General features: G+C 40.4%; 2 protein-coding genes across 3 annotated transcripts; both read left to right on the forward strand.

Moving 5' to 3' along the window:
* The first annotated feature begins 19,754 nt into the window (after positions 1-19,754).
* On the forward strand, positions 19,755-21,454 carry LOC121808982. Its single transcript, XM_042209536.1, has 2 exons — positions 19,755-19,930; positions 20,095-21,454. Exons 1-2 carry the CDS (start codon positions 19,755-19,757, stop codon positions 21,452-21,454), a joined length of 1,536 nt encoding a protein of 511 aa, XP_042065470.1.
* A 2,449-nt stretch (positions 21,455-23,903) lies between these two features.
* On the forward strand, positions 23,904-32,531 carry LOC121808541 (V-type proton ATPase subunit a3-like). 2 transcript variants are annotated; one of them, XM_042209087.1, is made up of 18 exons: positions 23,904-24,170; positions 25,009-25,053; positions 25,706-25,828; positions 25,915-26,022; positions 26,759-26,869; positions 26,961-27,134; positions 28,191-28,328; positions 28,490-28,597; positions 28,732-28,839; positions 29,006-29,154; positions 29,445-29,598; positions 30,164-30,324; positions 30,398-30,604; positions 30,754-30,937; positions 31,068-31,148; positions 31,250-31,449; positions 31,769-31,828; positions 31,993-32,531. In XM_042209087.1, exons 1-18 carry the CDS (start codon positions 24,024-24,026, stop codon positions 32,195-32,197), a joined length of 2,463 nt encoding a protein of 820 aa, XP_042065021.1. In that variant the 5' UTR covers positions 23,904-24,023; the 3' UTR covers positions 32,198-32,531. The 2 variants fall into 2 exon arrangements, with proteins under 2 accessions (XP_042065021.1, XP_042065022.1); XM_042209088.1 differs by having other exon boundaries at positions 31,259-31,449.
* Positions 32,532-72,089: the final 39,558 nt, after the last annotated feature.

The raw sequence follows: 72,089 nt of genomic DNA on the forward strand, positions 1-72,089 counted from the left end.
CCATTGCTATGCTTTTGAGAAGAAACCGACCCCACCAAAGAAAGATTACTCCAGACCTGCACAACAAAAACACAATGAGATGAGAGGAGAGCAAGGGGATCAGCCCCGGGGAAAACAGCCAACCATGCAGACAGAGGCAGATTCTGGTTGGAACCGTGTGGGTAAGAAAGGCACAGTTTTGAGGGAACCAGTGGCGCAGGAACAGAATAAGGGTGCCCAGGCAACAAGGTATGAATACAAAGTGGTAACAAGTCAAAACGACAACAACCCTGGTACCAGCCTGAAGGGGTCGGCAGCGGAAGCGTGCAAGCAAACGGATCACATAATACGGATCTATTTAGCAGATTATTTAGACAAAATCTATTCGCGTAATTATCACATGTATCATGCTCATAACTTGAATTACATCCATGCTTTAGAACAAATAAATCCTAAAACATGCATACTACGGAGTTAGCCAATTTACCTCGTTGATTATCCAAAGAATCGTCGATTGCTTGCGCCTTCTCCACGATGATCTTCAATACTAGACCACAGATCTTCTGACTGGTGTCCCGAACTGTATTCCGACATCAGAGTGGGCTGATCTTATCGAAACACTAGGACTCGAATAAAGAAGACAGAACTTTCTCACGGAGAAGGAGCTGAAGAACTCACGGAGGAGAAATCCTTGAAAAAAATCGTCCTCTTCATCATAATAGAAGTGGACGAAATTTTCATAGTGAAAATTAATTAATTTATGTCTCATTTATTCTCCTATTTATAATAGTTCATATTGGGCCCAGTCAGGGATCTATGGAAGGCTTTGGATATGGGCTTCCCCAATTAGCTTTTTACTAATTAAATTGAACCCACAATTTAATACAAGCTTATATTGGAATATTACGAGCAGGCACTACAGACGTAATATTGAACTCCCCATCCAAATCCGAAATTATAAGTATTCCGGGTTTCCATTTTGTTTATTATTTATTTCCCGCGCTTAAGATATAAATGCCCATTAATTAATTAAAGTCTTCTATGTACTTAATTAATTAACATCTTATTAACTCCAAGAGTAGACTTAGCAAGAAACACTTATTTATTATTCATAGAGTAATAAAACTCCAACTGGCCAGTTTCCGATTAATAAAACCTTGTTCAAGCTCCTCTTGAGTACATTATCAAACGAGACTCACCTCGTGCGCGATTCAACATAAGAGCAATCCTAGCACCGCTAGATAATGATCATCACTACCCAATATACCTGGATCGTTGGGTGACGAAAAACCCGCACCTTTGGTAAGTCAAAGTAGTAGATACTCAATATTGTATGCTCAATGCTAACGTACATTGATTAAGAAATAGATATTTATCAAGACCTCGTCTTTCAGTAGATAGCATAAAGACACGTCTTGCTGTTAGATCCATTCAGTGCTATACCACACCAACGTCATCTTATTTCAATAAGGCTTAGAAATAATCGGACTGACATTGCAACCATTCACGATAGGTAGCCAAAGCCTATCTAGGTTGTGAAATTCTTATTTTTCTTTTGCAAAGCATTGCATAGAACCGACTGTAGTTACCTTAAAGTGGACGACGTCCACAACCAGTCTACTAAGCAAAAGACTTAGGCTTTGTTTACTTCTTATGCATTTAAATGTTTATAAAACATCTCATAAACGCACAAGCAAACACAATATAATAATATACTGATTCTATTCGTGCGAAATGCTCGAATAATACTGAATCGGGTCAAAAGTGGATTGTAGAGTTTTTACGTATACATGCAACGTTCTATTCGTGCGAACTCTCGCTCGAAACATGCTTTTCAGTATACTAACCCTAACAATCTCCCACTTATACTCAAAACATGCTTTCGAGTATACCCACTGCCAAAAACTCTCCCACTTATACACAAAGCAGGTATTGGAGCTAGATATATCGAACTACCATTCATTTCACATCATGTTTGAAACATGTTGCCACAAAGGCATTTTTCTGTGAAAAATCTGCTAGGTTGTTTTCTGATAATATCTTTTGCGTTACTATGTCTTTGCTGCGTACTTGATCTTTAATTAATTTCATCTCTCTATGTGATTGCTTAGTTTATGATCTCGTGTTCCTCTTGAGTTAACCTTTGCTAGAGTAAAAATACTCATAGGTATACTCAAACTTACGATCAAAGCTACTAGGAGTATACTCCTAATGTAAACACATAAACTGAGGATGACTTACTTGATCACTGATTAGTCATAAGACTTAGTCAGTGTAACCCTAAGGACATTACATGAATGACTGGTAAACTAGAATATAGCGATTAGTCTTTCTCAAGTACTATGGTATATTCATTACCTCAATCAAAGTTCTTTGCCATGGTTAATATGATATATATTTGCTATGCAAAAGCACAACTAATATCAAACTTAGTACACATCATAGCATACATGAGACATCTATCTGCAGAACTAGTCTCATAATTCTTGTTCTCACTAAGCGTCAAACGACACTTGTCTAGAGACAAGACAATTCCATCTTGAAAGGTAACAACCTTTTCATAGAATTTCCAATGCTAAAATGTTCCAAGCTATGTATAGATATAGGATTCCTAAGAGAATCTCAACATTCTTTCTAGCAATCTTAAAGAATTAGATGCTTAGAATGTAATTAGTTTCTCTTAAATCCTTTATCTTAAACTGGGTAGACAACCAGTTTCCTACGTTAGATGCCAATCTTAGTTGTTTGCAACTTTTATAGATTTCATCATCGTAGAGTACCAATAATACCATATTTAATGCACTTTCAACTTCCGTGTGCTTACAACACGCTTAAGGGCACATGTCAAATTCCAAACATTTGGCAATCTTGCTAAAACACATACCTTGATTTAGATGCATGCCTAAGACCACAAAGGTCTTCATAAGCTTCCAATCATGTGATTCTTGCCCTCTATTACATACCTATTAGGATGTTCCATGTAGATGATTTCTTCAAGACTTCTATTAATAGAAAGCTGTCTTGACAATCATGATACATACATTCTAATTATGTAAGTGCTGATAGACAGAAGGATCGAACAAATCTTGGCACAATGACAGCGATAAGATGATATTTCTCAATGGGCATAGCCCATTGTCATTGTCTAGCCATTTGAGATCCACATTTACACTTGCAAATGTACTAGCTCCCACTGACTGACACAGCCTGTAGGTAGTATTGCAAGTCTTGTAAAACAGGTTATCTATCTAAGATTGTAGTTTGGAATCTATCACCTTTCCAAGGATGAATATCCAAATGAACCAATTCTACATAGTAGTTAAAGGGAATATGTTCAAGTTAATCTAAGACCGAGTCTTGCGACACTCTTAGACCCATGAACTTGTTATGTTCCTGGGAACACTCCCACTACGACATGGTTCTAACAATCTTAGGTGTTGAAGTTGATTTTATTAGTGCAAAAGTTTCTAATGGTATGACTCTTTGGTAATATGGAGAATCCGATATCTCTCTATGTCCTGAGAGTTATCACGCTGTTAGGCTTTTAGTTCCATTCTTGATCTTCATACAAGAATTATATCTTTGAAGATTTACAGAACTTATAATCTTACATCATTTGGGACAACCTTAAAACATACCTCAGTACTCAACTCCAATTACTTGGATACCTTTCCAACATGCGTTGGAACAACATTACACCTTGAGATGTGCTAGACTAGAGTCACTCTAGTCCACAACTCGTGTTTTGTAGAAGGTACTGATGATGGTAGTTTCTTTAAGGTGTATCTCGTTGTATCTAACGCTTATCCCATCAATGATAAGATTTTCATGAGTACAACTCATCACTTGATCAAACTTGTCTTAGAAAGACTTCGATTCCTTCTTACATAACTACCCCATTCTTTGAAAGAATGCTTGGATTCGTTAATGGAGATTAGACTCCCACTACTGATCATAAAGCTTTGCCTGTCTTGTTATTGGTGTAAACCATTGAGACTTGCTAGTCTTTCTACGTTGCACTTCTATAATTATTCTGAATCAAATGATTCTAACTCATAGTGCATCGAATAGACATTCTCGACTTTCAAGCTATTTAACAAACAAATTGTTAAATCTTGATAGTCTAGATCAGTTTGAACAATAGCTAAGTATTTTCTTGGCCTTAAGACTAAGAGCCATAAATACTTTATCATTCATTGTTTAAGAAGTTGATGTGTTATTTCATACTCAACCTTGTTGCACTTATATTGTTTCAATACTATGATGCCTTAATCATCAACCATAAAACAATAATTGAGCATTATAAGCTCCCACTGCAACAAAAGCCTAACTAGATCAAAATCTCTTACTTAGAAGTTGCATTGTCATGTAAGTCATTGTCCTTCTTTAAAAGAGGTCAATCCAACTTACAAAGCATCTTCACTCGCTTTAAACAAACTTTGATGACTAATCAGACTCTTCCATTTCCACATCTAGTCTTTTGTTCAAATGAACTAGGACTTAGGAAAACTGCAGCCTTGATGAATTTGTCATCAATCATGTTACTTTCCTCTAATAGTAATATAACGACTAATATTCTGAAGGCTTTCTACTTTTCGGTTAAACCTTCTTTTAGTCATTTCTTATTACTCCAGGCGATGACTTGAGTCAGAAACTATTGAGTAATCAAAAGATTCCTCAAAATATTCTGTCCTTTTAGGATATTCCAATCGAATCATCTTGACAGATTCTATTGATATCCAATCTTTCATCGTCACTAACCAAGACTTGTCGTGCTACTTAAAAGAAAATAGCTTGACCTTATTCCTCAAAGAACTTGTCAAGTACATGCAAAAAGCATTCTCGAACAATCTTCGTGGAATTACGTCGAGGAAATAGAGGACATGAATCATTGAGTATAAACTCCAAGTTTTAGCGATGAGAATCTTATCCATTTACATTTCCAGTCTACATAATTTTGGCATTCGAGTTTATTTCTTTAAAGATCGCAGACAAAATATGAATGACATAATGAACATTTGGCATATAAACTTATTATCTCATACTCATGCTCAATACATAATCGCAAATATCCACAAAACAATTATGTATCTTGCAACTGTAAAATTAAAATTTTGTACCCTCCAGAGGAAGTCAATACGCATTAAAATCTTACAATTTTACTGGTCACAACACCGACGAATAGTCCAGAGACCACAGAGTGGCATGGCCGCCTAATGTTGCCTAAGCACGACCACTGAATTTAGCATTACAAAGTCTCATTTCTACAACACACTCCCATAACAATGCTCATGTGCTGCTAACAAGATCAAGCTATCTCATAAATTCTGTGTGAACTTCTGAATCTCGCAGTTTCTTAGGATTATTGTCCCCACAGAGCAGGTGGCGATAATATTGGAAACCACATTCTAGTTCATACTATTTATTTTCGAGAAATCCGCCCTCATGAACTCGCTATTTCTTAGGATTATTGTCCCCACAGAGCAGGTGGCGATAATATTAGAAAAAAGCTTCATAAATTGCAGACCAATTGATGGAGACCATATACAACGCACTTGTTGTAATTATCGCTTAGATATTTTATATGGTTTTTGCATAATTATCACATAAGCAGATAAAGCAGATAATCCACTTACAAAGATAAATACCAAATAAACAGATAAATCCATTTAATGCATGGAATTTAAACACACTGGATAATTAATGATAATTATTTAATCTAGTCAAGGGAGAATCAATTAAATAATTATGTTTTATCTTGGATAATTATTATCCTTAATCATTTAGGATTGATCAAGATAGTGTTAACTATCTAAATCCATTTAGGATCATTCTAGATTTTATTTCGATAAAATCAAATCATTCAATTCAAGATAACGTTGATCTAGGATTATCATTATTTAAATCGTTCTAGGATGTTACTAGACAGAAACGATTCCATCATAATCCATACGATAAATAAAATCCAACCAACCAAGATTTATACAAATCTTAATTCTATTTAGAATAGATATCTAGAATATATCATACATTACTTAGGATTTCTTAGATAAATAAGTTTATCTAAATCTAATTAAATAAGGATTTCTTATATATTATCTTTATCCAAATCTATCTAGGATATAAATCCAAAAGATAAGGATAACTTGGATTAATGCTTATTTTAATCCATCTAAGATTTGTCTTAATAGAATTAGATCTATTCAAATCCATAGGATAAAATAAATTGATATAAATCTTTATCATAATTCATCTAGGATTTATCTTGGAGTAAATCCATATAAATCCATAGAATAAGATAACATTATATTATAATTATTCAAATCTATTTGAGATTTATCTAGGAACAAATCCATATAAATCTATAAGATAAGAATAAAATATTATATTTATCACTATCCAAATCCTTCTAGAATTTATCTATGAATAAATTCATATAAACTCATAGGATAAAAAATAAAATAATATTATCATTATCTAAATCCAAATAGGATTCATCTAGGAATAAATCCATATAAATCCATAAGATATAGATAAAAATTAGATTATTATTTTCCAAATATAACTAGGATTTATCTAGGAATAAAATCCATATAAATCCATTAAATAAGGAAAGAATCTAATTAATCCATGATTTGATTCATAATCAAATCTCATATAATATATAAAATCCTCAAAAGATATATTCAAATCTTATTTCCATATTTATCTTGAATCTAGATGAATATTAGGAAACTATTAAATTATTCTCATCAATATCATCTAGGAATAAAATAATATAATTTATTTCCATAGGTATAGATAATAATATAAATATTCCTAAAATCAAGGCAAATCTTCCAAAAAGATTTTATTTCCCTTAAATAATAATATTTTAATGATATCTTTTAATAAAATAATTAAGTAATCATTAAAATAATCCTTCATCGTTATCTCATCGTACGAGATTCGCACGAACGATGAACGATGAAAATCCGACGAGTTCGTCGTCGGATCACGACGCACCCAGTGTCTCGGCACCAGGTGACGCGTCGGGTGGCACGGCTCCTCGGCCAGCCCGTCGCCTCCGTCTTCGGCCAGCGTCGCGCACAAGGCGCGTACGCTCTCGGCCTCATCGGCATGTCGGGTGACGCGGTCGCTCGGCCAGGAGCTTGCGCGGTGGCCCGGCTCCTCTCGGCCAGTGGCTCGTCGCCCGACTCGGCACACCAAGACCCGATGCTCCCACTGCCTCGGCCAGCCGTGCGCACGAAGGTGCGCTGCTCTCGGCCAGTGGCTCAAGCGTCGTCTCGGTCCTTCCGCCTAGGGTTTGGGCTCTCGGCGCCTCGGTGTCTCGGCCAGTTCTCGGTCGAACTGCCGCACCGTGCCAGCCTCCGTGTCGATCTCGACGCGGGTTCGTCTGGGGCGTGCGGTCTCGGCCGGCGGCGCGCACGAGCCCTCACTCGTCTGCGCGTCGCCCCGTGATCGTAGCTCCCTTGCTCCCACTGTCTCGACATCCCTACTTCGATCGCGCGTGGTGCGATCTGCCTCGGCGCGAACGCCGACGGATCGCACGTCTCGTACGATCGAAAAATTCAAGTTTCTTGATTCGATAGTTCTTGAGTTCGTCATGCATAAAAATTAAACAAAACACCAAGAACATGCTTCGCAATCAAATAACGCATGCAAACATGAATTTCGCGAAATTTAAATCCAAATAATCAGAGCCAAAAATTGGCTCTGATACCAATTGAAGGGGTCGGCAGCGGAAGCGTGCAAGCAAACGGATCACATAATACAGATCTATTTAGCAGATTATTTAGACAAAATCTATTCGCGTAATTATCACATGTATCATGCTCATACCTTGAATTACATACATGCTTTAGAACAAATAAATCCTAAAACATACATACTACGGAGTTAGCCAATTTACCTCGTTGATTCTCCAAAGAATCGTCGATTGCTTGCGCCTTCTCCACGATGATCTTCAATACTAGACCACAGATCTTCTGACTGGTGTCCCGAACTGTATTCCGACATCAGGGTGGGCTGATCTTATCGAAACACTAGGACTCGAATAAAGAAGACAGAACTTTCTCACGGAGAAGGAGCTGAAGAACTCACGGAGGAGAAATCCTTGAAAAAAATCGTCCTCTTCATCATAATAGAAGTGGACGAAATTTTCATAGTGAAAATTAATTAATTTCTGTCTCATTTATTCTCCTATTTATAATAGTTCATATTGGGCCCAGTCAAGGATCCATGGAAGGCTTTGGATATGGGCTTCCCCAATTAGCTTTTTACTAATTAAATTGAACCCACAATTTAATACAAGCTTATATTGGAATATTACGAGCAGCCACTACAGACGTAATATTGAACTCCCCATCCAAATCCGAAATTATAAGTATTCCGGGTTTCCATTTTGTTTATTATTTATTTCCCGCGCTTAAGATATAAATGCCCATTAATTAATTAAAGTCTGCTATGTACTTAATTAATTAACATCTTATTAACTCCAAGAGTAGACTTAGCAAGAAACACTTATTTATTATTCATAGAGTAATAAAACTCCAACTGGCCAGTTTCTGAATAATAAAACCTTGTTCAAGCTCCTCTTGGGGACATTATCAAACGAGACTCACCTCGTGCGCGATTCAACATAATAGCAATCCTAGCACCGCTAGATAATGATCACTACTACCCAATATACCTGGATCGTTGTGTGACGAAAAACCCGCACCTTTGGTAAGTCAAAGTAGTAGATACTCAATATCGTATGCTCAATGCTAACGTACATTGATTAAGAAATAGATATTTATCAAGACCTCGTCTTTCAGTAGATAGCATAAAGACACTTCTTGCTGTTAGATCCATTCAGTGCTATACCACACCAACGTCATCTTATTTCAATAAGGCTTAGAAATAATCGGACTGACATTGCAACCTTTCACGATAGGTAGCCAAAGCCTATCTAGGTTGTGAAATTCTTCTTTTTCTTTTGCAAAGCATTGCATAGAACCGACTGTAGTTACCTTAAAGTGGACGACATCCACAACCAGTCTACTAAGCAAAAGACTTAGGCTTTGTTTACTTCTTATGCATTTAAATGTTTATAAAACATCTCATAAACGCACAAGCAAACACAATATAATAATATACTGATTCTATTCGTGCGAAATGCTCGAATAATACTGAATCGGGTCAAAAATGGATTGTAGAGTTTTTACGTATACATGCAACGTTCTATTCGTGCGAACTCTCGCTCGAAACATGCTTTTCAGTATACTAACCCTAACACAGCCTTCATATTCGAGAGCCTATGTTTGCGCTTAACTCGGACATGCTTGACCAGCACCCAATTGTAAGGGCAAGAAAAAGAAGAAGAGAAACACAAAGAGCAGAGCTAGATATAGAGAGAGAAGGAGGTTGAGGAGGCTAGAGGAGGTTGAAGGTCGAGCTGGGTCAGAGACTGAGGGATCGGAGTTCGAGATGGATGAGGGAAGGGAGTCGCAGAGCAGACCGAGATCTCTCTCTCCTACCTTCAGAGGGAGTCGTTTGCCTGACTATGAGGACTACACGAGACTTGGAGTGCATAGTAACAGATTTGATATTTTGGAGGATGGTGATCTCGAAACAGAGTCGTCCTTGGCCTTGGTTTTACATGATGGAACCGCAGTCGCTCAGATTATTCACGAGGCTAGAGGGGCAAAGGGGGTACGGAATGGGGCTGCCAGAAATAGGAGATTACCAATGAAGATCTCCAGCGATGGGGATCACCGATCTGTGATTGAAGCACCGACGAAGAAAGTGAGGGTTTCTACCTCGCGCCCAACCTGATTTGTTTCCTCATGATGAGCCAGAGTTCCTAGTGTGGAACGCGCAGGGTGTGGAGAATTCCTGCACCAAGAGACACCTCAGATATTTGATTCGAGAACACAAGATTTTGTTTGTGGCAGTGATTGAACCACAGAGGACACCGCTAGGTTTAGGCCGGAACTTCCAGGGCCTTCGGTTTGCGGGATCTAATGAAAGTGGCCACATTTGGATTCTTGCCCATGAGGATTGGACAGTGGAAGTGGTAGATGACTCGAGACGGTGTTTACACGTTAAGGTCTCTGCCGCAGTCTTCCCTTTCCCGATCTACATCACCATAGTCTATGGGCGACATACGAGAGAGACAAGACAAGCTCTTTGGGAAAAGTTAGGAGACATCTCGCTAGCTATGGAGGGAAGGCCGTGGCTAGTGGGAGGAGACTTCAACATGTTCCTGACCAATGAAGAGAGACAGGGGAGTGATACAGACAGACACAGAGACATGATGGAGTTTGCAGATGCTATTGCAGAGTGCCAGCTGATTGACCCAGGTTTTGATGGACCGATCTTCACGTGGCACAGGGGGGGACTTTGGGAGAGGTTAGACCGCATCTTGATTGGAGAACATTGGACATCAGTGTTTGCCACGACCCGAGTGACACACTTGGCGAGATTCAGCTCTGATCATGCGCCTCTTCTAGTGAGATGTCAGTTTTCTATCCAAACCACGAGACCGGCTTTCAGATTTCAGAATATGTGGGTGAGATTGCCAGAGTCTGGGAGGGAGAGACAGGGTACAATGGAATGATGAACCTCCAGCTCAAGCGTATCAAGATCAAGAAGTTCCTCAAGGTTTGGAATAGAGAAGTGTTCGGCAACATCCTCCAGAACCTAAAGGATGCAGAGCAGGTAGTACTTGAGGCGCATGTCCTATATGATAGAGACCCGACGCCCGCACATAGATCTGATTTTAGTAGATTGTTTGCAGAGCTTATCATCACGGCCAAGATGGAGGAAGAATTTTAGAGGCAAAAGGCGGCAATTAGATGGGCTACTGATGGAGATAGGAACTCCAAATTCTTTCATGGTTGGGTCAGACAGAAGAGGGTTAAGTCGAGGATACACACGGTTGAGGTTGGGGGACATGCATTGACGGAAGAGACAGAGATCAGGGAATCGGCGGCCGCCTACTTCCAGCAGCTTCTGACATTGGACGTTGGACCCCTTGCACAGCCCGATCTATCTCTTATCCATATATATAGGGTTGTTTCGGTCTGTTATTCCAACTCCCATCTGGATTAACCTGGGCCTGGTAATCTCCCTCTTGAGGGCCATAGTATTGCTGGGGTTGAGCTTCTCCTGGACCAGGAGGCTTTTCTTTTTCTTGTGAGGGTGGTGGATTAGTCTTCTCGATTGCATTCAAGAGTGCTTTCTCAAGCCTATCTATTCTCGCACGCCTTTTTGGACTCTATCAACTTTCCCAAGATCTCTCTCGCTTCACTTCCTTTTTTCTTCGTAAAATTTCCCCCGCTCGAGGAATTCATCAGATCCTTGGATTCAGGGTTTGCTCCTTCATAAAACAGATAATAAATTTCTGCTTTGATCATTCTATGAATCGGGCAAGCATCTAACAATCCTTTAAACCGCGACCAATATTGACTCAGAGATTCATCATACTTTTGCTTACACTCTACGATTTCCTTCTTAAGAGCGTTTGTCTTGTTTGAAGGGAAAAAGTAATCCAGAAACTCCAACTTGAAATCTCTCCATGTCCGGATGGAATCCTGAGGCAGCCTCAACAACCATGTGTTAGCCTCTCCCTTCAGGGCAAATGGAATTGCACGTAGGCGATAATCCTCTTCTATTGTTTCATTGGGCCTTTTCTGAATACTGCACAGCTTGCTAAACTCATTTAAGAACTCGTATGGACACTCGTTCCTATGCCCGGAGAATGTCGGTAGAATGCCTAGCACATTTGTTTTAATATCGATAGACCTCTGACGCTGATTCATGACTATAGCCTGGGCTGGCTCACCATCTAGATGGGTAGTGAGCGAACCGATCTCTGGATCTGGATCGACTACCTGTGCCATGTCTCTGACCTCTTCCTCCTCTGTTTCTATTTCTGAAGACGACGTGGGATCCTCCCTTCCTGACGAACTCCAATCGTCGTCACTTCCTGAACCAAACAGAAATGGATCTCCCGTAGATAATCCCGATCTGGTGGTAACCGTAGATGCTGTCTCTCTGACCTGCCAAGTAAACCGATCGTTCCTCCACCCAGATGAGTTACCCCATTGTCCAAACCATGAGCCTCTGCTCATAAACTGAAAATAAAGAAAAAAAGAAAAAAAAATCAAAAAATATGTACACCAAAATCTCTAAACACCATCACAAACTACGCTATCCATCCCCGGCAACGGCGCCATTTGAAGTTCACTTCGAATACTGTGTGTGCTTTTGTGCTAGGTCAAGCTTCGCAAACCCAGAGAATCCGCTAGATCACAAGGTCTAGGAACTCAGAGGATCCTGGAAGTCTCGGTCGTCGGACACACAAATTTCGCGTTCAAAACCCTCAACCCGCTATACTATGAATTAGTACAGGGAAGTAGGGATCGATCCCACGAAGATGGATGCGTAAGAATGCATTTAAAAGATTCTGGAAAAAGAAAAAAAAAGAGGTTGGCTGTTGCCAAGCAATTTTGGGTTGAGAAAAGCTATTACTAGACTTAAGAATAAAATTTAACACTAGACCTAGGAAACAGAAAACAGCAGGTAAACATAGAACATCATCTTAACTTCAATACCTCAAACAAACTTCCTCGACCTAGTAAACGACTACCTAAATTAGCTAGACAGAAGGTAAACATGCAGTGGGGACCATTTTCCAGAAACTGTAAAGTACGAACGAAAAGCTGCAACTAACTAAATCTGCATTTAACGAACCACAATCTCCATCCCGTTACCTGATTCAAACGCGAACATGGAGAAAACAGAGTAATAATCCAGATTCAAACAAAATATATAAATTCGGACGTCGGAAACTGACGATTAATCAGAAACCAACAGATCTACTTCTACTAGACGAAGTAAACAGAACACATAAATGAAACATCAAATTCTACCCGATCAACCAACTCAGCTTCAGATCTACACGTCGAACGCTTAATCCACTTCGGATCCAAGCAATCCGAACCAAACTACGACCAAAAACAACTCCATAAACTCCGATTCAATAAATCCACTCCGATAAATCAACAATCCAACCACGATTCTACTCCAAATCAACAGATCAAGTGCGAAAAGCAGCCATTCAAGTAAATAACTATAAACTCATAAACAAACATCACCCATACTTCGAAATCAACATCACCATAACGGAAAATAGAAATTGCATAAAAAGATTCAACAATACTTCAACAGTCAACAAAAGCTGAGCTTCGATCCGCGAAGACTCGGTGGAATTTCTAGCAGAAAACTAAAGGAAAGCAGTAAATAGTTTCTTCGCCCTTCGTAAGGATGGTGGTACGCAACAGCTTAACCGAAAGTGAAACCCGAAGTGTGTAGAAGTGTGTGTGAGTGAGCTGAGAGCCCAAAGTAAAAAAAGTCCCTTCGTAAATTGCATGCTCTCTCTTATATAGATGCGGAGGTGATCTTCTAGAAGCCTTCACTTGAAATCTCTGTTCTGTCCTTCAGCTTAGCGATCTCCTTCGTCTGGCTATTTTTCCTTCATAATGCTCACTTTATTGCCAAATTTCCTTCGCCAGACAATTGTCTTCTTTTCTTCCTGGATCCGGCGATTCCTTCTACACACCTGGCTTAAAAATATGCATTAGACCCCGCAAATGCATGAAATTAACCCCCTAAACAATGCATGAAATTTGCCTTATCAGGAGGCTTTGTGCTCGCTGCCGCAAGAGAAAGAGGTTAAGGATGCAGTTTTTGGGATCAGTGGAGATAGTGTGTCCAGGCTGGACGGGTTCACTTCGTTGTTCTTTCAGCACTGCTGGGACACTGTGGGGAGTGATGTGATTGCAGCCGTCGGAGACTTCTTCAGTGGGGCGTTTATGCCCGGAAGCTTCACGGTGACCATGATCATTCTCATTCCGAAGAAGCATAATCCGGTCACGTGGGTGGACTACAGACTGATCAGCCTCTGCAATGTTATGAATAAGATCATCACAAAGATCCTTGCTTCGAGACTGACACCTCTACTTCCCCTTGTCATTGCACCGAATCAGAGTGGATTCATCAAGGGTCGCCTGCTTAGTCACAATGCTCTTCTGGCCCAAGAGTTGATACATGACCTGGGGAAGGAGCTCTCGAGCAGAGGGAGATCGCCTAATCTGGCTCTCAGGCTGGATATGGCAAAGGCTTATGATAGAGTCCAGAGGCCGTTTCTACTCAAGGTCTTGGACAAGATGGGATTCTCACCAACCTGGGTGGATATGATTAGGAGATGCATCTCATCATGTTTGTTTTCTGTCCTGGTGAACGGTGGTCCGGCAGGCTTTTTTCAGTCCTCCAGGGGGCTGAGACAAGGGGATCCACTATCACCTTCCCTCTTTGTTTTGGCGGCAGACTACCTCTCGAGATACCTCGATAGACTGATCAAGGGGGATAGAGAGATGGTCTACAGATGCCGGAAAAAGGCCCCCGTTATCACCCACCTCTCCTACGCGGATGACATTATCATTTTCTCGAGGGCTCACAGAGAGGCGATGGGGAAGTTGGTTGGATGCCTGGATCACTACATAGCCGTGTCTGGTCAGATGGTGAACAATGGGAAGACACAGTTCTATTTGGTGGATGAGCACATGGAGTTTGCTAGCATTGTAGAGGAGGTTGGGGGATTTCAAAGAGGGGTGATGCCATTAACATACCTAGGGGTCCCGATCTTCAGAGGAGCGAGGCGGGCATATCATCTTTTGCCCCTTAGGTAGAAGCTGATGGACATGACCCACAGTTGGTCCCATCGACACCTTGCTTTTGGGGGCCGCCTTGCTCTGATTAAGAGCACCTTAGCCGCCATCCCGCTACACATCTTACAGGTCATGAGCCCTCTGCTTGGCTTTCTGGATGAGTTGGAGCAGATACTGGCTAGATATTTTTGGGGCACAGTTGGAGAGAAAAGGAAGCTGTTCTGGATATCTTGGAGACATATCTGCCTACCTTTTGATGAGGGTGGCTTGGGTATTCACCGCTTCAGGGAAGTGGCAGTGGCGTTTGGGTTCAAGTTGTGGTGGAGACTTCTCGCTCAGGACTCTCTCTGGGCCCAGTTCATGGCCCAGAAGTACAGTATCATTCCTTGTCATTTGCATACATCTCCTTGCTGATCGCATGATAGTCCTACTTGGCGTCGCTTGCGTCGTATTTGGTCATACATGCATGATTATATTCGTTGGTCATTGGGGGAGGGGAAGATCAGTTTCTGGGATGATGTTTGGCTTGGGGATAGCCCCATCCGGAGTCTGTGCTTCCCGGGATGTTGGGGTTTTGGAATGATGAACGATGAGTTTGAGAGCAAGAACACAATCAACACACGGGTTTACGTGGTTCGACAATTTGCCTACGTCCACGGAAGGGATGAGATGTTTATTGCTATCACTCTCTCGGAGATTACACAGAGATGGAAATAAGAAGATGAAAAACCTCACAAGAGCTACTCCACTCTACAATGGTGATTCACACACACACGTTTTTCTTCCTTCTATACTCACACTCTCTCTGATTTCTACAAGATACACGCCGCTTCTAAATGAGGAAACTACCTCTCTTTGTATCAAGCTGAAAAGCAAGCCTCGGAAGTTAGTTCGTTGCTAACTAACTCTGCTCTCTCCTTTAGCTTCAATCCCATGCAACGCATCTATCCATGTAGCCTCGACTTGGTGAGCTGGTTGAACGAGCCACGTACTCATTCCACACTCATTCATGTCACGGCCGCATTCAACAATCTCCACCTCGGCAGTGACAGCACAAACCTCTACTTCTCAACCCTTCATCCTTGCTCCACCTCAAACGGACAACACACCTACCAGCTCCAAGCAATGCTCTAGCTTGGAAACCGGTACGGCTTTGGTTAATGCATCCGCTGCATTGTCTTCAGTCCCGACTTTATCAACCTCAACATCTCCATTAGCTATCTCATCTCTAATGAAGTGAAGCCTTATATCGATGTGCTTACTTCTCTCATGAAAAACCTGATTCTTTGCCAACATTATCGCGCTATTGCTGTCACATAATACCTTCACCACCTTCTGATCCACTCCAAAATCTCCAATGATTCCTATCAACCATTTTCCCTCCTTCACCGCTTCTGTCAAAGCTATGTACTCCGCTTCTGTGGTGGATAGGGCAACTACTGATTGGAGTGACGACTTCCAACTGATAGCTGAACCATAGAGTGTGAAGATATATCCCGTTTGTGACTTCCTAGTGTCCAAATTCGTTGCAAAATCTGAATCACAGTAGCCCACAAGAGCTTCTTCCTTCCAGCCTTTCTGCCTTTTGAAGATGATACCAGTGGATTTGCTTCCCTTAATATATCTCATAATCCACTTCAAGGCTCCCCAATGATCCCTTCTATACTCCTTCATATACCTGCTTGTTACACTGATCCCATGTGCTAGATCCGGCCTGGTGCAAATCATGGAGTACATGATGCTCCCTATCACACTTGCATATGGTATCTTTTGCATCTCAGCTTTCTCTCTGTCAGAATCTGGAGCTTGTTGGGCAGACAATTTGAAATGCTGAGCTAAGGGAATGGCCACACTTTTAGATTCTTGCATCTGAAATCTCTTCAAGACCTTGCTCAAGTAATCTTCTTGACTCAGTCTTAGTTCACCTCTTTCCCTATCTCTGCTGATATCCATGCCCAGAATTCTTCTAGCTTCCCCGAGGTCTTTCATTTCAAACTCCTTCTTAAGGTCTTCTTTTACAGAATTCACCTCAGTCATATTCTTTGCAGCCACTAGCATGTCATCAACATACAACACTAGATAAGCTACAGCCTGACCTTCCACTGCCTTGATGTATACACAACTGTCATATGCTGATTTCTTGAGGCCAATTGATTCAAGATGAGCAACAAATCTCTTGTACCACTGTCTGCTACTCTGTTTAAGTCCATAAAGACTCTTCTTCAGCTGACACACTTTATTCTCCATACCAGGAACTACAAAACCAGTAGGCTGCTCCATAAAGATGGTCTCTTCCAGTTCTCCATGAAGAAAAGCAGTCTTGACATCGAGTTGATGTAATTCCCAGTCCCTTTTGTGCTACAACAGACAGCAAGACCCTTATAGAAGCGTGCTTGACAACGGGTGAGAAGATTTCATTAAAATCCACACCCTCTTTCTGAGTATATCCTTTGGCTACAAGCCTTGCCTTGTATCTGATTTTATTCCCCTCAGAAACCTCCACCTTCTTCTTAAAAATCCATTTGCACCCCACGGGCTTCTGAGATTTTGGCCTATCAACAAGAATCCAAGTACCATTTTTTAATAGTGACTCCATTTCTTCCCTCATAGCCTCCAGCCATTGCTCCTTTTCCATTCCTTCCATGGCCTCTTCATAGGTGGCAGGCTCATCAAAGTCAATAGATTCTGCAACACACAAGGCAAAATATGTCATTTCATAATCTGAAAATCTGGCTGGCAGCTTGATAGTTCTTTTAGGCCTTTCTCTGGGTTAATGATGTGGCTGAGCTTCTGGTGTCTCATCACCTTCAGGGATCTGAATATGGGGGTGTCCCTCTTCTGGATCAGGTGTTCTTGAAGACTCCACCTCAATGGATGTACTGTCATTTTCCCTCTTCAACAATGGCATCTGATCCTCATCAAATATAACATCTCTGCTCACTATCAATTTCCCTCCACCTGCCTCAGTGCACCAGAGTCTACAGGCTTTAGATCCAGATTGATACCCAAGGAAAATGCATCTCACTGCTCTAGGATCCAACTTCCCCTGCCTACTGTGAGCATAAGCTCTACAGCCAAATGGTTTGAGCCTGGTGTAATCAGGCATTCTACCATACCATAGATAATCTGGAATCTCAGAATTGACTGCTGATGATGGACTCCTATTGATCAAGTCAGCTGCTGTGCAGGCTGCTTCACCCCAGAACCTTTTGTCAGCACCAGAGGTTAATAACATGCACCTTACTCTTTCAAGAATTGTCCTATTCATGCGCTCGGCCACCCCATTCTGCTGTGGGTTTCTTGGAGAAGTTTTGTGCCTCTTAATGCCTCTGGCTTTGCAATATTCATCAAATTCTGAGGACAAATACTCTAATCCATTGTCGGTTCTCAAGCATTTAAGACTCACAGCCTTCTCTCTTTCAACCATAGTGTACCACTCCTTAAAGAACTTGAATGCATCTGACTTTTCTCTCAAGATCTTGACCCATAATTTTCTAGAGAAATAATCTATTATTGTGATGAAATATTTACCTCCATTCATGGTAGGTGGTTGAGCCGGACCCCAAATATCACTATGAGCATATTCCATGACAGATTTTGAAGTGTGCTTGGCCTTTGGAAATGGCTGCTTCTTGCTTTTCCCCAATGCACACTGCTCACATTTCTTGATATCTTGTGTTTCATCAACCTTAATCACACCTTTCTTGACAAGTTGAAGCAGTCCCTTCTCACCAAGATGTCCAAGCTTCATATGCCAGATTGTCATGTTGGATTTCACTGATATATTTACAGCAGAATCTTCAGTTATCACCTCTGCCTCCAAGTAGTATAGGCTTCTCTTTCTGACAGCATTCATGACAATCTTGGGTCCCTTTAGAATCTGCATTTGATCATTTTCTGATCTAAAACCGTATCCCTTTGATTGGAGCACTCCTAGAGATACCGGATTCCTTTTTATCTGTGGTATAAATCTGACTTGTGTCAATTTGATGGTGGATCCATCCCTCAGCCTCATCTTGATGTCACCTATGCCTCTGATGGAACATATCTGGTTATTCCCCAGAGTAACAGAACCTTGTGATGGTTCAAATGTCTCAAACCAATTCTTGTGTGAACAGATGTGGAAGCTGCAACCTTAATCAACAATCCAGCTTTCCCCCATCTGACCTTCTACAATGTTCATTATCTGCATTTGCTCTTCTTCTTGAACAATATCAGTAGAGCCTTGACCATTGCCCTCTGCCGATTGTTTCTTCTTCCATGAGAAACAATTCTTCTTGACATGACCTGGTTTCTTGCAGTAAAAACAGCTTCGGGTTTCCTTCTTATCCCATTTCCCTTTATCTTGGGAATTCTTCCACCCCTCAATCTTTGGCTTGGACTTTCCCTTGAACTTCTTGACATTCAAGATTTCTGCAGATGTGTCGTTGTGGCTGTTCCCTGATCTCTGCAGATCCTTTGACTTTAATGCCGATTGAACTTCCACCAAACTGATAGCCTTCTCTCTTCCATACAACATAGCATCCCCCAGCTGCTCAAAAGATTTGGGAAGGGCATTGAGCAATGCAATAGCCTTATCTTCTTCCCCCAGCTTGGCATCCACATTTTCAAGATCATCGACTATTTTGTTAAACTGGTCTAACTGATCTCCTATGGCCTTATCATCACTGAATTTGAAAGAATACAGGCGTTGCTTAAGATATAACCTGTTTACCAACGACTTGGCCATGTATAGTTCCTCCAATTTCTTCCAAATTCCAGCTGCAGACTCCTCCCTCACGACCTCTCGAAGAACTTTGTCATCCAGATTCAAGATGATCACACTTCGAGCTTTCTTCAGCATCTCAAGCTTCTTCGCATCCGGCTTCTCATCTGAATCAGTCGCATCCATAGCCTCATCGAGCCCTTGATGAATGAGCATGGCCTTCATCTTGATTCGCCATAGACCGAAATCATTTCTTCCATTGAATTTCTCCGTTTCAATACGCGCCATCGCCATCGATCTATCCTTCGCCTTCGATTCCCACAGACGGCGCCACTTGTTGGGGTTTTGGAACGATGAACGATGAGTCTGAGAGCAAGAACACAATCAACACACGGGTTTACGTGGTTAGGCAATTTGCATACGTCCACGGAAGGGATGAGATGTTTATTGCTATCACTATCTCGGAGATTACACAGAGATGGAAACAAGAAGATGAAAAACCTCACAAGAGCTACTCCACTCTACAATGGTGATTCACACACACACGTTTTTCTTCCTTCTATACTCACACTCTCTCTGATTTCTACAAGATACACGCCGCTTCTAATGAGGAAACTACCTCTCTTTATATCAAGCTGAAAAGCAAGCCTCGGAAGTTAGTTCGTTGCTAACTAACTCTGCTCTCTCCTTTAGCTTCAATCCCATGCAACGCATCTATCCATGCAGCCTCGACTTGGTGAGCTGGCTGAACGAGCCACGTACTCATTCCACACTCATTCATGTCACGGCCGCATTCAACACGGGAAATGATCCTCCTCAATATCAGGCCGTTGCATCATTTTGGCATGAGCATGCATGGGATGAGGATATGCTGCATAGTTTACCTTTCATGTTTAGCGTACCTCCCGATGTGATAGACCAGATCAGAGCCACGCCGATCGAGTTGGGGGCGAAGGATGTGAGGCGGTGGAGTCTGACTAGCCATGGCGAGTTCTCTGTGACCTCAGCCTGGGAGAGCATCCGAACTAGATTGCCGAAGAGGGATATTTTTGGTCTTATTTGGAACCAGGGGTTGACTCCTACCATGTCGGTGTTCATTTGGAGGTTACTGTTTGGTAGGCTGCCGGTGGATGAGAAGTTGCAGAGGAGGGGGATTGAGTTAGCGTCTAGGTGTCAGTGTTGTAGGTCTCCTTCGGTCGAGTCTCTCAGTCATGTCTTTTTTTTTTTGAGTCAGTCGGCGGTTTCTGCATGGGAGTATTTCGATGCCTGGTTTCCTTCCTCGCACACACCGATTCACACGAGCACTGATATTGAACTTAGACTAGGTCACTGGCTGAGGTCCTCCTTCCAGAGGGCTCCTGCCATGCACATTAGTTTTCTTGTTCTTTGTTTGATTGCTTGGTTTCTTTGGACAGAGAGGAATGGCTACAAGCATGGCGGTCGTCCTTTTCGTCATTCACATGTTATTTGGCAGGTCACTCATCACCTGCATGTGCTTGTTCTGGCTGGCAGGATCACCCAAACTCATTGGAGGGGATGCTCACCGTCGGTTGATTTCATGTCTTACTCCCCCAGACAGCGTGTTCTGCGGTCGCTCATGGTCCTATGGCATCCCCCTGATGCACCTTGGGAGAAGCTGAACAGTGATGGTGCCTTCTCTACATCGACACTGGAAGCGGGGGAGGGAGGATTGGTTCGTGGTTCTGATGGAGGACTGTTGCGGGCCTTCTGTTCTCCGGTAGCTGCATCATCGACCTTTGAGGCGGAGCTTCTGACTCTGATTCGAGGTTTGGAGATGGCTATGGAGCTTTCTACTCACATTTGGACAGAGCTGGACTCAGCGGCTCTAGTTAGTTTGTTGTTATCTGGACATCTAGGCTCTGTAGATCTTAGACATCATATGGCTTTGTTCCGGAGTATGACATCTCAGCGGCAGGTTCGATTCTCACACATCTACAGGGAAGGGAACCGGGCTACTGACTTTCTGGCAGGTAGGGGGTCCAGACCCCTGCCCTTACATACTTTGATCCAATCTCTGCGCCTCGGTACCTGAAGGCGCTAGTTAGGATGGACTAGCTTGGATATCCTAACTTCCGTTTCCGACGTAGAGATATGGGTTGAACTTGTTCTCATGATGCTTTGCTTTACTCTATATTCGTCTATTCCTTTTGTTTATTTAGCCCATCTTTTCCTCTTGATAGCATGGAGGATCCCGGCTTGTGGGACCTCTGGTTTACATTTTCATGTTCTTGTTTTGGGTCTTAGTCACTTTTAGGCTAAGATCAGGTTTTTAGAACATTACATTTTGATCTTATTCATGGGTTGGGGGTCTGCCTAAACCTCCCGCCCACAAAGGGCGTTTTTTATAAAAAAAAAGAGAGAGAAAGAACGGTACGCGACGGCGAAATCGCCTGTACGTACTGGAATGAAATAAAAACCTACTGGAATGAAGTAATATATTCTGGAATGAAGTTAAATCCTCCTAATATGTTATAACTTATTTGCCATGGGCTGAATTAAAATAAGCTTGTGATGAATGCATATATAATTTATACATTTGCACATCTCATCCATAAAAAGCTAGATCTAAAACCATAATTTGGTCTAGTTCTGCGGTTCGACAATAAGGAGTGGATTTGCATATAATGTGACTCATCCTATAGGGTAGTGATATAATGCAAACTCCCTCTGCTATATACTGTACAAACTCTAAACTTTTTAACACAATGTTAACATAGTGTAAAATTTTATGATTTTGATATCAATACAATGTCAACAGAGTGTCAATCGTTGACACTGTGTTGACTTTTTTGTTGCTATTATTTTGTCATCTTTTAATATTTTCTAACGGTCCAGATCATAGTTTGGAGTTTGTACAATGTAATATCAACACAGTGTCAACGGTTGACTCTATGCTGCCATCAAAATCTTGTAATTTTACACTGTATTGACATAGTGTGAATATTGTGTTAACACTGTGTTGAAGAGTTTGTAGTTTGTATAATATATAGAGTTTGTATTTTATCACGACACCTACTTGTATAAATTAATTTTAAATGAAATGTGAGTGGAATGAGTTAGTAGAATGTGAGACCCTATTAAATTTATGGTAAAGAACCGAAACTCCTATTTGTAAAGAGAATAAACTAAAAAAATAGAACTTTTAACATTTATGGTAAAGAATCGAAACTCCTATTTGTGAAGAGACTAAACTAAAAAAATAGAACCTTTATTCGCGAAGAGAGAGTATCTTTTAAGCGAATTAAGGACCTAGCTGAGTAAAAAATTAAGCGAATTACAATTATTCATCACCATAGCAATAACTCTTTTTGAAAATGGAAAAGTGAAGTGAAAAATTGAGTTAAAGTGTCATTCATGTTGAAGAAATTGAGTCACAGAAGCAAAAAGTAAAGCATGATGTACGCCCTTCATCCCAGAATAATTTGCAACTCTTTTCCATTTCGATCCGTTCCATAATAATTATCACACTTCATTTTTACCTTTAATGATAAGTAGGTCTCATATTCTACTAATTCACTTTACTCACATTTTTATTATAAAATCAATATAAAAAATGTGATATCACATTCCACTAACTTTTTCAACTAATTTGTATTTATATTTTTTAAAATTTGTGCCTACAATAAGAGTGACCATTAGAGCATCTCCAATGGCGGCGTCAGCGTAGACACGCCGATTTTTCGCGGACGTCGGTGCTGACGCCGAACCATTGCAGCCGGCGTCAGCGAAACCGGCGTCAAAATCGGCGTGTTGACGCCGATTCTTGGTATGACGCCGATTCTGACGCCGATTCTCACGGCGCCATTGTAGGCCCCGAATTGGCGTGAGACCAGCGTCAGAATTTTATTTTTTTAAAAAATTTTCGAAACACTATATATACGCGCTTTGGACGTCATTTTCATTCGCGTTTGTGACATGTCGACTGCATTGCTGATATAATGTACGCCTGTATTATCATGCACAACATGATTGTCGAAGATGAAGGTGTACAACTGACTAATTGGGCCAATGACTCCAAAAGGATTTAATTGAAGTTGTGGGCGCGGAGGATTGCAAGACGTTAGTTTTATTTTAAATTATGTAATTTTTTTAAATGTACTTTTAAATTTTTGTACTTTTTTTAAATTAATGTATTTTTTTATATTATTGTACTTTTTAAAATTTTAATAGTAATATTCATTTTTTCCGTATTTGTCTCGTAAATTAAATTCCGTATGTTGCTACGTCTGTAAATTAAATTATATAATTGTTATTAGTGATGTGGATAGGCTATGGGAGGGGCTATTGCATGTCCAGTTGCATGTCTAGATGATGTGGCAGGAGTTAGTGCAGATGATGTGGCAGTGGGAAGGCTATGAGAGAGCTATTCCATGTCCAGAATCATTGGAGATGCTCTTATTGTGGGATAGAAGGATAGTAAAAAATAAAATAAAACAAAATAACAAAGAATATAAACCAGGCATCGATTACTGTCTCCTTAATCTGTGACAATGATATGTTGATATCTTCAAAATTACTTATGATCTAACTCCTACATCACGATTTTCTTTTCTAGATTTCTAGAGAGAGGGAGAGAGATTGAGTTGATCTGACGATAGAAGATGGGAGAGCGGGGAAGGGGATGTTGTCCGTCGATGGATCTGATGCGCTCTGAGCCGATGCAGCTCGTGCAACTCATCATCCCCATCGAGTCCGCTCACCTCGCCGTGTCTTATCTCGGCGATCTCGGTCTCATCCAATTCAAAGACGTATGCCATTCTTTTTTCTTTTCTTTTTTTTACTGTTTTTACTTGGCTCCAATCGATTCAATTGCTATTTTTTTCGGTAATGTGATGTGTATAGGGTTATGATTTTTGTGAATTACTACAAAACTACTTACTGGTGAGGATTATTCGTTGCTTGTTGTTTATGACGATGGAGAATGGGAGATGTGTTTATTATGAGATGTATCTGTGAACTCTGTATTAATAATTAATGTGCTAGTTAATGGAGATAGCTTTTGCTTAAGCATCTAGTTTATGCTTTTGATTGTGTTAGGAGTTATAATTTGACGTAAGGTCTAGGAATTATCAGAGTTTGACTAGCATTAACTCTATAAAATCTGAACGGTTACGCGTTGCTACTAATATCTGCATTGTTTAACTTTTGTGTTATTCCTTGTTTATTTTGTTAATTACCAAATCCAAGGTCGCATCCCTCTGTACCTATTAAACCCCCACTCTTAATCATCTTTAGTTTCAGGCTGGGCTTAAATTTCATTAATTCATGGGAGAAACAAAGTTTCTGGACATATAGGCGTCAATTAAATGCAAAGTTTCGACCCTCATATAGAAAATCAGGATCGGGAATGTAGGAATAAGGAATGATGATAAACTATGCACTTACTTTTCAAACTATTTGTTATGAAACTATGGAGTACTTGCACAGGCCTTTGGTGCGTGTATATTCTTTCCTACTGATCTCATTAATTTGGGAATTTCTTTTCCATGTCAGTTTCTCTAAGAATTTGTGTCTGTATTTACCTTTTATGAGTTTCCTTAGCCTTGTATATCTAATCTTAATCAATGCCTGGCTGTTTTCTCCCAGCTAAATGCAGAAAAAAGCCCATTTCAGAGAACATATGCCATTCAGGTAAAAATTAGTGTTATTCCCATTTCCTTTTTGATCAATTTATCAACTATCAAGGCTAGCATAGTCCATCATACTCGACAAGTGTGCAGTTAGTAGTTGCTTATTTTGCAATATCAAGTTTGTTAGCATCAATTCATTACGTTTATTAGATCAAGTTCTGTGATCTACTCCCTCTGTCCCATTAGAAATGAAACGTTTTCCTTTTTGGTTTGTCCCATTAAAAATGATACGTTTCTTAAAATGGAAATAACATTATCTCTACTTTTCCCTCTCTTACTTTACTCTCTCTTCTTTAACTCACAAAACAATACTACATAAAATCCCGTGCCGAAAAGCAAACATATCATATTTATTGGGATGGAGGGAGTATTATACTATTAACAAGTAGCTTTATCTATGAAATAACCATTTTTACCAACTTATTAAGTGAGGTGGCATCATTCAACACAAACTTCAGCCCCTTTTTTTACACTTAAAAAAAGACACAATAATAGTGTATCTTTACTTGGCTTCTCCTATACATAGAGTTGTATGCTGTGGTTCTTTCATGCTGCACTGAATCTGTTGCCAATACATGTTAGATATTGCTTTCTGCCTGAATTACCCCATGTAGAACTTGAGTTGTTATTGATTGTTTCTGTATCCACTGTAGATTAAAAGATCTGGAGAAATGGCACGTAAATTAAGATTTTTCCGCGACCAAATGTCAAAGGCTGGATTGGTGACTGGAGCGAGATCTCAAGTTGAAGCCATTGCCAATTTAGATGACCTCGAGGTATCCCTAGCTATTTGTAAATCCTTCACTGGAACTGTTAATTGATTAAGTTTAACTGTTTCACCCAGACTGCCATCTCATTTCAGGTTAAACTTGGAGATCTTGAGGCAGAGCTAGTTGAGATAAATGCAAATGGTGATAAGTTACAGCGTTCCTACAATGAGCTAGCGGAGTATAAGCTTGTTCTGCAAAATGTATTGATTCTTTATTTCAGATTTTGCATACTTTGCTTCACCATCTAATTAGTTTTATGTTTAGGGGGAAAAGCCAAAAAGCTATTAAAAATTTTACCATTCAAAAGATTTGAATGCTACCACAGTATGATTTAGTATGCATACATATTTCAGTTTTTTAGGCCACTACTTTAAACAAAAAACAACTGATCATTGAGAATTATAAATCCTACAAAATAATACCAGCATCATCCCTGGGGGAAAACTCTATTGATGCCAAAGAAAAGAGAACCACAGCCATTTGGAAAATATATCACGTTTGATATTTCTTTGTTACCTTTTCTAGCTTCATTCTATCCGAATAAGCAATCAGATGGTCAAAGGTCTTTAATTTGCATAGGAGATGTAGAAGTTGGTGAACTACGCTCTATAATAACAGATTGACAATGGTGAATGTAGACCATTAATTAAAAATGGAGTCAAATCTTTTCGTTGATGTATAGTTTTCACTTGAAGATACTCCTTTGACTAAATGTACCAAGATTTAATCTGATCATCAAGTGTGACTATAACACATTTATAAAATAAAGTCCTCATGAGTCCTTCTGCATGATCTGAATCTATGAAGTTTGAACTAATTCTGCACTTTAATACTTTCCCCCTATATCTTATATGGTCTTTTTACAAGAAAAGCATTCAACTCTCGCCGTTACTCCTTGGCACCTATGCTGACATGAACTGTGTTTCATTTCCTTAGGCTGGTAAATTCTTTCACTCTGCCCTTAGCAGCGCTGAGGCTCGTCAAAGGGAATACTCAGCAAATCAGGGTGGGGAGGAGTCCTTGGAAATTCCGTTGTTATCTGAGCAGGTACAGGCTCTTTTAAATGCATTTTCCCTTTAGAAGACGGTATTTTTCCTCTGTTGTAGTGATCGATGAACGATGATGTTCTGTTTCATAGGAAACAACAGCCGATTCATCCAAGCAAGTTAGGCTGGGATTTATCACTGGACTTGTTCCCAGGGAAAAATCTATGGCATTTGAGAGGATTTTGTTCCGGGCTACTAGGGGTAATGTTTTCCTGAGGCAGGTTTCTGTGGATGAGCCAGTTGTTGACCCAGTATCAGGGGATAAGGTATACTTAATTGAAAAACAAACCTGAACAATTTATGCAAGGCATCGTGTATGTACCAACGATGATTTAATTATAGTCTATTTTACTGATATGTTCATAATTTTGTCCCAACCTACTTCTTCGTGAACACAGTGTCTTTTCATCTGTTTCCAAATCTCGCACTGAGCTAAACATTGAGTATCTAGAATACTTTACGCACTGTATTTTAGTGTGATTATATTTTCACATAAGCTCTTCAAGCAGCATATGCCTCTTGTTAGTATCAATAAAATGTCTTATCACTTACATAGAAAATTGATGTTGTTTTGCTATCTTCTTAATACTCCCTCCGTTCCCAAAATCTATAGCACATTGGATAACCACTGGTTTCAAAAAAATTAGTTTGTAGATGTAGTTAAAGTGGATAGAGGGTATAGTTAAAATCTCTTAATTCTCTATAGCACATTGGATAACCACTGGTTTCAAAAAAATTAGTTTGTAGATGTAGTTAAAGTGGATAGAGGGTATAGTTAAAATCTCTTAATTCTTGTCCCAAATCAACTTGGTGATGATCCCGTCTAAATAACCCTCTTTTAAGGGGGTGATGGCCCTTTTCTAAAATTGTATCGACTTGGTGATGATACTGTCACATCTATATAAGGGAGGATAATAACCGTATCCCCTCTTGTCCCACATCGATTTGGTGATGATTCTGTCTCATCTATAAGTGTGGATAATAACTCTCTCCCTTTATGAGGCCTTTTAAGGGGATGAGTGGCCCATTTCTGAAAGATATTATTACGGGACTCACTATATAGAAAAAGTGTGGGTTTTGGGTAAATAAGAGGTATTAAGAAAGGTAAAGTATAAAGTATAGCGTGGTGCTATATTCTTTAAAGAAAAGCGCTATACTTTGGGGGACCCATTAAAGTAATTGTGCTGTAGTTTCTAGGGACAAAGGTAGTAGAAAGTGTCAAAAACATAGATTATACCCATGCATGCATTTACTTTTTATTAACAATATATACTGACTAGAAGATGATTTGCTGAGAAGTCATTTTGTTTCTTATGGTATAGGTTGAAAAAAATGTGTTTGCAGTTTTCTTTTCTGGAGAAAGGGCGAAAAACAAAATCCTGAAAATTTGTGATGCTTTTGGAGCAAATCGATACTCTTTTAGTGAGGACATCAGCAAGCAGTCTCAAATGATCACTGAGGTATGTGGTTTCCTAATATTATTGCCAATAGAATGAAAAACTCTGCATTAGTTCCTTACTCCACCTAGGTACTTATTTTGTTCTGTATGTCCGTATTATAACTAGTTTATTACTCTAACAAACCCCTCGAAGTTCTAAACCTTTTCCTTCTGCTGCTTAAGGTCTCCAGGAGGCTATCAGAGCTAAAGACTACGTTAGATGCAGGACTTGTTCAACGGGGAAACTTACTACAAACTATTGGAGAACATTTTGAGCATTGGAACATCTTGGTAAGACACTCATCATTTAGAAAGACCCCTCTTAAGCCGAAATCACCACAGCTCTTCTTCTTTTTTGTTTTGTTTTGATAAGTTAATTGGTTCCTACTGCAACTGCAAACATAAAAGTTTTTTTTTTCATTAAGGTGAGGAAGGAGAAAGCCATTTATCACACTCTGAATATGCTCAGTATGGATGTCACCAAGAAATGCCTGGTAGCAGAAGGATGGAGTCCTATTTTTGCAACAAAACAGGTAAGGAACCATTTATTCTAAATCGCACTCCTTCTTGGGTCAGGGAACAGTATTTCCATTGAAGGGGTTATGGATCATTGATTCACTAAGCTTGATCTTAATGTCAAATTTAGAATTTCAATATCTAGGCAATTTCTCAATATGGAGAATTTTCATTTTTGTGCAGATCCAGGATGCGTTGCATCAGGCAACACTTGACTGCAATACTCAAGTTGAGGCTATTTTCCAAGTCTTGCGCACCCGTGAGATGCCCCCCACATATTTCCGGACAAACAAATTCACAACAGCTTTCCAAGAGATAGTTGATGCTTATGGGTAAGTTTTTCACTAAAGATGATCTAGCTGTAATAGTGGACTCACTTCTTAAATGTCAATTACCACTGCGAATCAAATATGCTAGTTAATAATACTGCCCTAGAAACACTAACGTGTTCAACCTTGATACATAATGTGTATCATTAATATGTTGGTGTTTAGTCTCGACCTGAAATTTAAGTTTAGTAGCAATTTTATAATTCATTTGTTTTTCTCCACACACGTATATATGTATGTATATATGCAATACAATGCATTTCATGTCTGACTATCTCATTGTCTTATGTCAGAGTGGCCAAGTATCAGGAAGCAAACCCTGGTGTATTCACCATTGTCACTTTCCCTTTTCTTTTTGCTGTCATGTTTGGGGACTGGGGGCATGGTATATGCCTTCTACTTGCTACATTATTTTTTATTGTCAGAGAAAAAAAGCTCTCCAGTCAGGTAAGTTCTAGTCCTCTGAATTATATATAGAAGTTTTCTATAGCAGCAGTAACATGTATAGCAGTTTCATTCATTCTCTTGTAGTCTTTTATTCTCCAGCTGAATGCACTATTTCACTTTTGTTTTCATGAATTAGTACTCAGTAGTTATCATTTTCTTTATCAATAATCAATACTATGAAATAAAACAGTACTTGACCTTTACATTAAACTCTGCAAATCTGTAATCTACAGGAATTGCTAATGGTTATGTTTATTAATTCGCCATATTTGTCCCAATAAACTGTACTTTTAGTAGAATTTAAACGCTAGGTTACTTTTATGTGCTGGAGTTGTGTAGATGTTTTTATTGAACTTAAGTAATACCAGAGTGTTCAGCCACTTTTCAAACTATCTCTGGTAATTTTTGTATGACTTCCTAAAGGATTATGTCTAAATTCTTATTTAAATAATAAAAAATGTTCCTGGATATAATATATTAGCTTCAAAGCTTCAGGAACCTCAAATATTTTAGTATTATTCAACTTCGAACGCTAATAATAGTTTTATTATACCATGTAATGCAGAAACTTGGGGATATAACGGAAATGGCATTCGGTGGACGATACGTTATTGTGTTGATGTCAATATTCTCAATTTACACTGGGTTAATCTATAATGAGTTTTTCTCCGTGCCATTTGAATTATTTGGTCCGTCGGCATACGTATGTCGCGATGCAACTTGCAGGTATCTGATTGATCTGGAATCTTTTAAAATCTGTTGCATGCTCCCATTTGTATGCTGAACTTTCTTACTGCAGTGAGGCTTCCACTATTGGTTTGATCAAAGGACGAGACACTTATCCATTTGGAGTAGATCCTGTTTGGCATGGTTCACGCAGTGAGCTTCCATTCCTGAACTCACTAAAAATGAAAATGTCCATATTGCTTGGAGTTGCACAGATGAACCTGGGAATAATATTGAGCTATTTTAATGCCCTGTTCTTCAAAAATAGCATAAACACATGGTAAGTTTAACACCTTGTTTTTCCTGATTGCTCTTTCATTGATTAGATCTATGATCATTGGCATCAATTAATTTATACTCTTTCTATTTGTTATTACAAATGTAGTTGTTGATTGTCTAAGTATCATTTTCTTATTACTCCCATTCTAGGTTCCAATTTGTTCCCCAGATGATATTTCTGAACAGCCTTTTTGGCTATCTTTCTCTCCTTATCATCGTCAAATGGTGCACTGGATCCCAAGCTGATTTATACCATGTGATGATCTACATGTTTCTGAGTCCTACTGATGAGCTTGGGGAAAACCAGCTTTTCGCTGGTCAGAAGCCATTGCAGGTTGAGCTTTTTAAATGGAAAATAAAAGAACTGTTGACTATGTATTCTTTTCATATTACATCAAACGTATCAGAAACTTTTGTATTTTTCACTTCTTCGACTGATTGAAGCCAATTTCACCCATCCACAGATGGTGCTATTGCTATTGGCCCTTGTTTCCGTCCCATGGATGCTGCTTCCAAAGCCTTTCCTTTTGAAGAAGCAACATGAGGTATGCAATTTCAAACTTTCTTATGTTATTTTCCTGCTAATCATTGTAGCTTTTTTTTTATCATATCATCTTTCCTTCCTTTTTATCCACCGTGCCTCTAGAGACACCAGGGAGAGGCCTATGCACCCCTTCCAGATACTGACGAATCTCTGCAATCTGGAACAAACCATAATGGTGGTGGCCATGGTCACGAGGAGTTTGAATTCAGTGAAGTTTTTGTACATCAGCTCATACACACAATCGAATTTGTTCTTGGGGCAGTTTCAAATACAGCTTCTTATCTTCGTTTGTGGGCACTCAGGTATGTATATGAGCTTGTAACCTTCAGATTATACTAGAACTGGTAGTTTTAATCTGTTTCAGAAACTAAAACATTCTTTCTTCTGTTTCATTTTAGAGCTCGCTGAAGCTAGCTTAAAACATAAACAATTTTTTAATTTTTTGAGATGTAGAATTACCACAAAGCTTAGATATTGAACAAATGCAATGAAACATCTCCATTCCTTCGTTTCTTAATACTGAACTTTACAGATAACAACTATACTGAACTTTACAGATAACAACTATACTGAATTTACTTGATATTCTCATTATAGCTCATTTTACCTTTGTGATTTCAGCCTTGCGCATTCTGAGTTATCAATCGTGTTCTATGAGAAAGTTCTCCTTCTTGCATGGGGGTGAGTTGATTTGTTTCATTTACGTTTTTATTATGTCTGAGATATCTATAACATGAACATTAAAATATTTGCCTTATTATCTTTATTTGCACCACTGCTGGTGTACTATAATGTTGTTATTTAACCTACTAAGAAACTGATCAATGTATGAACATCTGGTGCAGATATGACAATATATTCATCCTTATAATTGGCATTATTATCTTTATTTGCGCCACTGTTGGTGTGCTGTTGGTGATGGAAACTCTGAGTGCCTTCTTGCATGCACTGAGACTTCACTGGGTGGAGTTCCAAAACAAGTTTTACGAGGGTGACGGTTACAAGTTCTATCCGTTCTCGTTCTCAGTGCTGGATGCCGAAGAGGAATGAGCATGCATAGAGATGGAATAAAAAATTTGGATGAATGTTGATGTTTATTGATTCTTTCATCTGGTGTCATGCAGAGAGAGAGAGAGAGAGAGAAGGCAGTACAGTAATACTTTCAGATATGGAGAATTTGAGGTTTTGTTTTGTGTCTGAGTGCCTCTCTCTCCCTCCTAATTGCGGTTGAGAGGAATAAGCAGGCTTGTTTTGTGGCCTGTATTGGCTTATTTAGAAGAATAGAATTATTAATTATTTTATTTATACAGCTTAGCCCGAGTATTCACCGGGAAATTATTAACAGAAGAGGGAGCAGTCTACTCTTTCAAGAGGTTTTGCATAATTTGTTTGTTTTTTGTCTGTACCATTCTACGTATTTGCTTTTCTGTGTTCGGGTATTTTTAATATTGAGTAGTGATAAATTATAATTAGATCTTTAGGTATTTCACATGTAAAATTGGTCCATATTTATCCTTGAGAGTTGATATGCTGGGAAACATGGGTATATTTTTCTTTCGGCATTCTTTCTCATATTTCTAAATGAAATTAAACATCATATTTGAATTTACTTTAGCTTGATTGGGTTGGGTTGGGTTTGGTTTGGGTTTGAAGAAAATTGGACAATAAGCACTGACTTTGATCTTTATAGGAGGATCGGTCTTTCTTTTTGAATTGACTCATCACTAATTTCAAATAATGATTTTAAACAGATCAAAGAAACACAAAGAAAGAAATAAGATAAGAAAAAAAATCCCTTTTTTTTATTCTTTTAATCAGATTACGAAAATCAAAATTGAAAAAAAATAGGTAAGGTTTCTCCTAATCTATCAGATAGACGGAACTGTTGTCACTATTTGTTGTTTGTTAGTCTCTCCCTCTCACACTAGAAGTTATTTTTAACTTTTTTGCACTCTTTTTATAAAAATAACAATAAATAGTTAAACTTCTCTACATTAACATATTGCAATTTTTTGATTTTGGTCCAAAACATTATCTTTTGAATTATTCGGTCCCTCACAAATAAAAACGAGTCACATTTGGTCCATTTTGGACGGTTCCGTCAAATTTGATGGAAACCCTAAACTCAAACCTCCCTCACCACCTCCGCCACGACGTCCACCTTCCATCATCCCTCAGCCTCATCCACCGTCGTCACCGTCTCATCCCTCAGCCTCACCCCCTCCTTACATCATCTCCTCACCACATCTGCCACGACGTCCTCGCAATCGGGGACGCATCCCGCCCTACCCATCCCTTTCAACACCTCCACCGCTTCCCCAAATTGACTGATTTTCAAAAGAGTCAGAAATAGGTAATTGCAGGTGCCGCAATCGGGAGTGTATCCGATTGATTTCATCTCCGGCAAAATTAGTAACGACGACGCTTTCCAGTGTTGCCGCAGCCACAATTTGAGAGGAGGAGGTGGAACTGCGGCGGGGGGAGGCAGCCGTAGCGGATGCTGGAGGGGGGGAATTTCCGTCAAATTTGACGGAACCGTCCAAAATAGACCAAATGTGACCCGTTTTTATTTGTGAGGGACCTAATTCAAAAGATAATGTTTTGGACAAAAATAAAAAAAATTGCAATATGTTAAGGACCTAAATGGACCTTTAGTCTTCTCTTTTTTTACTTTACCATTTCTCCACTTTAACTACTCCCTCCGTTCCATAGTAGTGGATGCATTTCTTTTTAGTACGAAGATTAGAAAAATAATGTGAAATGTATTAAATAAAAAGATAATAAAGTAGATGAGAGGAAAAAGTAGAGAATAAAGTAAGACATAGAATAAAGTAAGTGAGAAGAAATATGTTGACTTTTACTAAAAAAGAAAACAACTCTACTACAATGGAACGTATCAAAAGCAAAAAATGACTCCACTACTATAGCGTTGAGGGAGTATTGATTATCATTTTTATAAAACGAGTGCAGAAAAGTCAAAGTAACTCCTAACGTGGAATCAAAGGAGTATTTCTTAGTTTTCCAACTTTGTTGAGTTTGCGTTATTATCTTCTTCTCCTCACCCACTCTCTTTCATTTGCTCTTTAATATGCCACACTATCTCTTCTCTCCTCCTTTTATCTTCTCCTTTAGCTTTAGTTTTGACATTTATTATTGTAAACCCTTGACTTTTTGGTTGTTCTAAAAAAGATGATTATGTAGCCAAACTTTTTTTGAAGGGCCCAATTTTATTTCATGTTTTAAGTACCCGAATAAATATTTTTGAAATAGAAAAGGATATGATGTTTTCTCGAAGAACCTAGAGGAGGATATATGTGATAGGGACCTCAGCAGTCCAACCACTCATCGAGACTCTAGCAAAAGCCACAGCCCATGGATCAATCTTGACCTAAATGCCACATCAGAAAAGCCCACTAGGTTTAAAGGTTACATTCCAAGATATGAATGTTATCTTTTTAGAATATTGAAGATTAGGAACGTATCATTTTATTTTGTTTACAAGCTTTATTTATTTTCTATTTAGAGGGGATTGTTTAGTTTTAGATTCAATGAGAAATAAAATACCACTCCATCCGTCCCCCAATAGGAGTCATATTTAATGTGAGCAAGGGCTTTGAGAAATGTAAAAAATAGTGAGTTCCAAGTTAGTGGAATATGGGGTCACTTTTTTATTTTGGTTTTATAATAGAATGTGAGTGAAGTGAGTTAATGGAATGTGAGACCTACTTACTATTTACGGTAAAAGTGAAATGTGACACTTATTGTGGGACATAACGAAATGAAAAAATGTGACTCTTATTGTGGGACAGACCGAGTACTATTTATTATCTCATTCACGGTTCTTAAACCCTAGCACCTCAACTAGGGATTATTTTCATTTCTCTCTTCTTTCACACTAAAATCGTGCTCTATTAACGTTAGGGAACTTAAACCCATCAAGTTGGTGCTTTCATTCGGTTCTCTTCTCCCGATCATAGATTACATGACTGCAACCCACATGCAGAGGATTCGCTTGACGACGTACATGAGTTCATCATGCAAGACCTCGCCATCATGATGGAGTAATTGAGTGAGACCATCGATCGCCAGCACTTATTGTTTAGTGTTGAGGCACCTCGTTTTTCGGGCAACGATCCCACTGGGTGGATCTATGGTATTGAAAGGTATTTCGATTACTTCTTAACTACATAATATTGTGACCCTTGTTTTTTTTTTAATCTGAGCAGTAAACTGCATCGTTTGCAATTAATGAGATAAATGATGTTGATTCCTTATATTGCGTTGATGAGTCCAATATTTCATTTGGCATATTTTGGTGTGGACGTTGAGTGTAGCTCCAAACCTGCGAAGATCGCAATGCTAATTGAAGGAAGAGGTGCGTCATACTCAAGAAATTTCATGTGACACAGCAACGCTCCTCGATCTATACGGTGATGCTTGCACTATACCTCCACGCAAGGAATTTCCCAGCATAGTCTTAGATTATGGGCCCTCTAAGATTGGACTGAATTGAGTCGTCCAAAACTCTCTCGGATTCACCACAGATGAAGAGCTAGTTATAGATCGCTTTGATCCTAAGTTTCCTGAGGAAGTTTCGCACGTAGGTGATATAAATAAAATTTGTGCTCAACTTTGTAATAAACAATCTGGATACATGGTTGTTGATGGGATTGGTTTAAAACAAGATCATGCATCTAATGATTCTCTAACACATATCTGTTGGGGTTTGGTGCATTCACAAATAAATCAGATCTACAGATCTATTTGACAGATTATGAGATTAATTAATCACATATTAAACAATCAATTGCATACAAGAATGCACATTAATCATGCTTAAGGAATTAAAACCCTAATTCATGATATTTTACGGTTTAGAATTATTGAACAGATTCTCCGAAGAATCGACGATTGCTTGCGCCTTCTCCACATGAATATCTTCGTACTCAACCAGGAATCTTCTAATCGCTATCCCAAACTCAGATAATGACCTTTGGGTGGGCAAAACTTGTCAGAATTGAAAGGACTTGACTAGACAGAAGACATAATTCCCACCAGAAGAGAATGAAAAATTTTCGTCTCCTCAAGAGAGAGGGAGCACGAATTTTATGATTAAAATACATTAAATTAGTCTTATATTTAGTTTGCTTTATTAGAGATTCATGGAGGTTTGAATTGAGCCAAACCTGATGGAATTTTAATAATTAAATTGAGCCCAATTTAATTCAATTCCAAACATAATATTATTATCATCCACTGCAGTATTACTGACTGCCCGTACAATCCCAAATTATGAGTAATCCGGGCTTTACCTCTTAAATTTATTATTTCTCGTGTTTAAGATATAAATATCAATTAATTAATTTAAGTCTGCTAGTTGACTTTAATTAATTAATATATTTTTACAAGAGTTGTCTAGTTCAAAATCTTTATTTATTATTCTGAAATAAATTCCAACCGGCCGAGTTTCTGATAAAATCTTTTTTCGAACTGGACTCACCTGGCACACGATTCATTGCAATAATAATACTAACACCTCTAGACATTGATCACCACTACCCAAGATATCAGGATTCTTGGATTGCGAAAAATCTGCACCATTTGATAAATCAAAGTGGTGCATAATCAATATCGTATGATCAATGTTATGTCAATAATGATTAAGAAATAACAATCACCGACACCTCGTCTTTCAGTAAAGAGCAAGAAAGACTTATCTCAACTGTTAGATCCTTCAGTGCTATACCACACCAGTGTCGTTTATTTCCTAAGGTAAGGAAATATGTGGACTGACACTGCAACCTCTCACGAAAGGTTGTGAAATTTTATTTCTCTTCTATAAAGAACTAACGACGTCACTTTTGTGAACGTTGTTCACGGCCAATCTACTATGTAGAAGAAATAGACTTGTTTGCTTCTAGTACAGTTAAATGTGTGAGAAACATCTTATAAATGCATAAGCAAATAACAATTCGATAAAGTTACTTCTTCTTGCCTTCGGTTAAAAGTGTGTTGTAGAGTTTATTATATACAAGCAATTCTATCTGTGCAACATGCTCGAAATATACTTTTCAGTATACCAATTCTAACAATATCAATGAGTGGGAAGAGGATTTCTGACTTAGAGCTTGTTGTTGTGGTATTTATTTATTTATTTTATAAAAAACACCCAGTGTAGACCGGGGAGGGGGGTTTAGACAGACCCCTAACCTGTAAATAGGATTAGAATATATCGTTCTGAAGCATGATCCAAGTCCAAAAGTGACTTGGATCCAAAAAACAGAACAAGAGGGATAAAAATAATGTGGAGACACCATTACCCATATACATCAATTTATTTATAACTTATGCCACTATGACTCACCATTACTGTCACACCTCAACCTTTCTGACAAGAACACTTATAAAAATAAATATGATGTAAAATAATGTAATCACATACCAAATACTAAACCATCCAAAAGGAATGTGATCAAATGCAAACTCTAAATATTGTACAAACTCTAAACTATGATCTGGACCGTTGGAAAATATCAACAATGATAAAATGATAGCAACAAAAAATATCAACACAATGACAACGGTTGATGTTGTGTTGAAATTGTGTTGACATTGTATTGACATTGTGTTGACATAAAAATCTTGAAATTTTACACTGTATTGACGTTGTGTTGATACTGTGTTGAAAAGTTTGAAGTTTGTACAATATATGAGTTTGTATTTTACCACTACCCCCATCCCAAAACTATAATTACAAAAGCCAAATATCTTACTCCAGAAAAATATTAGTGTGTATATACTTCTCAACTCAGTGTAAAATTCTACCTTTAATTCCACATCAATCTTATATCAAGTGTATTCATTATACCAACATTTATAACCATAAGCATAAATATCATTTACAGTTTCATCTCCATATACATATGCCACTCTGTTCAGTTTATTATTCTGTGACAAATCAAGCCCGGTATCTACCGGGATTTCCAATATGCCAATATGATTGACCCGTAGGTCCCACTGTGATTTGACTCGTAGGTCCCAATATGATTGACCCGAAGGTCCCAATATGATTTGACCCGAAAGTCCCAATATGTCCACTGTGATTTCAGATCCAGTGCAAGACTGTCACAGATCCTCTTTAATTCAATGATTCAAATAAATCCAAAATCATGTGTAAACATGCCCATTGCATCAATTACATATTTCTATCATATTCCATCAAATAATTCTGTTACAATATATAAAACATATGCATTGCACAGGCAGATATTCATACTGAAGGGGTTGGCAGCGGAAGTGTGCGTTCAAACGGATCACATAATAATTCTGATCTATTTAGTAGATTATTTAGACAAATTCTATTCGCGTAATTCTCACATGTATCATGCTCATAACTTGAATTTAAACACTCTTTAGCGCAATTAACACCTAAAACATGTTTGCTACAGAGTAAGCCAATTTACCTTGTTGATTCACTGAAGAATTTACCTTGTTGATTCACTGAAGAATCGAAGATAGCTCGCGCCTTCTCCACGTAAAGATCTTGAGTACTAAACCACAGATCTTCTGAATGGTTCCCGGACTGTAATCTGATATCAGTGTGGGCTGATCTCACCAGAATACTAGGACTTGAATAAAGAAGACGGAAACTGCTCATGGAGGGAGCTGAAAATCGTCCCTCAGCTTAAAGGAGAGGGGGATGAAATTTTGATGAAAATAATAATGTGTATTTTCTGTCTCCTTTATTATCCTATTTATATTAAGTCACATATTGGGCCCAGTCAGGGATCTATGGAAGAATTTGGATATGGCCTCCCCCAATTAGCTTCTTACTAATTAAATTGAACCCACAATGTGGACTTAGCAAGAAATGCTTATTTATTATTCATAGAGTAATCAAGCTCCAACTAGCTAGGTTCCGAATAATGAAACCTTGTTTCGAACTCCTCTTGTGGATGTTATCAAACGAGACTTACCTCGCGCATGATTCAATATAATAGCAATCCTAGATATTATATTGAATCGTGCAACCCCAACGCTACCCAATATACCAGGATTCTTGGTTTGTGAAAAACCCGCACCTTTTGGTAAGTCAAAGTAGTGCATAATCAATACCGTATGCTCAATGCTAACGTACATTGATTAAGAAATTAATTATCAAGACCTCGTCTTTCAGTAGATAGCATAAAGACGTCTTGCTGTTAGATCCAATTCAGTGCTATACCACACCAATGTCATCTTATTTCAGTAAGGCTAAGAAATATGCGGACTGACATTGCAACCTTTCACGATAGGTAGTCTAGGATTATCTAGGTTGTGGAATTCCTATTTTCCTTTGTTCAGAACTGACCGTGTTACCTTAAAGTGGACGACGCCCACAACCGGTCTACTAAAACAAAGACTTAGACTTTGTTACGTTGCTTATACATTTAAATATGCAATAAACATCCATTAAATGTAAAACATAACAACATTATGACAAAAATAATATGTTTCATTCCTTTGGAAAATAACATATAGAGTTTTACAGTATTCAATCACTCGAAAGGTGATTTCTAGTATACAAACTCTAACAATCTCCCACTTATACTCAAAATAGCTTTCGAGTATACAAAATATAGGTGCACACGTCTAATTCTCCCACTTATACTGAAAGCGAGTTGAGGTCTTGAATGAGTCCAACTCCCATCCCTTCAACATGGCATTCGAACGGTTTCACCGCCAATGCCTTTGTAAAAGGATCTGCCAGGTTGTTCTCTGACGCAATCTTGACCACTTGTATGTCTCCTCTCTGCACTATATCTCTAATGATATGATACTTCCTCTCTATGTGTTTGCTCGCTTTGTGAGCCCTTGGTTCTTTCGAGTTTTCCATAACACCAGAATTGTCACAATAAATGGTGATGCTCTTGGGCTGATTCGTAACCACACCTAAATCCATAAGGAATTTCTTGAACCATACAGGCTCTTTTGCAGCCTCCAAAGCGGCCACATACTCGGCTTCCATGGTCGAGTCCTTGATGCATTTCTGCTTCACACTCTTCCAAATTACGGCTCCACCTCCTAAAGTGAACACATATCCAGAATTAGATTTTCTCGAGTCTTGATCAGATTGAAAATCTGAGTCAGTATATCCCAAAGGACAGAGCTTGGCTACATTGTAAACTAGAGCATAGTCCTTAGTTCGTTTAAGGTACTTGAGTATGTTCTTTACGGCAGTCCAATGTCCTTGGCCCGGATTTGACTGATATCTTGCCAACATGCCAACAACAAAGCAAATATCAGGCCATGTACAAAGCATAGCATACATGAGATTTCCAACTGCCGAAGCATATGGAATCATTCTCATCTCTTCTATCTCAGATGGCGTTTTGGGGCACATCTCTTGAGATAGATGGATGCCATGTCTAAAAGGTAAGAAACCTTTCTTGACATCTTGCAAGCTAAAGCGACTAAGTGCAGTATTGATGTGGGGTTATTGAGATAAGCACAACATCCTCTTTTCACGATTCCTAAGAACCTTGATCCCGAGGAAGTGTCCCCCGTCTCCCATATCCTTCATCTCGAACTGGTTCGACAACCAAGTTCGTACTGATGACAACATCTTTTTATTGTTTCCAATTAGAAGAATGTCATCTACATATAAAACTAAGAACACAACATTCCCATTTTCAACCTTCTTATCGGGACACATCTCTTGAGATAGATGGATGCCATGTCTAAAAAGGTAAGAAACCTTTCTTGGCATCTTGCATGCTAAAGCGACTAAGTACAGTATTGATATGGGGTTCTTGAGATAAGCACAACATCCTCTTTTCATGATTCCTAAGAACCTTGATCCCGAGGATATGCCCCGCGTCTCCCATATCCTTCATCTCGAACTGGTTCGACAACCAAGTTCGTACTGATGACAACATCTTTTTATTGTTTCCAATTAGAATAATGTCATCTACATATAAACCTAAGAACACAACATTCCCTTTTCAACCTTCTTATAAACGCAACTTTCATTTGGGCACTTTTTAAATCCAAACTTATGAGCAGTCTAATCGAAACACTAGTTCCATGAACTAGATGCTTGCTTGAAGCCATAAATGACCTTCTTAAGCTTCCAAACCATGTGTTCTTTGCCCTTCACGACATATCCTTCGGGTTGTACCATGTAGATGGTCTCCTCAAGACTCGCGTTCAAGAACGTAGTCTTAACGTCCATCTGCCATACATCCTAATCCATGTAAGCTACTATAGACAAAAGTATCCGGATCGATTTGAGCATGGCCACCGGGGAGAAGGTCTCGTCGTAATCGACACATTCCCTTTGGGTATACCCCTTGGCCACTAGTCTTGCCATAAAGACTTTAACTCGTCCATCGGGTCCACGTTTACGTTTGTATATCCACTTGCTCCCAATGGCAGTACAACCTTCGGGTACGACAGACAAATCGTACACGTCTTTGTCTATCATAGATTATAGTTCCGAATCCATTCCTTTCACCCATTCACAATGATCGATATCTGCCTGCGCCTCTGCAAAGTTCAAGGGATCTAGTACATTGCTGTCCGAGGAGTGATCCATAGATTCCTCAAAACCAATGTATCTATCGGCTGTTGAGAGACCCTCCCACTGCAGCGCGTCACTACAATACTTGGAGTTGAAGTTGAAATTTCAGGAATTGTTTGTACTCTAGGTACGGGTTCTTGGTTAATGGAACTTGTGATAGAAGTTAGCTTGTCAAGAGCCACTTCACTGCTGGGTTTATGATTCATTACAAAGTCTTCCTCTAAGAATGTCGCGTGAGTACTCACAATGACTTTCTTGTCTCGGAGACTATAGAATTCATAAGCTTTCGATCCTCTATGGTACCCTATAAACACACATACCTCTGTTCTTGGTCCCAGCTTAGCTGGATCCTTTTCCAATACATGAGCCGGGCAACCCCAAATGTTGAGATGTGCTAGATTGGGCTTGCGCCCAGTCCACAACTCATAGGGAGTAGTAGGCACAGATTTTGATGGTAAGTTGTCTAAAATATGACTTGCAGAAAGCAAGGCATGTCCCCAAAATGAAATACGTAGCCGTGCAAAACTCATCATCGACCGGACGATGTTCAACAAGGTCCTATTCCTTCTTTCAACCACGCCGTTCTGCTGGGGCGTGCCCGGCGCGGTCAGTTGGGATTCAATTCCCGCCACCGATAAGTAGTCCAAAAACTCGGCACTAAAGTATTCACCTCCGCGATCAGATCACAGGCTTTTGATACTCTTTCCATGATACGTCTCCACATATTCCTTAAACTCTTTGAACTTGTCAAAAGATTCAGACTTGTGGCGCATCATATATACATATCCAATTTTTGAGAAGTCATCAATAAAAGTGATGAATTATCGAAAACCACCTCTTGCCTCTGTTGACATTGGTCCACATACATCGGTATGAACGAGCTCAAGTACTTCCTTGGCCTTATTGCCCTTAGTCTTAAAAAACCTCTTGGTCATCTTGCCTTCTAAGCATGATTCCCACTTCTGAAAAGATTCCCTCTCTAGACCTTTAATAAGGTCTCGTTCCACAAGAGAATGGATCCTCCTTTCATTGGCATGACCAAGTCTAAGGTGCCATAAGTACGTTTCGTTCATTGAACTTGAAGGTGCTTTTCTTTTCTTTGAAATTTTCGATGTTGTATTGAGTTCTGATTTGCGATTATTAAACTGTGTAGATGTGATTGTGTACAGATTATTTTCCATGATACCACGACAAATATAAGAACCATATTTCTTAATAACACAATTGTCATTAAAAGAAATCGAATATCCATCAAAAACCAATTTAGTAACTGAAATTAAATTTCTTCTAAAAGAAGGTATCAACAAAATTCTTCAAAATAAAAAATCTATCACTACTAAAACGCAAATAAACGTCTCCCACTGCAACAGCCGCCACTTTTGTAGCGTCGCCCAGCTAGACTTCGATCTCACGATCATATAGCCGTCTTGTCACCTGCAATAAGTCAGGATCAAAATAAATATGATTAGTGACTCCAGTGTCTATGACCCAAGTATGAGTAGATGTCGAAGTCAAACATAACTCGACCACTAGAGCTTGGTGCATACCTGTAGCCTTGCCCTTTTCAGGACAATCTGGCTTCCAATGCCCCTTTTTCTCCACACTTGAAACACTTCCCCGAAGGCTTCTTGTTAGCCTTCTTCTTCTTTTTTCCCTTAGCAACCTTAGCCGTAACAGAGTTCGGTGCCCTCTTCTTTCCTACGCCAGGCTTAGAGCCAGAGGATCGGGGCGCCAAACTCAACATGGCTGCCTTAGCTTGAACCATAAGGTCCTCCGCCGACTGAAGTTCAGTCAACAACTCTGCCAAGGTGTAATTCCTTTTGTTCATCTCGAAGTTGAGCTTGAACTGCTGGAAGCAAGGGGGAAGACTTTGAAGGATAATTGTTACTAGGGACTCGGGATCGATCGTGCCTCCCAAAACCACAAATTGATTGAGGTGGCCCATCATCTCGAGGACATGGTCCCTCACAGACGTGCCTTCCTTCATTGTCTTCGTCATGACACTCCGAAAGGCTTGAGACTTAGCCGTTCGATTCTGAGTACCAAAAAGATTTGTGAGACTTTGCATAATTCTCGAGGACATGGTCCCTCACAGAATGCTGATGCTTGAGTACTGAAGACATAGAAGCCAACATGTAGCACTTAGCCATCTCATTCACCTTATGCCACCGTCTATGCGCATCTCTAACTCCTGCCGCGGCGTTAGCCGCAGGCACTGGAGGTCGTGGGGTTGTGAGCAAAAAACTGTACTATTCCGCTGTGAGAACGATGTCCAAGTTTTGTTTCCATTCTATGTAATTTTGGCCCTCGAGTTTGTTTTCTTTAAGAATCGCAGAAAGAGGATTGAATGACATCTTGGCGATTTAGTTTGCACTGCAAAATAGAATATTTACTATTTGTCATAAACTTATGTAAGAAGTTTGAGTAGATTAACCATAAAACTTTTCAAAATCTTACAACTGTAAAATTAATTTTTTTACCCTCCATAAGAGGTCAATACGCATTAAAATTTTACAATTTTACTAGTCACAACACCAACGAATCGTCTAGAGACCACATAATGTCATGGCCGCCTAATATTGCCTAAGCAAGGCCACCAGATTTAGCATTACAGTATCTTATTTCAACAACACACTCCCATAATAATGTTCATGTGCTGCTAATAAAATCAAGCTATCTCATAAATTCTGTGTGAACTCCTGAATCCCGTAGTTTCTAAGGATTATTGTCCCACATAATGGGTGGCGATAATATTGGAAACCACATTCCAGCTCATACTATTTATATTTGAGAAGTCCGCCCTCATGAACTTACTATTTCTTAGGATTATTGTCCCCACATAATGGGTGGCGATAATATTAGAAATTAGGTTCACAAATTGCAGACCAATCGATGGAGACCATATACAAACTTTAAGTTCGTAATTATAGCTTAGATATTTGGGTTATGGTTTTTCTTTAATTATCCTTAGCCTTGAGGCAGATAAAGGTTTAATTAAATTTTGTTGGTATTTAATTGACTGGATAATTAAATCTTTCGTTATCTTTTAGTATCATACTTTAGGAAATTAATTGTTCTAGAATTTAATTCTTATTCATGTCTTCTATAAGATATTCTAAAATAAAGGAATTATTTAAATCTTAATTAGACATGAAAAATTAAATTTATATTATTTCCATGTTCAAGATAAGGAAGAGAAATTATATTATTGTATTATTTAATGTACCCCTATATATCTATCCTTGTTATAATTCTATACATATAAATATTAGGAAACTATAGTAATTAATTCAAATATTCCTAAAATATTTTATTTCCATTAAATAATATTATATTTAAATATTATTTATTTCTATAGATATAGTAATTAATTCAAATATTCCTAAAATCTAGGGAAATCTTCCCAAAATATTTTATTTCCATTAAATAATATTATTTTAATAATATCTTTTAATTAATGAATTAAATAATCATTAAAATAATCCATCATCGATATCTCGTTGTTTGAGGTTTGTACAAATCAACGACGATGAAGATCCGACGAGTTCATCGTCGGAAATTTGTCGGGCCTGCGTCTCGGCCAGCGGCGCACTGGAGGCGCGCTAGCTCTTGGCCAGAAGCTCGTCGGGTGGTTCCTGTGTCTCGGCATCACGGGCCGTTGGGTGCCTTCTACTCTCGGCCAGCAGCGAGCACAGAGGCGCTGCTGCTCTCAGCCAGGGGCGACCTCCCGTCTCGGTCCTCGGCCCTTCCGGTGTCGACAGCTCTCGGCTAGGGGCACGCGCGGTGGCGCGGCTCCTCTCGGCCAGCGACGACCTCCCATCTCAGCCTGTGCTGCTCCCACTGCTTCGGCCAGCGTCACGCATAGGGCTTGCCACTCTCGGCCATCGTCGGGTGCAGCGACCTGGACACCTTCCGCCTAAGGCTTGGGCTGGGTGGCTCGCCGTGTCTCGGCGGTTCTCGGACGAATCACCACGCCACACCAGCAGCCATCGGTCGACCTTGGTGTGGGTGTCGCCTAGGGTTTGGTCTCGGTCTGCGGCGCGTACGAGCCCTCGCTCGTCTGTGCATCGCCCCGTGATCGTTAACCCTTGGCTCCCACTCAGTCGACAACCCTCTCTCGATCGCGCGTGGTACGATCCGACGGATCACACGTCTCATATGATCAAAAATTCAAGTTCTTTGGTTCTATAGTTCTTGAGTTCATCATGTATGAAATATAAACAAAAACACCAAGAACATGCTTCGCAATCAAATAACACATGCATACATGAAATTCGCAAAATTTAAATCCAAATAATCAGAGCCAAAGATTGGCTCTGATACCAATTGAAGGGGTTGGCAGCGGAAGCGTGCGTTTAAACGGATCACATAATAATTTTTGATCTATTTAGCAGATTATTTAGAAAAATTCTGTAACATCCCAAACTTTTGTGACTTCTTTTTATGTAATTGGAATTTTGGGGAATTCTGAAACGTTTGATTCTATGTGATTAAGTGCTTTGTGTGAAAAAAAAATTGACGTGGTTATTGTGGAATGACGAGCTTGAGATTTATGTTATTCCAATGTGGGGAAATAATTAATAGGATCATGCATTTATTCTTTCTCAAGTCAATTCATTGAAAAATTCGGCCCTCCCTAATTATTGAAATAGTACTTCTTTTGTGGATTTAATTAATTGTTTTGGGACATCTTTCCAAATTAAATCCAAACCAATGGACCTTAAATTACACTACATGAAATTCGAACTCCATCCTTTTATCCTTGGGAGTTTCGAAAATCTCCAATAGGAGATTGGATTATTTTTCATTTGATTTAATTGGTGCTTTATTGACTCTCTTCTTTTAAATTAAATCCAATTAAATCATGCCACATATTATTTCTTCACCCAAAATAAATAGAGAGTTGGAACATTTCCTTGGCTATTTTAGCCTAATAATTTTCGGCTCCTCCAATAAAATATGGAGGATATTTTATTTGTTCCTATTTTGTGGAACCCCCTTTTATTCAAATAAATTCCCATGTCTAATTAATTGGGGATGTGAATATTTTCCTTCTATTTTTCCTCCATATCACACGCCCATTTGCATTATTTTTCCTTGTGGGAATTTAATTAATTGTCGCCTATTTTATGGGAGCCTTTTTCCTATAAAGAAATTACTTAATTTAAATCCTATTTTGTTTAATTGGGGATTTAAATAATTTCCTTGTACAATTTCTCCTTAAATTTTCGGCCCCCTCCTATTATTTCCTACTTGGAGATTTAATTTAATTGTTCCCTTGTATTCATTATTTTTATTTCCTAAATTATGAATATATTCTCTCCAAGTAAATATTGCTATATTTCCTTGTAATTAAATCAGCAAATTTTGGAATTAATCCCCTCAAAATACACGCCTACTTTGTGATCTAATTGTGGGATTTTTATTTAATTTATTCCTCCCACAAATTAAGTATTACTTGGGTGTGAATTAAACCTAGTACATAAAATAGAATAAATCCTAACCCTAGCCACTATTTTCACACGCCTCCCTCTCCCTCATTCTCTCCTCACACGTTTTCCCTCTCCTCTCCACTCTCCCATCTCCAAAAATCTTCCATTCAAGCTTATTCTTGCAACAATTGAAAGTACCTTCGAGAGTTTCCGACGGATCGCTTTATTCTTCTCTTCTACCGATTGGTTTTTGTAAAGGAAGGTATATTTGCACACTTTTTCTTCTACTTCTCTTTTGAACCATGTTTTGAGTCCTACATGCATGCAGAGAGTGTAGGTTTGATAGATCGCAAGTTTTAACGGGAGGGAAATTGTGTGTTCGTAAGAACTTGTTTGATTTTTACGTTGTTGATTGGAATCATGTGTTTTGGATCGAAATATTTGTGAATAATATGAGGTTGTATGCAAATATGTGTATGAGGAACGTGTAAGCATGATTATGTGTTTTCAAGCATGAAAAATCGGTGGTTGTGTTGTGGAAGTTTTAAAAACCCTAATTCCGAATTTGAACCAGAAATCTTGGTGATAAATGATGTGATCACGTGTGATAAATCGAAATGTGGTATGATGTGATCACGTGTGATAAATCGAAATGTGGTACGATGTGTTCTCCCATCTTTGTGACGTATGTTGGGTCGGGGATTTGAGAAAAACGACGAGAGAATCGATAGGATACGCATAGTAATATGTTGTTGGGGGAAACTAATTGTGTTGTCTTTGACGAGGGTGTTGTGTAGTCGTGAACTCGAGGATCGAGAGTTGCTAAGTGGGTTGTGAATTGCTAAGAGAACGAGGTGGGCTTTCTTTTCAAACCTCTTTACTTTTCTGAAAAATATTATGTGGAGATATAAGGGTGGTTTAACTGTTATGTCATGCCATGTTGTTTTTGTATGTGATTGTGTGTCTGATGCCTAGTTCGTATGAGTTTACTCCGTTAGGCTATATGGCTGTGTTGTGAAACGAATTCGGGTCCGAGTACGGCCGTAAACCCTATCGGGCTGTGTACACTGGTGGGATCGTGAGCCGTCCTTGCAAGTCGGCCGGTCTCGTGGGCGAATAGTGTGGCCACACTTTCGTCGCACTGCGATTGTGATTGTTGGATTGATGTGAAAAGTGGGGAGATAAATTGTCTGGCCAGACTTGAATATTTTTGTGTTTCTCATGATATTTTCTTACTACATAAAACTCGAAATCACTGGTATGGATGACATAACTATTATTAAAATGTTTTTGGCATGAGCCCATTGAGTACAACAAGTACTCAGCCCTGCATATTATTTTCTTATGTGCAGGTTGAGCGGGATGTTGCGGTGGATGTTGAGCTGGCTTAAGTACTTAGGATGCGTTGTGTCGTCATACATAGGCGTCGTCCTTGACTCTCCTTAAACCGTATTTTTTTCCGCTGCTATAATTTGAACCATGACTCAAGACTTAATCTTTCCTTTACGTTTTGTGTGTGAACATGTATGGTGGTGATGAGTTTTAAACAAGTGTTTACGTTGTCTTTTTAAAATTTATTCTTCGCGATTTAAGTTAAGTATTTGTTCAACTTTAGTTAGTTGATGTATTCCTTAAGTCAAATTTTTCCCGTTGTCCTTTTAAAAGTATTTTATCTTATGCCTTTTCGAAAAAAAATTTAACTTTAAAATCTTTAAACTAAGTTGTTTTCTTTTCTTTAAGTTAATTAAGATGTTCTTTTTAAATTGTTGTCCATGCATGTCGGTCACGATCGCCGCGTTGTGGTACCCCTTTGTATGGGCGGTCGTGACAAATTCTATTCGCGTAATTCTCATATGTATCATGCTCAGAACTTGAATTTAAACATGCTTTAGCGCAATTAACACCTAAATAATGTTTGTTACGGAGTAAACAACTTTACCTCGTTGGTTCACTGAAGAATCGAAGATAGCTGGCGCCTTCTCCACGTGAAGAACTTGAGTACTAAACCACGGATCTTCTGACCGGTTCCCAGACAGTAATCTGATATCAGTGTGGGCTGATCTCACCAGAATATTAGGACTTGAATAAAGAAGACGGAAACTGCTCACGGAGGGAGCTGAAAATCGTCCCTAAGCTTAAAGGAGAGTGGGACGAAATTTTGATGAAAATAATAATGTGTATTTTCCGTCTCCTTTATTCTCCAATTTATATTAAGTCACATAATGGGCCCAGTCAGGGATATATGGAAGAATTTGGATATGGCCTCCCCCAATTTGCTTCTTACTAATTAAATTGAACCCACAATTTAATATAAGCTTATATTGGAATATTACGAGCAGCCACTACAGAAGTTATATTGCACTGCCCATCCAAATTCGAAATTAAAAGTATTCCGGGTTTTCATTTGTTTGTCATTTATTTCCCATGCTTAAGATAGAAACGTCCATTAATTAATCAATGTCTGGTATGAACTTAATTAATTAACATATTATTATCTCCAATAGTGGACTTAGCAAGAAACACTTATTTATTATTCATAGAGTAATCAAACTCCAACTAGCTAGGTTCTGAATAATAAAACTTTGTTTCTAACTCCTCTTGTGAATGTTATAAAACGAGACTCACCTGGCGCACGATTCAATATAATAGCAATCCTAGCTATTATATTGAATCGTGCAATCCCAATGCTACCCAATATACCAGGATTCTTGGTTTGCGAAAAACCCGCACCTTTTGGTAAGTCAAAGTAGTGCATAATCAATACCGTATGCTCAATGCTAACGTACATTGATTAAGAAATTAATTATCAAGACCTTGTCTTTGATTAGATAGCATAAAGACTCGTCTTGCTATTAGATCCAATTCAGTGATATACCACACCAATGTCATCTTATTTCAGTAAGGCTTAGAAATATGCGGACTAACATTGCAACCTTTGACGATAGGTAGTCTAGGCCTATCTAGGTTCTGGAATTCTTATTTTTCTTTGTTCAGAACTGACCGTGTTACCTTAAAGTGGACGACGCCCACAACCGGCCTACTAAAACGAAGACTTAGCCTTTGTTACGTTGCTTATACATTTAATTATGCAATAAACATCCATTAAATGTAAAACATAACAACATCATGACAAAAATAATCTGTTTCATTCCTTTGGAAAATAACATATAGTGTTTTACAGTATTCAATCACTCGAAAGGTGATTTCTAGTATACAAACTCTAACAATCTCCCACTTATACTAAAACTAGCTTTCGAGTATACAAAATATAGATGCACACGTCTAATTCTCCCATTTATACTGAAAGCGAGTTGAGGTCTTGAATGAGTCCAACTCCCATCCCTTCAACATGGCGTTCGAACACCGCCAATGCCTTTGTAAAAGGATCTGCCAGGTTGTTCTCTGACGCAATCTTGACCACTTGTATGTCTCCTCTCTGCACTATATCTCTAATGATATGATACTTCCTCTCTATGTGTTTGCTCGCTTTGTGAGCCCTTGGTTCTTTCGAGTTTGCCATAATACCAGAATTGTAACAATAAATAGTGATGCTCTTGGGCTGATTCGTAACCACACCTAAATCCATAAGGAATTTCTTGAACCATACAGGCTCTTTTGCAGCCTCCGAAGCGGCCACATACTCGGCTTCCATGGTCGAGTCCGTGATGCATTTCTGCTTCACACTCTTCTAAATTACGGCTCCACCTCCTAAAGTGAACACATATCCAGAAGTAGATTTTCTTGAGTCTTGATCAGATTGAAAATCTGAGTCAGTATATCCCAAATGACTGAGCTCGGCTGCATTGTAAACTAGAGCATAGTCCTTAGTTCGTTTAAGGTACTTGAGTATGTTCTTTACGGCAGTCCAATGTCTTTGGCCCGGATTCGACTGATATCTTGCCACCATGCCAACAGCAAAGCAAATATCAGGCCTTGTAGAAAGCATAACATACATGAGATTTCCAACTATCGATGCATATGGAATCCTTCTCAAATCTTCTATCTCAGATGGCGTTTTGGGGCACATCTCTTGAGATAGATGGATGCAATGTCTAAAAGTTAAGAAACCTTTCTTGGCATCTTGCATGCTAAAGCGACTAAGTACAGTATTGATGTGGGGTTCTTGAGATAAGCACAACATCCTCTTTTCACGATTCCTAAGAACCTTGATCCCGATGATGTGTCCCACGTCTCCCATATCCTTTTTCTCGAACTGGTTCGACAACCAAGTTCGTCCTGATGACAACATCTTTTTATTGTTTCCAATTAGAAGAATGTCATCTACATATACAACTAAGAAAACAACATTCCCCTTTTCAACCTTCTTATAAACGCAACTTTCATTTGGGCACTTTTCGAATCCAAACTTATGAGCAGTCTGATCGAAACACTAGTTCCATGAACTAGATGCTTGCTTGAGGTCATAAATGACCTTCTTAAGCTTCCAAACCATGTGTTCTTTGCCCTTCACGACATATCCTTCGGGTTGTACCATGTAGATGGTCTCCTCAAGACTCGCGTTCAAGAACGCAGTCTTAACGTCCATCTGCCATACATCCTAATGCATGTAAGCTGCTATAGACAAAAGTATCCGGATCGATTTGAGCATGGCCACCGGGGAAAAAGTCTCGTCGTATGTAAGCTACATGGTCATTACTTGACTTACTCTACAGAAAAGGAAAGACTCAAACTCCTAGACATAGACACAAAGAAACTTAGACAGGAACAACACATAGACACACAATTAATAAAGCAAAGAAAACACAGAAACAAAAACAAGCACATATGTATTAACTGGTTCAAGTTTTAGCAGATGTCCCCACAAGCTTAAGGTCAATTCAATCGTTTACAGTCTCAGATTCCTCCCCCTCCCTTATTCATTCTGGTCAGTTTGTCAGTTCGTCAAGATAGCCTCTATTTTCACCAATTGTTGGATTCACTCGGTCACTCATTCCTCACCAGAAACGTAGGACCATTCACTCATTCATTTTTTTTGCCATACCATTGATGCCTTGAGTTCTACTGACACAGGGAAGTTACTTAAGGTCTTTCAAGGGTTTGTAACGGGGCCAGGAAATTGTAGTATATAGGTGAGGATCCTAGGGGGTCTAAGTTCAAATAAGTGCAAGTAAAATTATGTGAAGGACATGTGAACTTAAGGACAAGAGATGGAAACAACCTCCCATTTACCATCTATTTTCAAAGAACTAAATTGGAGTTGTTCCTTGGCCAAGGTGGGCTTTTTCCCCCTTTCTACCAGGTTAGGTTATATATCTTCCTGTCCTGATTCCCTAATATTTCCCCGGATCTGGTGAAAAAAAAATTCTACCTTTTTTTCTTTTCTCTCCTACCTTCTACTTTTCTTTTTCTTTTTTTCTTTTCTATCTTCTTGGGTCAGGTTACAACATTTCCTGCCCTTTTTATTTTTCTCTTTACTTCCACCTCCTTGTTACCAACCTATTTCCTACCCTAATTAGTTAGTTGCCCCCACTCCGCCCCCTTGTTCACATGATATGAAGGCTAAGGGTGCCAAGGAAAGGACAAAAATTTTATAAGCTCAACATTGGCCAACTATGGGGTGCCTTACAATGTGGCAGGTCTAGCAGATTCGAAAGAATTAATCTCAACCGGTTATACTATTGCCTTTAATTCTTACTCTCCTATGTCATTTCTCCCTAAGCATCAAGTGGCAGCCCCTCTTTTCTGTTTAGTAGAAAGTGTTCTACTCTTAGGCTTTTAACTCACAATATACATGGCTTCACAACTAGATCAAATTAAAGCCTTTCTATCGTTCAAACTGATTTTGATTTATTAAGGAAAGAGGTCTAAAAAATTTACATGCATCCTCTCTTCAATTACTCTCACTAAGGGAATTTTGCTTTCTATTTCACCAGTTTATACTTAACACAAATATCCTAAAAAATGATACTAAACTGACTCGATACCAACAAAAACATATGCTTGACATTGTTGCACTAACTGCTCTCCCCTTCCCACTTCACTCATGTTTGTCCTCAAGCAATCCTCATGAAGTGGAAAATAGGGCAGTTGGTGTACACAGGCAAACATAACCTTCTCACACTTAGGCCAAGCAGTGAGCTAAGTGAGACTATAAACACAGAAAATAACAGAAACCAACATATACCAACATACGCTATATCAACAAAATCGAGCTAAGTGAGACGGAGCACACAGAACACATATATACAGACACAACGAAGCATGCTCCAAACAGAGAAGAACATGCATCACAGACACTTAACAAAAGAAAATAAAACAAAAACTGAATTGTAAAATTACTTGGTCACTTGGGGGGATTTAATTCTGTTTCCGGCTCCCCTGGGAGCCAGATTTCTGGGGAACGTCCTTTGGGCGGTTGGTCTTCACTTTCTTAGGAACCGATGGTGTTGGTTCCTCTGCATCCTTCACTGCTGGCTTCGATATGGTTTTCTTCACTGACACGGTTGTTGTAGGCTTGGTGGTCATCTCCTTCCTCTTCTTAGATGGGGTAGTGGCAGGATTAACTAGCGCTTGTTGACTGGAGGATTTTCCTGGGGCAGGGGGTCTGGTCTCTCCACTGGACCCGGTAGGAATAATTTGCTGAGCCTGGGAACTCCTTTGCGCGACTGAGGTCTGAAAGCTCTTGAAATTTATTTAAAATATGTGTGCTTTTGTGCTAGATCAAGATTCTCAAATGCCTTTGTAAAAGGATCTGCCAGGTTGTTCTCTGACGCAATCTTGACCACTTGTATGTCTCCTCTCTGCACTATATCTCTAATGATATGATACTTCCTCTCTATGTGTTTGCTCGCTTTGTGAGCCCTTGGTTCTTTCGAGTTTGCCATAACACCAGAATTGTAACAATAAATAGTGATGCTCTTGGGCTGATTCGTAACCACACCTAAATCCATAAGGAATTTCTTGAACCATACAGGCTCTTTTACAGCCTCCGAAGCGGCCACATACTCGGCTTCCATGGTCGAGTCCGTGATGCATTTCTGCTTCACACTCTTCTAAATTACGGCTCCACCTCCTAAAGTGAACACATATCCAGAAGTAGATTTTCTTGAGTCTTGATCAGATTGAAAATCTGAGTCAGTATATCCCAAATGACTGAGCTCGGCTGCATTGTAAACTAGAGCATAGTCCTTAGTTCGTTTAAGGTACTTGAGTATGTTCTTTACGGCAGTCCAATGTCTTTGGCCCGGATTCGACTAATATCTTGCCACCATGCCAACAGCAAAGCAAATATCAGGCCTTGTAGAAAGCATAACATACATGAGATTTCCAACTATCGAGGCATATGGAATCCTTCTCAAATCTTCTATCTCAGATGGCATTTTGGGGCAGATCTCTTGAGATAGATGGATGCCATGTCTAAAAGTTAAGAAACCTTTCTTGGCATCTTGCATGCTAAAGCGATTAAGTACAGTATTGATGTGGGGTTCTTGAGATAAGCACAACATCCTCTTTTCACGATTCCTAAGAACCTTGATCCCGATGATGTGTCCCACGTCTCCCATATCCTTTTTCTCGAACTGGTTCGACAACCAAGTTCGTCCTGATGACAACATCTTTTTATTGTTTCCAATTAGAAGAATGTCATCTACATATACAACTAAGAAAACAACATTCCCCTTTTCAACCTTCTTATAAACGCAACTTTCATTTGGGCACTTTTCGAATCCAAACTTATGAGCAGTCTGATCGAAACACTAGTTCCATGAACTAGATGCTTGCTTGAGGTCATAAATGACCTTCTTAAGCTTCCAAACCATGTGTTCTTTGCCCTTCACGACATATCCTTCGGGTTGTACCATGTAGATGGTCTCCTCAAGACTCGCGTTCAAGAACGCAGTCTTAACGTCCATCTGCCATACATCCTAATCCATGTAAGCTGCTATAGACAAAAGTATCCGGATCGATTTGAGCATGGCCACCGGGGAAAAAGTCTCGTCGTATGTAAGCTACATGGTCATTACTTGACTTACTCTACAGAAAAGGAAAGACTCAAACTCCTAGACCTAGACACAAAGAAACTTAGACAGGAACAACACATAGACACACAATTAAGAAAGCAAAGAAAACACAGAAACAAAAACAAGCACATATGTATTAACTGGTTCAAGTTTTAGCAGATGTCCCCACAAGCTTAAGGTCAATTCAATCGTTTACAGTCTCAGATTCCTCCCCCTCCCTTATTCATTCTGGTCAGTTTGTCAGTTCGTCAAGATAGCCTCTATTTTCACCAATTGTTGGATTCACTCGGTCACTCATTCCTCACCAGAAACGTAGGACCATTCACTCATTCATTTTTTTTGCCATACCATTGATGCCTTGAGTTCTACTGACACAAGGAAGTTACTTAAGGTCTTTCAAGGGTTTGTAACGGGGCCAGGAAATTGTAGTATATAGGTGAGGATCCTAGGGGGTCTAAGTTCAAATAAGTGCAAGTAAAATTATGTGAAGGACATGTGAACTTAAGGACAAGAGATGGAAACAACCTCCCTTTTACCATCTATTTTCAAAGAACTAAATTGGAGTTGTTCCTTGGCCAAGGTGGGCTTTTTCCCCCTTTCTACCAGGTTAGGTTATATATCTTCCTGTCCTGATTCCCTAATATTTCCCCGGATCTGGTGAAAAAAAAATTCTACCTTTTTTTCTTTTCTCTCCTACCTTCTACTTTTCTTTTTCTTTTTTTCTTTTCTATCTTCTTGGGTCAGGTTACAACATTTCCTGCCCTTTTTATTTTTCTCTTTACTTCCACCTCCTTGTTACCAACCTATTTCCTACCCTAATTAGTTAGTTGCCCCCACTCCGCCCCCTTGTTCACATGATATGAAGGCTAAGGGTGCCAAGGAAAGGACAAAAATTTTATAAGCTCAACATTGGCCAACTATGGGGTGCCTTACAATGTGGCAGGTCTAGCAGATTCGAAAGAATTAATCTCAACCGGTTATACTATTGCCTTTAATTCTTACTCTCCTATGTCATTTCTCCCTAAGCATCAAGTGGCAGCCCCTCTTTTCTGTTTAGTAGAAAGTGTTCTACTCTTAGGCTTTTAACTCACAATATACATGGCTTCACAACTAGATCAAATTAAAGCCTTTCTATCGTTCAAACTGATTTTGATTTATTAAGGAAAGAGGTCTAAAAAATTTACATGCATCCTCTCTTCAATTACTCTCACTAAGGGAATTTTGCTTTCTATTTCACCAGTTTATACTTAACACAAATATCCTAAAAAATGATACTAAACTGACTCGATACCAACAAAAACATATGCTTGACATTGTTGCACTAACTGCTCTCCCCTTCCCACTTCACTCATGTTTGTCCTCAAGCAATCCTCATGAAGTGGAAAATAGGGCAGTTGGTGTACACAGGCAAACATAACCTTCTCACACTTAGGCCAAGCAGTGAGCTAAGTGAGACTATAAACACAGAAAATAACAGAAACCAACATATACCAACATACGCTATATCAACAAAATCGAGCTAAGTGAGAGGGAGCACACAGAACACATATATACAGACACAACGAAGCATGCTCCAAACAGAGAAGAACATGCATCACAGACACTTAACAAAAGAAAATAAAACAAAAACTGAATTGTAAAATTACTTGGTCACTTGGGGGGATTTAAGTCTGTTTCCATCTCCCCTGGGAGCCAGATTTCTGGGGAACGTCCTTTGGGCGGTTGGTCTTCACTTTCTTAGGAACCGATGGTGTTGGTTCCTCTGCATCCTTCACTGCTGGCTTCGGTATGGTTTTCTTCACAGACACGGTTGTTGTAGGCTTGGTGGTCATCTCCTTCCTCTTCTTAGATGGGGTAGTGGCAGGATTAACTAGCGCTTGTTGACTGGAGGATTTTCCTGGGGCAGGGGGTCTGGTCTCTCCACTGGACCCGGTAGGAATAATTTGCTGAGCCTGGGAACTCCTTTGCGCGACTGAGGTCTGAAAGCTCTTGAAATTTATTTAAAATATGTGTGCTTTTGTTCTAGATCAAGATTCTCAAATGCCTTTGTAAAAGGATCTGCCAGGTTGTTCTCTGACGCAATCTTAACCACTTGTATGTCTCCTCTCTGCACTATATCTCTAATGATATGATACTTCCTCTCTATGTGTTTGCTCGCTTTGTGAGCCCTTGGTTCTTTCGAGTTTGCCATAACACCAGAATTGTAACAATAAATAGTGATGCTCTTGGGCTGATTCGTAACCACACCTAAATCCATAAGGAATTTCTTGAACCATACAGGCTCTTTTACAGCCTCCGAAGCGGCCACATACTCGGCTTCCATGGTCGAGTCCGTGATGCATTTCTGCTTCACACTCTTCTAAATTACGGCTCCACCTCCTAAAGTGAACACATATCCAGAAGTAGATTTTCTTGAGTCTTGATCAGATTGAAAATCTGAGTCAGTATATCCCAAATGACTGAGCTCGGCTGCATTGTAAACTAGAGCATAGTCCTTAGTTCGTTTAAGGTACTTGAGTATGTTCTTTACGGCAGTCCAATGTCTTTGGCCCGGATTCGACTAATATCTTGCCACCATGCCAACAGCAAAGCAAATATCAGGCCTTGTAGAAAGCATAACATACATGAGATTTCCAACTATCGAGGCATATGGAATCCTTCTCAAATCTTCTATCTCAGATGGCGTTTTGGGGCACATCTCTTGAGATAGATGGATGCCATGTCTAAAAGTTAAGAAACCTTTCTTGGCATCTTGCATGCTAAAGCGATTAAGTACAGTATTGATGTGGGGTTCTTGAGATAAGCACAACATCCTCTTTTCACGATTCCTAAGAACCTTGATCCCGATGATGTGTCCCACGTCTCCCATATCCTTTTTCTCGAACTGGTTCGACAACCAAGTTCGTCCTGATGACAACATCTTTTTATTGTTTCCAATTAGAAGAATGTCATCTACATATACAACTAAGAAAACAACATTCCCCTTTTCAACCTTCTTATAAACGCAACTTTCATTTGGGCACTTTTCGAATCCAAACTTATGAGCAGTCTGATCGAAACACTAGTTCCATGAACTAGATGCTTGCTTGAGGTCATAAATGACCTTCTTAAGCTTCCAAACCATGTGTTGTTTGCCCTTCACGACATATCCTTCGGGTTGTACCATGTAGATGGTCTCCTCAAGACTCGCGTTCAAGAACGCAGTCTTAACGTCCATCTGCCATACATCCTAATCCATGTAAGCTGCTATAGACAAAAGTATCCGGATCGATTTGAGCATGGCCACCGGGGAAAAAGTCTCGTCGTATGTAAGCTACATGGTCATTACTTGACTTACTCTACAGCAAAGGAAAGACTCAAACTCCTAGACCTAGACACAAAGAAACTTAGACAGGAACAACACATAGACACACAATTAAGAAAGCAAAGAAAACACAGAAACAAAAACAAGCACATATGTATTAACTGGTTCAAGTTTTAGCAGATGTCCCCACAAGCTTAAGGTCAATTCAATCGTTTACAGTCTCAGATTCCTCCCCCTCCCTTATTCATTCTGGTCAGTTTGTCAGTTCGTCAAGATAGCCTCTATTTTCACCAATTGTTGGATTCACTCGGTCACTCATTCCTCACCAGAAACGTAGGACCATTCACTCATTCATTTTTTTTGCCATACCATTGATGCCTTGAGTTCTACTGACACAGGGAAGTTACTTAAGGTCTTTCAAGGGTTTGTAACGGGGCCAGGAAATTGTAGTATATAGGTGAGGATCCTAGGGGGTCTAAGTTCAAATAAGTGCAAGTAAAATTATGTGAAGGACATGTGAACTTAAGGACAAGAGATGGAAACAACCTCCCTTTTACCATCTATTTTCAAAGAACTAAATTGGAGTTGTTCCTTGGCCAAGGTGGGCTTTTTCCCCCTTTCTACCAGGTTAGGTTATATATCTTCCTGTCCTGATTCCCTAATATTTCCCCGGATCTGGTGAAAAAAAAATTCTACCTTTTTTTCTTTTCTCTCCTACCTTCTACTTTTCTTTTTCTTTTTTTCTTTTCTATCTTCTTGGGTCAGGTTACAACATTTCCTGCCCTTTTTATTTTTCTCTTTACTTCCACCTCCTTGTTACCAACCTATTTCCTACCCTAATTAGTTAGTTGCCCCCACTCCGCCCCCTTGTTCACATGATATGAAGGCTAAGGGTGCCAAGGAAAGGACAAAAATTTTATAAGCTCAACATTGGCCAACTATGGGGTGCCTTACAATGTGGCAGGTCTAGCAGATTCGAAAGAATTAATCTCAACCGGTTATACTATTGCCTTTAATTCTTACTCTCCTATGTCATTTCTCCCTAAGCATCAAGTGGCAGCCCCTCTTTTCTGTTTAGTAGAAAGTGTTCTACTCTTAGGCTTTTAACTCACAATATACATGGCTTCACAACTAGATCAAATTAAAGCCTTTCTATCGTTCAAACTGATTTTGATTTATTAAGGAAAGAGGTCTAAAAAATTTACATGCATCCTCTCTTCAATTACTCTCACTAAGGGAATTTTGCTTTCTATTTCACCAGTTTATACTTAACACAAATATCCTAAAAAATGATACTAAACTGACTCGATACCAACAAAAACATATGCTTGACATTGTTGCACTAACTGCTCTCCCCTTCCCACTTCACTCATGTTTGTCCTCAAGCAATCCTCATGAAGTGGAAAATAGGGCAGTTGGTGTACACAGGCAAACATAACCTTCTCACACTTAGGCCAAGCAGTGAGCTAAGTGAGACTATAAACACAGAAAATAACAGAAACCAACATATACCAACATACGCTATATCAACAAAATCGAGCTAAGTGAGACGGAGCACACAGAACACATATATACAGACACAACGAAGCATGCTCCAAACAGAGAAGAACATGCATCACAGACACTTAACAAAAGAAAATAAAACAAAAACTGAATTGTAAAATTACTTGGTCACTTGGGGGGATTTAATTCTGTTTCCGGCTCCCCTGGGAGCCAGATTTCTGGGGAACGTCCTTTGGGCGGTTGGTCTTCACTTTCTTAGGAACCGATGGTGTTGGTTCCTCTGCATCCTTCACTGCTGGCTTCGGTATGGTTTTCTTCACTGACACGGTTGTTGTAGGCTTGGTGGTCATCTCCTTCCTCTTCTTAGATGGGGTAGTGGCAGGATTAACTAGCGCTTGTTGACTGGAGGATTTTCCTGGGGCAGGGGGTCTGGTCTCTCCACTGGACCCGGTAGGAATAATTTGCTGAGCCTGGGAACTCCTTTGCGCGACTGAGGTCTGAAAGCTCTTGAAATTTATTTAAAATATGTGTGCTTTTGTGCTAGATCAAGCTTCTCAAATCCTGAGAATCCGCTAGATCACAAGGTCTAGGAACTCAGAGGATCCTGGAAGTCTCAGTCGTCAGACATACAAATTTCGTGTTAAAAAAAAACCCTCAACCCGCTATACTATGAATTAGTACATGGAAGTAGGGGTCGATCCCACGAAGATGGATGCGTAAGAAGGCATTTAAGAGATTCTGGAAAAGGGTTTGGCTGCTGCCACGCAATTTTTGGGTTGAGAAGAAAATTATAACTAGGCTGGGGAATAAAAACTAACACTAGACCTAGGAAACTGAAAATATCATGCAGACATGGGACATCATCTTGACTTCAATATCTGAAACAAACTTCCTCGACCTAGTAAACGACTTCCTAAACTAACTAAACAGAGATCAAACATGCAGTGCAGACCATTTCCAGAAAAGGTAAAGTACGGATGAAAAACTGCAAATAACAAACTATGAATTTAACCAACAACGACCTGCATCTCGTTACCTGATTCAAACACGAACATGAAGAAAACAGAGCAATGATCCAGATTCAAACAAAATATAATAATTCGGACGTCGGAAACTGGCTATTAATCGGAAACAGAACAGATCTACATATACTAGACGAAGCGAAACAAAAACACAGAAACGAGTCATCAACTTCATACACAATCAACGAACTCAGCTTCAGATCCACACGTCGGACGCTTAATCCACTCCGGATCCAAGCAATCCGAACCTAACTACTATCAGAAACAACTCCATGAGCTCCGATTCAACAGATCCACTCCGATCAATGATGATTCAACCTCGATTCAACTCTGATTCACCAGATCAAGTGCGAAAAGCATCCATTCAAGTAAACAACCACATAATCAAAACTCAACATCAACATTATCATGACAAAAAATAGAAGTTCCATAGATAGATCATTAATATTTCAGCAAATACGAAAGCCGAGCTTTAAATAGCGAAGACTCGATAGAAATCCGAACAGAAAACTAAAATGAAAGCAGTAAATTGTTTCTTCGCCCTACGTGAGGACAGTGGTACACAACTTCAAACCGAAAATGAACCCCAAAAATCCCTAGACTTCCGATTCCCCCAAGTGTGTGTAGAAGAGTGTGTGAGTGAGCTCAGAGCCAAAAGTCCTCTCCCATTCATGTTGCATGCTCTCTCATTTATAGATGTGGAGGCGATCTTCTAGAAGCCTTCTCTTGAAATCTCTGTTCTGCCCTTCGGCTAGCGATCTCCTCCGTCTGGTAATTTTTCTTCATTATGCTCACTTTCTCACCAAATCCTTCGCCAGGCGATTATCTACCTTCATTCCTGGGCCTGGCGATTCCTTCTACACACCTGACTTAAAAGATGTGTTAGACCCCGTAAATGGTTGAATTTAACCCTCTAACCGATGCATGAAATTTGCCTTATCAAACTGCTCACACTTAAACCATACTTGTCCTCCAGTATAAAGACAAGAAAAAGGAGTAAGGCGAATTTCAATACATGGTTATCCTATGACCGACTCTACAGACACACAAAAGACACAAACTCCAAGACCTAGACACATTAACAGACTTGACCAAAAAGAAAACAAACACATAAAGGAAAACAAACACACATGCATGAACTAGTTTCAACTTTTAGGCAGCCGTCCCCACAAGCTTAAGGTCTATCCGATCGTCTACAATCTCCAAATCCTCCTCTTCCCTTCTTCAACCTAATCGGTCTGTCCGTTCGTCAAGATAACCTATTAACTTCCCAATTTTTAGATTCACTCGATCACTCATTCCTCACCAGGGATGTTAGGATCGATTCACTCTTAAGTCATCTCCACACCACTGATGCTTCAGGTTATGAGAGTTTCTCCTTCCTACAGCTTTTTCCCTTCTTCCCCGGGTCAGGTTATTATTGCTTCCTGCCCTTAGATTTTTCCCTGGACTTTGTCTAGCTTATACCTCCGAATTTTATTTTATTTTTCCCCTGGACTTTGTCCAGCTTATACCTCCTTTCCCTGGACTTCGTCCAGCTTATACCTCCAAATTTTTATTTCCCCCTATTTTTCTCCTTTTGACTCATCTCCCTACACATCCAGTGGCGGCCCTCTTTGTACATGTTAGCTCGCAGTGCTTAGGCTTATAACTCACTTATATAGTGGGGCTTCACAACTAGGTCAGCTAAGGATTAGGCTAAGTGGGAGAAAACATATAATGTGGGATGCTTGAGCAACGAACACAAAATCACAGACTCAGAATAACAAACATATAAACAGACGAAAAGAAAACAAAAAAAACTGAAAAGTAAAATTTACTTGCTCATCGGGGGGGTATCAATTCTGAGTGTGGCCCCCCGTGGGAGCCAAACTGGGGTGGTACGTTGGGACGGTTCACTTTCACTTTCTTCCTAGCCGGTGACGCCGGCTTCTCTTCCTCAGTCTCAGGTTGCTTTGACATGGGCTTCCTCACAGTCAGGGGCTTGGATGCAGATGGAGCTAGCAAGGGCTTAGACGCTGGTGGGTGTTGCTGAAAAGATGAGCTTCTCTGCCCTGGCTGCGTGGGCACGCTATTGGGTCCAAAGGGCAACTTCTTCTGGGGCTGGGGGAACGTTTTCTCTAGCCAATTCGTCATCAGCGTCATTATCTTAACAGCTTCCGCCATGCGATCACTCTGCACGGACGACTTCCCCACCAGGTCGGTTATACTCCCTCGGAGGGCCTTCATCTCTTCTCGGACTCGCTGAGCTCCTTTCGCATCTCGCCCATCTCTTTCTTTATCTCCTCATAATCCACGCTGGCTACTGCCTCGCTTCCATCCTGCTCCGTTTTCACCTGGGTTTCCATCCTTCCCACCTCATAGAAACAGACGTCTTTCCCGTGCATGTAAATGAGCCCCTTGTTGAAAAAGTACTCAACGCTGAATGACTCCGGGGGTTCACACATAATCACCTCTGGTGCGGACTTAGCTATCTTCATGATTATATTACGCTGGAGGTATGCACCGAGAAGATGGCAAGTGTGCATGTGGCGAGAAGGGTTGGCGGTCATCTGATGACAAGCCTGAGCCAACCAGTAGCCCAGGTGTACCTTAACACCCTTCGCCATGTACCAAGTGAAGTACAGGTCTGCGGTGGTCAAGGCAGAGTTAGCTGTTCCCATCAGATTGTAACTGATAAATGTCTGCGCGAAGCGGAGGATGCGGTTCTCGATGTGGAAGCCCTTGGAATAGCTGGTTTTAAACATCCCCACCTTGGGATGGGTAACGAATTCCCATGCCGACTGTGCTTTGAAACCAGAGGTGTACTTGGGAGCTCCTACCATGTGCTCATTCCAGATTCCATCATCGTCCTCGGCGCGGGTGAATAAACCCATCCTCAGGGACCACTCCCTTATGCTCATCTCATATTCTTCGGTGAAAAGCCTGAAGGTGATGGAGTCAGCGTCAAGGTCAGTGGTGGTTTTGAGCCGGAAGGTTGAGAAGAATTCCCGGGCTAACGTTGTAGGCACCTCAACCGTGCTATGGTTCAGTAGCCAGTCGAACCCAATAGCACTTATATATTGGCGGAATTCCTCATCCGAATCAATTTCCCTCAGCTCCTCTGGATCATACTGCTTCCTAGACTTTGCCAGATTTCCAAAACTCTTCGCTCCTTGTAAGTCGCTGCCCTCTTCGGATCATCAAATTTTCCCATAGCTTCTAGCAGTCCCTTGGTCACCCATACCTCCGTTTGCTCGTAATTGAGCTCTTCCTCTCGCTCTTCTACCTCTTCCTCCTCAGACCCGCTGGTCGGGCTAGGGCCGACTTGCTCCTTGGCGTAAGGAACCTTGGCTGGAGCGGGGAGTGGAGCCTCATCGTTCTTGACGGATGCAATCTTCTTGGACTTCTTGGGCTGGGGAGTGGCCGCATGCTTCCCTTTGCGTTTTCGTTCCGCGGCCAAGCGGCGTTCCTTCTTTTCATCCTCCTCCCCGTCAGACCCAGGAGTCTCCTCCTGCTCGCCCTCTGCCTCTGGGGCAAGAAACTCTGTCTCTGTAGGCTGGGCGAGATCATCTATCTCGTCCCGCAAGCACCTTCTGGCTCTGCGCCTGGCCTCTCGCTGGTCCACCAGCGAGCCCTCGTCCTCTGGATCTTCTACCAGATCCACAACTCCCTTTTGCCCTCCTTCTTTGGGTTCCTGAACCTCAGCATCAACGGGGGCCTCTTCCCCCACAGACTTTCTCGGGGTTTCCCCCTCCTCTTCCAAACTTGGGGTTTCCCCCTCAATGTAGACGGGGGTTTCCCCCTCAGCAAACAAATTTTCAAAAACAGGGATTTCCCCCTCCAAACTACCTCCAAAATTAGGGGTTTCCCCCTCAACAAACACTTCTTCAAAAACAAGGGCCCCTTAACATCCTTCGCTGTCATCTGTTCATCCACTGCCATGCGCACAAGTTCCACGGCCAGACCATCCTCATCCTCCTGTTCCCCGCCCTCCGCTGCTCCTCTCTCCGGCGCTCTTGTGCTCGGCTCGGTTCCTGCTTCCGAGACTGTGGGTTGGGCCATCGAATCCTCTGGAATCGACGGCGGTGGTGATGCTGCGGTCGTGGCTGCGGTAGGTGTTTCCCTCTCACTCATCGCTAAGAAGAGGGCGAAAACTATCAGTGCCTCCTCCTTACATCCGAACCTTCGTATCAGATCGTCTATGAGAGCTGCCGCGTCTGAACCTGCGGCGGTAGTGGGATTCCCTGCCTTCGTGGTGTAAGCGGGTGCCTTTTTCCATGATCTGTCTCTTCAAGATTCACAATAACTTGGGAGAATTTTTCGATTAGGGTTAGATGGAATGTGGGTATTGCGAGAGAAAAGAATTGGGGGAGAAAATGGAGTAGAGAGAGAATTCGGTTATTTAGAGATTGGAAAATAAAAGAAAAGGGAGGAAGTATTGGTATTTTAGATAAGGAAAAGGGACGGTTGTAGGAGTGATGTAAGCAACCGTACGCCTCCCCATAAAGTGTAAATTTGAATTTCAAAAATTTCCCAACTTCCCTCCCAAATTATCTGGTCCGAAAAAAAATATCTCCCCCCATGTAAATGCTATTTTCCGCAATACCACACTTAGGAAAAAAAACAAAAATGAAAAGCCAACTCCTAGGTCAAGGATTCAATATGAGACAAAACAATTACCCTAAGAAGTCTGGTGTTTCGAAAATATTTTGGAAGATTAGTTTTTTTCTTTGTTTGGAATTTTTTTTTTAAGTTTTGTGGAAAAATCAATTAAACTATTTACACTTTCACTTGAGTATTCTCAAGATCCCCTGGCTCAGTGTATAGATTAAAAATGCATTCCTATTTAGCTGACCCTGGAATTCACCGAGAATACTTATTCTCTAGACCGATAAGACGATAACAGAGAGTGCGCGTAGTGGCACTTCCTCCACTACACACAACTCCGAATTATCCCTAGAGACTTTCACTCGATGACCGTTAACAAGGAAAGGGTCAGAGTTTGAGGCACTTCCATGGATTTCCACAGCTCCATTCGCTCGAAGGCCAACAATAGTGTATGGCCCAACCCACTTTGACTTCAGCTTCCCAGGCATCAGCTTGAGCCTAGACTGAAAAAGGAGAACCTTCTGACCCACTTGTAGTTCCTTGACCCGGAGGTTTTTGTCATGCCAGAGCTTTGTCTTCTCCTTGTATCACATTGCGGACTCATACGACTCAAGCCTTAACTCTTCCAGCTCCTGAAGTTGCAGTTTTCTCTCTTCCTCACAAGCCTGGTGTCTCATATTAATCTCCTTCACCGCCCAATATGCTCTATGCTCCACTCCCACGGGTAGATGGCACATCTTGCCAAACACCAGCATGTAGGGCGACATCCCAATAGGTGTTTTATACGCAGTCCTGTAAGTCCATAATGCGTCGCCGAGTCTCTTGCTCCAGTCCTTCCTCACCGTTTTCTCCCATATTGCCTTGATCTCCCTGTTCGAGATCTCTGCCTGCCTATTAGACTGAGGGTGGTAAGGGGTAGAAAGCATTTGGTGGACTCCGTATTTCTTCATCAGAGCTTCTACGGTTCGGTTACGGAAATGCGTCCCTTGGTCAGATAAAATGGCTCGGGGCACACCGTACCTGTTAAAAATGTTAGATCTAAGAAATTTAGCCACCTCTTTGGATTCACAAGAAATGGTAGCCTTGGCTTCTATCCACTTTGACACATAATCTACAGCCGCAAGGATGTACGTATTTCGGTACGGAGATGGGAATGGACCCATGAAATCCATCCCCCAGACATCAAAGATTTCGCAGACGATTACTGGGACCTGTGGCATCTCATCTCTCTTTGAAATTCCTCCAGTTTGCTGGCATCTCTCATAGTTTTGACAGAATTCAAAGGAGTCCCTGTGTAGTGTAGGCCAAAAAAATCCATTGTCTAGGACTTTCCTCGCAGTCTTCCTTGGCCCAAAATGACCTCCACATGCCAACGCATGGCAATGATTAAGTACATCCCTCTGCTCCCATTTGGGAATACATCTCCTAATTACTTGGTCAGCTCCCATCTTCCACAAGTAAGGATCGTCCCAAAAATAATACTTAGCCTCACTCTTAAGCTTCATCTTTTGGGTCCGGGAAATTTTCTTGTGAACTAGCCACTTCTCCCGTGACCAAGTAATTTGCTAGGTCTGCGAACCACGATTCAGCGTTCAGCTGACACTTTCCTTTCTCAGCATCTCCTGGACCTGTTATCGCCATTATTGCCTCCCAACTGATGGGTCTAGGAGATTCTCCCATGTAGTATAGGTGTTCCTCAGGGAAGGCGTCTGGTATAGCTTCCTCAGTCTCTCCCTGGAAGATCCGACTCAGATGGTCAACCACTTTATTCTCCGTCCCCTTTTTGTCTCTCACCTCCCAGTCAAACTCTTGCAAAAGTAACACCCACCGAATTAACCTTGGCTTTGATATTTTCTTTGCCTGTAAATACTTGATAGCTGCGTGGTTGGTAAAAACTATCACTCTCGACCCCAGTAAGTATGGTCGAAATTTCTCAAATGAATACACGACCGCTAACATTTCCTTCTCTGTGGTGTCATAGTTTTTCTGGGCCTGGTTGAGTGTCTTTGAAGCATAGAAGATCACGTAACTTTTTCCATCAATCCTTTGGCCTAGCACCGCCCCCACTGCGAAGTCGCTCGCATCACACATTATTTCAAACGGCTGACTCCAATCGGATGCCCTGATGATAGGGGTAGACACTAGTTTATCTTTCAATAATTGAAATGCCTTTTTACACTCTTCGTCGAAGACAAAATAAACATCATTATGCAAAAGGTGGGTAAGTGGCTAAGCGATCTTCGCAAAGTCTTTTATGAATCTTCTATAAAAACCTGCATGCCCTAGGAACCCCCTGACTTCTTTCTGATTCGTAGGGTAAGGCAATTTCGAAATCACATCGATCTTTCCTTGGTCCACCTGTATGCCCTTCTCCGAGACTACATGGCCCAGGACGATTCCCTCGGGTACCATGAAATGACACTTTTCGAAGTTAAGGACCAAATTCTTCTCCTGACATCTCCTTAATACTACATCCAGGCTAGCCAAACAGGAATCGAAAGAGTTCCCATACACGGTGAAGTTATCCATGAAGATCTCAATACAAACCTCCAGTAGATCTGAGAAGATACTCATTATGCAGGGTTGAAAAGTGCCTGGCGCATTGCACAGACCAAACGACATTCTTCTATAAGCGTACGTGCCAAAGGGGCACGTAAACGTAGTCTTCTCTTGGTCTTCGGGATTTACATAGATCTGGAAGTATCCACTGTACCCATCAAGGAAACAAAAATACTGGTTGCTTCCAGCCAGTCTCTTGAGCATCTGATCAATGAAGGGTAATGGAAAATGATCCTTCCTGGTTGCTTCATTCAGCTTTCTATAGTCTATGCACATCCTCCACCCAGTGGCAAGTCAGGTGGGCACTAATTCATCCTTGTCATTCTTAACTACCTGAATTCCTGACTTTTTTGGGTACCATGTGAACCGGACTAACCCATTCATTATCTGGTATGGAGTAGATGATGCCTAAGGAGAGCAACTTTAAAACCTCCTTCAGAACTTCCTCCCTCATGTTCAGATTCAGCTTACGTTACGGGTCCCTATGGGCCTTTGCACCTTCTTCCAACCTGATGTGGTGCATGCAAAGATCAGGATTGATCCCTACTAGGTCTGAGAGAGTCCATCCTATGGCCTTCTTGTTCCTTCTGATCACCTCCAGTAATTCCTTTTCCTGTTCCTCGGTCAAGTTGCTGTTGATGATTACTGGGAAAGTCCCATTTTCATCCAGATAGGCATACTTGAGACCTGGTGGGAGCGTTTTCAGTTCCTTCTTAGGGGTACTTGTTTCCTGGGGTAGGGGATTTTTTTCTTTCGCATCAGTTATCATTCCCTTTGCAGACCCAGAAGAATTTTCCACGCTAGCCACATGGGCTAATCCCCTTGACCTGTAGGACTCCGGATTTTTACAAAACTCTGAAATAGCTTCGGCCAGCTCCTCATCCGTTAGTTCCTTTGTATGAATTGCCTCACACCATCCAGCTACATCTCTGTCAATGGAGTGACTTAACTCTGAATTATTAATCAGCTACTGCATCAACTCGGTCTCAAGATACTCCTGGACCAGGGGGTTAATAACATCGACAGCATGCAAATTTTCAACATCTAATGGTTTCTTCATTACTTCATCTGTGCTAAATGTATATTTTTCCCCATTATAGTCCAGGCATATGGTTCCATCAAAAACATCAATAATAGTCTTAGCGATACACAGAAAAGGTTTACCTAGAAGCACGTCGCTAGACTCAGAGGATTCATTATCATTCATTTTAATAACATGGAAATCGGCCGGATACAGAAAATCATGCACCTTGACTATGACATTTTCTAAGACTCCCTCTAGACAAATGCACGACCTATCCGCCAATTGGATTACCACTTTCGTATCCACCATTCCTACTCCTACCAACTTTTTGTATATGGAAAGCGGTAAAACATTTATCGACGCCCCTAAGTCACACATAGCATGCTCAATTCTGACATCACCAATGGAAATGGGTAAGGTGAACATACCTGGGTCAGTGCGTTTCGAAGGCATCCTGCGTTTTTGAATCACTGCTGACACGTTCTCTCCAATCAGGATCTTCCTACTGGGTCTTGTCTTTCCAGCTATGAACTCCTTAATGAATTTGCTGAAGACCGGCAATTTCAAAGCCTGTAAGAACGGTATGTTTGTCTCCAACTTTCCAAAGATATCCATAAAATCCACCCCGGTTCATCCTTCTTCTTCTTAGCCTCTCCTCGGTGCGGAAATGGTTTCACTTGCTTCCCTGCACTTGTAAACCCTCCAGATGAAAGCTTGCCCGTTTCCTTCCTCACTACTTCATTTTCCGCTTCTGGCTCTGGGTCTAGGAAAAATGATTCAGGAACTGGCTACTTCACTTTCCCCAGATCACCTTCCCGAAGGTCATCTCCTCTTACGGTACTCCCTATCTTCGAATTTCCAGGTTCAGGAACTGAGTTCTTCCCTTCCTTGCCTTCCGCGGGAGGTGTTTCTTCATTCATCTTCATCACCGGACCTTCATAACCTCTCCCAGATCTTAAAGTGATTTGACTGATGTTAGCTCTATCTGGTTGCCTTACTGAGGCAGGAATCTTTCCTTCGTTCCCTCGCATCTCGTTCAAGGAGGTTGCGATCTGGGACAATTGCTTTGGCAACATGTCCATTGCTGCCTTTTGCTCCAACTGAGCGTCCTGAAGCTTATGCACCACGTCATTGTTGGATTGCATGTTATTCTACATATGCTGTTGAGAACTGACTAGATCATGCACCATTTCATCTAGATTCCTTTGTGGCTTAGAATTGGGTTAGCCGGGATTTGGTCCTGAACCCAGGTTTGGTCCACTCCCTTGGTTCTGGCGAATGTTTCTCTGACCTCCTGAACTGTTATTGAACTGATTTCCTGGCCCTTTGATCCCTTGATAACTGGGTTGGGAATTCTGTTAATTTCCTGGGTAGTTCCTTTGGTGTGGCGGTACATAAGATCCCCTGGTGGTTTTGATTCCTGTTCCCACAATTAGAATGATCGCCCCGATTCTGGTTGTTCCATTTGTTCTGCCCCTCCTGATTTCTTCCAGACCAGTTAGTCTGCCTTTTTGGTTGGTGCGTAAACTGGGTGTTCTGTTGTGAAGGTGGCTGGGTCGGGTCATTGTCAGACCATCTAAAATTGAAATGGGTTCTCCATGGTGCATCCTTCTGTTTCCACTGATTCCAACTCCCCATCGAATTCACCTGAGCCTGGTAATCTCCTTCTTGAGGGCCATAGTATTGCTGGGGAGGAGCTTCTCCTGGACCCGAAGTTTTCTTTTTCTCTCGTGAGGCTGGCGGGTTGGCCTTCTCGATTGCACTCAAGAGTGCTTTCTCAAGCCTATCTATTCTCGCCTCGACCCTTTCGTCATCTTGCTCCCATAGGGCATTCGCCGATCCTCTCCTCATAATGTTCCTCGAGTTGTCGTACGCCTTTTTGGCCTCTATCAACTTCCCCAAGATCTCTTTTGCTTCACTTCCCTTTTTCTTTGTAAAATTTCCCCCGCTCGAGGAATTCATCAGATCCTTTTATTCAGGGGTTGCTCCTTCATAGAACAAATAGTAAATTTCTGCTTCGATCATTCTGTGATTCGGACAAGGATCTAATAATGCCCTGAATCGTGACCTATATTGACTCAGAGATTCATCGCACTCCTGCTTACACTCCACGATTTCCTTCTTGAGGGCGTTTGTCTTGTTTGAAGGGAAACAATAATCTAAAAACTCCAACTTAAAATCTCTCCATGTACGGATGGAATCCTGAGGCAGCCTCAGCAGCCATGTGTTAGCCTCTCCCTTCAGGGCAAATGGAATTGCGCGTAGGCGTTAATCTTCCTCCGTTGTGTCGTTGGGTCTTTTCTGAATACTGCAAAGCTTACTAAACTCATTTAGGAACTCGTATGGACACTCGTTCCTACGCCTGGAGAACATCGGTACAATACCTAGCACATTTGTCTTAATATCGATGGACCTCTGACGCTGATTCGTGACTATAGCCTGGGTTGGCTCACCATCAAGATGGGCAGTGAGCGAACCGATCTCAGGGTCTAAATCGACTACCTGTGCATGTCTCCGATCTCTACCTCCTCTGTATTTGTTTCTGAAAACTATTCGGGATCCTCCCTTCCTGACGAACTCCAATCCTCGTCACTTCCTGAACCAAACGGAAATGGATCTCCCGTAGATAATCCTAATCTGGTGGTGACCGTAGATGCTGTCTCCTTGACTTGCCAAGTAAACCGATCGTTCCTCCACCCAGATGAGTTATCCCAGTGTCCAGACCGTAAGCCTCTGCTCATAAACAGAAAATAGAGAAAAAAAAAAAATCAAAACTATATACGCCAAAATCTCTAAACACAATCATAAACTACGCCATCCATCCCCGGCAACGGCGCTATTTAAAAGCTCTTGAAATTTTTTTAAAATATGTGTGTGCTTTTGTGCTAGGTCAAGCTTCTCAAATCCTGAGAATCCGCTAGATCACAAGGTCTAGGAACTCAGAGGATCCTGGAAGTCTCGGTCGTCG

This window comes from Salvia splendens, chromosome 6 (assembly GCF_004379255.2).
Source record: "Salvia splendens isolate huo1 chromosome 6, SspV2, whole genome shotgun sequence".
NCBI classification, from domain to species: domain Eukaryota; kingdom Viridiplantae; phylum Streptophyta; class Magnoliopsida; order Lamiales; family Lamiaceae; genus Salvia; species Salvia splendens.

Excerpts from the sequence above, each read along its gene's own strand:
- LOC121808982 (XM_042209536.1), top strand. The coding sequence starts at position 19,755 with ATGAACGATGAGTCTGAGAGCAAGAACACAATCAACACACGGGTTTAC. Across the intron at positions 19,931-20,094 it reads AGCTACTCCACTCTACAATG|CTTCAATCCCATGCAACGCA; the intron begins GTGATTCACACA and ends TCTCTCCTTTAG.
- LOC121808541 (XM_042209087.1), top strand. The coding sequence starts at position 24,024 with ATGGGAGAGCGGGGAAGGGGATGTTGTCCGTCGATGGATCTGATGCGC. Across the intron at positions 30,325-30,397 it reads TGTCGCGATGCAACTTGCAG|TGAGGCTTCCACTATTGGTT; the intron begins GTATCTGATTGA and ends TTCTTACTGCAG. Across the intron at positions 31,149-31,249 it reads TTTTGAAGAAGCAACATGAG|AGACACCAGGGAGAGGCCTA; the intron begins GTATGCAATTTC and ends CCGTGCCTCTAG.